This window comes from Phaseolus vulgaris, chromosome 4 (assembly GCF_051622355.1).
Source record: "Phaseolus vulgaris cultivar YP4 chromosome 4, ASM5162235v1, whole genome shotgun sequence".
Lineage (NCBI taxonomy): Eukaryota > Viridiplantae > Streptophyta > Magnoliopsida > Fabales > Fabaceae > Phaseolus > Phaseolus vulgaris.
Genome location: NC_143501.1, coordinates 42,765,771 through 42,837,859, shown reverse-complemented (window position 1 = coordinate 42,837,859; position 72,089 = coordinate 42,765,771). Strand labels below are relative to the sequence as shown.

General features: G+C 29.6%; 5 protein-coding genes and 1 pseudogene across 18 annotated transcripts in view; 3 read left to right on the top strand and 3 right to left on the bottom strand.

Moving 5' to 3' along the window:
• Nucleotides 1-3,722, top strand: part of LOC137833385 (uncharacterized) — a 4,413-nt pseudogene extending 691 nt beyond the window's left edge.
• Nucleotides 3,723-15,989: 12,267 nt separating this feature from the next.
• Nucleotides 15,990-17,198, top strand: LOC150028103 (RING-H2 finger protein ATL8-like). Its single transcript, XM_090301118.1, has one exon. It carries the CDS (start codon nucleotides 16,198-16,200, stop codon nucleotides 17,038-17,040), a length of 843 nt encoding a protein of 280 aa, XP_090157244.1. The 5' UTR covers nucleotides 15,990-16,197; the 3' UTR covers nucleotides 17,041-17,198.
• Nucleotides 17,199-40,346: 23,148 nt separating this feature from the next.
• On the top strand, nucleotides 40,347-42,084 carry LOC137837651 (E3 ubiquitin-protein ligase ATL6). The gene has a single exon (XM_068646736.2). The coding sequence runs from the start codon at nucleotides 40,684-40,686 to the stop codon at nucleotides 41,698-41,700; it is 1,017 nt and encodes a 338-aa protein (XP_068502837.1). The 5' UTR covers nucleotides 40,347-40,683; the 3' UTR covers nucleotides 41,701-42,084.
• A 1,379-nt stretch (nucleotides 42,085-43,463) lies between these two features.
• LOC137837652 (chromosome transmission fidelity-like protein) lies at nucleotides 43,464-48,524 on the bottom strand. The gene is made up of 3 exons (XM_068646737.1): nucleotides 48,231-48,524; nucleotides 46,657-46,846; nucleotides 43,464-43,814 (listed from the first exon to the last, which is right to left on the bottom strand). Exons 1-3 carry the CDS (start codon nucleotides 48,378-48,380, stop codon nucleotides 43,741-43,743), a joined length of 414 nt encoding a protein of 137 aa, XP_068502838.1. The 5' UTR covers nucleotides 48,381-48,524; the 3' UTR covers nucleotides 43,464-43,740.
• A 10,010-nt stretch (nucleotides 48,525-58,534) lies between these two features.
• LOC137837650 (uncharacterized) lies at nucleotides 58,535-63,736 on the bottom strand. Of its 12 annotated transcripts, none has more exons than XM_068646728.2 (6): nucleotides 63,411-63,736; nucleotides 61,820-61,927; nucleotides 61,622-61,717; nucleotides 60,628-60,774; nucleotides 60,235-60,391; nucleotides 58,535-59,894 (listed from the first exon to the last, which is right to left on the bottom strand). In XM_068646728.2, the coding sequence occupies exons 1-6, from the start codon at nucleotides 63,492-63,494 to the stop codon at nucleotides 58,747-58,749; spliced, it is 1,740 nt and encodes a 579-aa protein (XP_068502829.1). In that variant the 5' UTR covers nucleotides 63,495-63,736; the 3' UTR covers nucleotides 58,535-58,746. The 12 variants fall into 12 exon arrangements, with proteins under 12 accessions (XP_068502829.1, XP_068502832.1, XP_068502834.1 ...); XM_068646731.2 differs by having other exon boundaries at nucleotides 63,425-63,725; XM_068646733.2 differs by having other exon boundaries at nucleotides 61,847-61,927; nucleotides 63,425-63,725.
• An 8,036-nt stretch (nucleotides 63,737-71,772) lies between these two features.
• Nucleotides 71,773-72,089, bottom strand: part of LOC137837649 (mediator of RNA polymerase II transcription subunit 11) — an 8,127-nt gene continuing 7,810 nt past the window's right edge. For all 3 annotated transcript variants that reach the window (XM_068646725.2, XM_068646726.2, XM_068646727.2), the window contains exon 4: nucleotides 71,773-72,089. This exon is cut by the window's right edge and continues 209 nt beyond it. The gene's annotated coding sequence lies outside the window, so the exon portion shown is untranslated.

Sequence of the window (72,089 nt, the reverse complement as noted above, 5' to 3'; positions counted from 1 at the left end):
TTGGTACAAGAAGAAAGAGTGAGAATGATGGCCAAATCAACGGAAGAAAGGGGGTTGGTCGTGGGTCTCGCTATGCAGGCCAACTACAAAGAAAAAGGGCGTGGAGATATGGTAGAAAAATTAATGACGTGCAGTCATTGCGGTAAAAATGGTCATGACATGAAGGGATGCTTCCAATTGATCGGATATCCCGAATGGTGGGGTGACAGACCAAAAAGTGAAGGCAAATGGAACGGCAGGGGACGCCAAGGGATGCGAAACAAAGGTAACCCGACACGTGCAAATGTGGCACACGCTAGTGGAAGCAACAGTCAAGCCAACAATGACGACAAGAAACTTGAGATGGCAGGTCTGACCAATGAACAATGGAAGGTACTGGTTGATATGATCAGCAAACAAAAATCAAATGAATCAGAGAAAATGACTGGTAAGAGCATTTGGGATTTGTGGATTATTGACAGTGGGGCATCAAACCATATGACCGGGTCACTGGAAAATTTGAGTGAAAAGGAAACTATACAAAGGTGCCCCGTAGGGTTACCCGATGGTGAACGTGTTCTAGCTTGCGAACTTGAAGAAGGACTTGAATTGAAAAATGTCCTTTATGTTCCCAAATTAAAATGCAATTTACTTTCAGTACCTCAATTGACGGATGAAGAAAATTGTGTTGTAACATTCACTGATAAATTGTGTATTATACAGGACCGCACTTCGAGGACGCTGATTGGAGCAGGTGAACGGAAAGATGGGCTTTATTGGTATCGTGGGGTACGGAAGACTCAAGCATGTCATGTCAAGATGGAAAATCAACTAGCACTTTGGCACCAAAGATTAGGACATCCGTCATTTCAGATTGTGCAAATGCTTCCTGATATAAGTGGGAAATGTACTCGTGATGAGTTGAATACAGTTTGTGAAGTTTGTGAAAAATCGAAACAAACGAGAGATAAGTTTTTCTTAAGTGCGCATCAAGCTTTGAATATTTTTGATTTAATTCATTGTGACTTATGGGGTCCTTATAAAACTCCTTCATCCTGTGGTGCTTCATATTTTTTGACAATTGTGGATGATTGTTCACGGGCAGTTTGGATCTATTTGTTAAAAGAAAAAACAGAGGTATCAGTGACTTTGAAAAAATTTTCACACTCGTTGAGAGGCAATACAACAAATGTGTTAAAATGGTTCGCTCTGACAATGGAACCGAATTCATGTGTCTAAAACACTATTTCATGCAACAAGGTATCCTTCACCAAACTTCCTGTGTCGGGACCCCGCAACAAAATGGACGCGTTGAACGCAAGCATCGGCATATTCTGAATGTTGCTCGGTCATTACGGTTTCAAGGCAATCTTCCCATTAAATTTTGGGGGGAATGCGTTTTGACTGCAGGCTACTTAATCAATCTCACACCATCCTCCATTCTAAAAGGAAAAACCCCTTATGAAGTGATCCATGGATGTGTACCCAGCTACGCGCACTTACGAGTATTTGGTTCATTATGTTATGCTCATAATCAAAATAGACAGCGGGATAAATTTGATAGTCGTAGCCGAAAATGTGTGTTTGTCGGGTATCCATATGGCCAAAAAGGATGGAAATTATTTGATTTGGAAACAGAAACTTTCTTTGTCTCTCGTGATGTACATTTTTTCGAAAATAAATTTCCATATTTTGAAGCCAAAAAGATGGACACTGCACCACCATTGCAAAACCCAATTATTGCCAACTCTTTAGAAACTGGAACGGACCCACATTTTCTTCATGAAGTTGCCTCCTCAAATCTAGATGAATGCATCGTCAACCAACCCATTGCATCTCCCATCCCAGCCAAGGAGGATGCTACCCTCACAGATGACTTCGACCACACTATCAACGACTCCGATCCGTGTATAGAAGCCTCGACGCTACCTGCGGATCCACCACCGCGTCCGACGGAGACGGCGCCGTCGGTTTCTTCACCACCGCTGACGGTCGCGGTTCCCCTTGGGCGAGGGCATCGCGCGAAGCTGCCTTCCGTACGGTTACGCGATTTTGTCACAGCCACCACGATACCATCAAGCCCCTCTGTTCCGTCACCTCCTTCAACAGAATCCTCAGGTGTTTCGTATCCTATACATGATTTTGTGAATTGTGATTCCTTTTCTAACCATCATCAAAGTTTTCTTGCCTCTTTACACACCGAGCAGGAACCCCTGTTCTTTTCTCAAGCGGTCCGAGAACCCCAGTGGCGTGATGCTATGGCACAGGAGATTCATGCTCTCGAACTCAATGACACCTGGAAACTCACCGCTCTCCCTCCTGGAAAGAAGGCACTTGGGTGTAAATGGATCTACAAAATCAAATACAATTCGGATGGAACAATTGAAAGATTCAAGGCTCGATTGGTAATTCTTGGCAATCATCAAGTGGAGGGTTTGGATTACAACGAGACGTTTTCTCCTGTCGTAAAGACGGTAACCATTCGCACAACTCTAGCAGTAGCAGCCGCAAAAGATTGGGAGCTTCATCAGATGGACGTTCACAATGCGTTTCTCCATGGTGATCTTGATGATGAGGTTTATATGAAACTCCCTCCTGGCTTCCAAGAATCTCAACCAGGGGCAGTGTGCAAGCTTCAAAAGTCTCTATATGGCCTCCGACAGGCCCCCAGGTGTTGGTTTGCTAAACTATCTTCTTCTCTCACTCGTTACGGCTTCCAACAATCCCCGAAGGATCATTCCCTGTTTACTCTCAATAATAATGACATACAGTTGGTTGTGCTAGTCTACGTTGATGATCTTGTGATTGCAGGGAATAATGGTACTGTCATCCAATGTTTTAAAGGCTACTTAAATCAATGCTTTCATATGAAAGATTTAGGCCGCCTCAAGTACTTCCTGGGGGTTGAAGTTGCTCGCTCCCCCAACGGAATCTTCCTTTGTCAGAGGAAATATGCCTTAGATATCATTACTGAAGTCGGATTGTTGGGTGCGAAGCCCGCCACTACACCATGTGAAGAAAATCACAAATTGAGCTCCGCTACTGGTTCTTTTCTTTCTGACCCGGCTACTTATCGTAGACTTGTTGGGAGGTTAATTTATCTGTGTTTCACTCGACCTGACCTTGCCTACAGTGTCCAAGCTTTATCTCAATTTATGCAAAATCCACGCTCCGAGCATTGGCAAGCTGCTCTTCGTGTTGTTCGATATTTAAAGGGGCATCCTGGACAAGGAATACTCCTACCTCGAGAGAACAACTTACAACTCTTTGGGTGGTGTGATTCTGATTGGGCAAGTTGTCCACTGACACGGAAATCTCTCACCGAATGGTTTATTCAACTCGGCACTTCCCCAATCTCTTGGAAAACCCAGAAACAACAAACGGTTTCTGCCTCCTCTGCTGAGGCTGAATATCGATCAATGGCTAAGACCACCCGAGAATTAAAGTAGATTAAAGACATTCTCACTTCTCTACATGTTCCTCATCCTGACCCAATTCGTCTTTATTGTGATAGTCAAGCAGCAGTTCACATTGCTAAAAACCCGGTCTTCCACGAACGCACCAAACACATTGAAGTTGACTGCCACTTTGTTCAAGATGAAATCATTCACAAGCGCCTTCTTCCATCCTATGTGCCCACACATACACAACTAGCTGACCTTTTCACCAAAGCTCTCGGTGCTAAAAAGTTTGGAGCCATCTTGGTCAAGTTGGGCATTCAAGACTTACATGCTCCAACTTGAGGGGATATTACCGGACAAAATCATTATTAGACTTAATTAGACTTAATTACAGGAATATAATCACTATTAATGAGTCTATAATTAGACTTAATTATAGGAATATAATCACTATTAATGGGTCTATAATTAGTCTTAATTACAGATGTTATGTGAGAAAAAGAATCTGTACGGTTCTGTACGATTCTAATGCTATGGTTATATATATGTATCATTGCTATAGATGAAAGACAGATTGAATAAAACAGAGAATATTCTTTCAATTACTTTTGTTATATTTATATTAAACTTATTGAGGTGGTAAAGATTATACTTAAATAGATCAATGACAATTTAAACATATATTACTTTTTAATCTTATGAAATATTTTTTAAAATAAAAATATGACTCCAATCTTCAGAATAGCTACAGATAACCACAAACCTAGTTAATTTTTTTTATATAAAAAGCTTTCATGTTTTATTATGATTATAATAAGAATAAATCAAGGTGATGCACTTCAATGTGTTAAAGTTTCAAAATAGTGTTTCTTATCAGATTGAGTATTTTGCTTCAAATTTAAAATTAATAAAGAACTTTGATCAAAGTAAATTACTTTTTTTTTACGATGTGACTTTGATCAAAGCCAAAGTTTCAGAAAACAAGGTTATCAAACTTTTTTTTTAAACTATTAAGCTACTTTCTGTTATGAACATTATATAATTAGTCATTTTTGGAGAGAAGTTATAAGAAAAAGTAAATGATTTGTTACATTCATGTTTTTTAAATAAAAAAATTCATCTTAAATATCATTAGGGAACTTTTATACTAATATACTAATATATTCTATGCAACTTTTATACTAATATTTCATATATTCTAAGTTACAAATAATAACAATCATTTTGAAATTATATTTATATTTTATGAGATTATGTAACAGTTCAACTCCTCTAATTTTAAAATAGATATTCCTCATTGTTATGTTTTTAGTAAAATAATAATCACACTCTCTTTAACTTTTAAAAGAAACTCACTTCATTTATATTTTAATAAAAAAATATCATCTTCTTAATAAAGTGTCACTTGCTTTTTTATTTAAAAATAATATTTAATTAAAAAATAAAATATAAAATATAAAAAAATGAAGAATGAAGTATTTCTATAAGTAAAAATTGAATGAAAAAAAAATTGCATCCACCACTCTTGAGGTTTTTTTAAATTAAAACAGTATTTTTTTATTACAAGACTATATTTTTTAGTGACGATAAAATCTTTTTAGGTATTGTAAATATTTAATAATTAAATTATTTTATTTTCTTTATACAAAATTCTATAATTTTTTATATTTTATTTTATCAAAAATAAAAAATAAAAAAAAAAACAAAAAAAAACAGAGGATTGTTTTATTGAAAACATAATAGAGATAAGTGTATTTTAAAAAGTAAAAAAACATATTATTTTATTAAAAAATTAGAAAAACATGAATATTCATTTTAAGAGGAGAAGCTATTTATAAGGAAAATAACTTTCCGACACACATTAATGTAAGATCCAATTGTTTTTGGGTCAAATTTTGGACCCTACTAGATTCCTATTGATATAATCTTGTCTAAAATTCAAGGGTCCAATCTTAATTATGAGTTTCATCCATCACTCAACAAACTCCTTTTATCACTTCTAATTACATTTAACTATATTATTTTACACACAATATTTGTATACCTTTGTTCAAAAATAATAATAATAACAACAACAACAAAATATTATAATAAATTAATTTTTTTTTTCTAATCAAATTATTTATTAAATAATTCATGATTTAATCAATTGATCTATTCTTTATCCACCACCTTAAAAGTATTTATATTTATCTTTTAATATAAAACTTACAATAATATTAAACAGTTATCTTGACTTATTTTTCAAACTTTAAATATTTTTCATAAATGAGAAATAATAATTATAATAATAATTATTAATAAAATATACTATACAAATGAATTAATCTCAACATAAAAGATATATTTGTTACATTTTTTAATATCTCAAATTATATAACTATCCACTTACATCATGTTAATTCACCAATAATATAAATATGTTTAATTAAAATATTTTCTATTACTTAAAATCATTTCTTGGAATTGCAACATCTTATGTTTGTGTATAAAGAACAACGACGCAACAACAATAACATAGCTATACTACTAAGAATAAGATCAATATACTATTCTTAATCAAAATATCAATTTACAATCTATCATAATTCATAATACATTAACTGATTGAAAGAAATAAAAGAAGGTAAAAGGTTGTAGAAACTGATTGAAGGTAATTACACAAAATTACAAAACTGCTGAACTGATCTTATTCATTTTATTTATTTCAATAATATATATAATAAAATTACAATGAGTGAAAGTTATAAAATAGGAATACTAACCACCCTATAAACTAAGCATTAATGCAATAGTAACGGTATAATAGTTTAAGGATAATAAAATCAGAATTAATAATAATAAAATCAGAATTAGTAATAATAAAAACAGAATTAATAATCAACACCCTCCCTTAATTCTGATTTGGAAAAACCTTCATGCCCAACATATCTCTTCCTTAACTTAACTTGGTCTTGCAGGAAGTGATATCGAATATCAATGTGTTTACTTCTTTGATCAAAAACTGGATTCTCTACAAGATTAATTGCAAAGACATTGTCAACATAAATCTTAATTGGAATATTTAGATTAAAACCAATTTGAGTCATGATATTGTTTTTCTCAATCGTCATCAATTCTTTATTCATAGTCTCTTGCCATTTGGGGTGTTGAATGGCATCTGCAAGTCTCACGGGTTCTGATTCTGCAAGAAAAGCAAAGTGAACTAAATCTCCATTGTCATCAACTTCATCATCAAGATTTACTTCGCAATCTTGAAGGTGTACAGGTTGTCGTTGCTGCCTTCTTAGTCGCTCCATCATAGTTGCAATTGGAGTTGCAACTTCAAGTTGAATTACAGCTTCAGGTTGAACTGCAGGTGCTTCAAGAGTGACTATATCTTCCACATCATCGTTCAAAACGTAAATATTTTTTTTTTTCGAATCCATTTCAGTTGTTGCATTCCATTGTCATTCCTCATCTTCGACAAATGTAACATCATGACTAACAATCACCTTCTTTGTCATTGGATTGTACAATTTGTATCCCCCATGCTTATATCCCATGAAAATGGTCTTCACTGCCTTATCATCCAACTTCGATCTTGCTGCATTGGGGACATGAGCATAAGTAATTGACCCAAATACCTTCAAGTGCTGCACATTGGGTTTGAATCTGCTTCATGCCTCAATCGGAGTTGTGTTAGGAACACTCCGAGTGGGTGATCTGTTTATCAAATATACCGCACATGTTACGGCCTCAACCCAAAAATAATTTGGCATACCTTTCGCTTTAAGGATGCTCCTCGCCATGTCCATGATTGTTCTATTCTTTCTCTCGGGCAACTCTGTTGTGTTGAGGTGTGTAGGGACATGTTATGTTATGTTGCAACCCAAGTTCTTCACATTGCCTCTTGAACTCATTAGACTTGTACTCACCTCCTCCATCACTACGCACCATCTTAATTTGTCTGTCACTCTGTCTTTCAACAAATGCTTTAAATATTTTAAAGCAGTGGAATACATCATCCTTGCTTTTCAATAGATAAATCCAGGTTTTCCTTGAAAATCATCAATAAAGGTTAAAAAATACTTATTACCTCCAACTGATGATATGTTGATCAGGCCACAAACATCTGTATGAACAAGCTCCAAAGGAAATTTTGCACGCCAAGGCTCCTTAACAAATGGTATCTTGTGATTCTTTCCAAAAATGCATCCTCACACAATTGATCAGGGTGATGAATATGGGGTAAACCATTCTCTAAATTTCGTTTGGAGAGATTTTCCAAACTCTGAAAATTTAAGTGCCCAAAGCGTAAATGCCACAACCACAATTCATTAATCAATATTGCATTCAAGCACTTGAAATCACCCATATGCAAATCTACTGGAAACATGCGATTTTTTGATAAAAAGGTTTTAAGAATCAAACTACCTTTTTTTATTAAAAATTGATAATTTATTTTCAGCTATGTGCATCACGTAACCCTTTTTAGCCAGCTGTCCCATACTCAACAAATTACTTTTCATATCAGGTACATAGAAAACATAATAGATGTACATGTGATCACCATTCTTCAATGTGATAAGAATTTGCCCTTTTCCAATCATCGGAACGAACCTACCATCACCGAATTTCACTTTTGTGTGAAATGAGTCATCCAAATCTGCAAACAACTCCTTCTTACCACACATATGATTTGTGCAACCTATATCCAAATACCAAGTCTGGTTGTTTGGAGTTTCATTTGATGTGGTTGTCATTAATACTTCATGATCCTCTTCATCTTGTTCGTGATTACTATTTTCTTGAGCACAATTGGAAGCATGATTATCACCTTTTGATCTGCACTCATTTGCATAATGGTCACGTTTATGGCAGTTATAACACTCCACATTTGATTTATTATACATGCCTCCACGTTCACCGCGACCACGTTCTCCGCGCCAAGAGTTATTTGAACTTGGAATGTGATTGGAACCAGTGTTGTTTTGCTCAGCGCCTCCATGATTCTGGCCACCACGACCTTTGCTACAATAAATACCATGTTTATGATAGGGGCTACCAATTGAGCCTTGTGCTTGTAAAGCTTGTTCAATTGGTTTTTCAATCTTATTGTCATTCATCAGTTGCTCATGCGCTCGTAGGGAACCAAACAATAATCTTACTGTCATTTTTGAAATGTCATTACCTCTTCAATTGCAGCAACAACATGTTCAAATCTGGAAGTTAAAGATCTCAAAATCTTCTCCACCTTTGCCTACTCCGAATGTGTTTCACCATTGGTCTTCATCTGATTTGTTAAGGCAAGAACTTTATTTATATAGACATCAACATTCTTTGTGGTTTCCATCTAGTTCATATTGGCGTCTTAGGGTTTGAAGACACACCCTCTTGATCTTGTCATCACCTTTATAATTTGGTTGACAAAATTGTCCAATCCTCACCGGCAGTTGTTGCTTCTTCTATCTACTCAAACGTCTTGTCATTCATCCCTTGATGGATGAGATACAAAGCCTTATTGTCCTTCTTCTTCTGATCAAGATGCGCTACTCGTGGCGCCTCAGTTGCATTAACAGCTAATGCAGACATTCCACTCTCAACGACATCCCATAACTCATGATAATCAAACAAAACTCTCATTTGCACACACCACCGATTGTGATTTTTTTCCATCAAGGATAGGGATTGATAATTGGGTAGAGTTCATGATAACAAACTAGCTCTTAATACAGTTGTAAGAACTAATTGAAAGAAATAAGAGAAGGCAAAAGGTTGTAGAAACTGATTGAAGGTAATTACTGACTTCAATAATATATATATATATAATAAAATTACAATTACTGGAAGTTATAAAATAAGAATACTAACCGCACTATAAACTGACCATTAATGCAATAATAACGGTATAATAATTTAAGGGTAATAAAATCAGAATTAATAATAATAAAATCAGAATTAATAATCAACATTAACAATTCAATAAACAACATCTAACTCAATTTCAAAAACTTTAGATTTACAAATGTACTTAAATTTAAAATGGATATTAAATAGAGAAACAACAAATAAATGTCTTTCGTAAAACTCATTAAATATGTTCTATTAGATATGAACACTTGATTCAATCAAAGATTTTGATCTACAAGATTATCACATAATCATGGATTATGACAAGTTCATTGCACTAATATTTATATACCTACATATGTATTTCGAGGTGCAAGATATGAAAAACAGGGATATAAAAAGAAGAGATGGTTGAATTATGATTTAGTGATTTCTAAAAAAGTTTCACAGGCATAGTCTCATTGTGAGTATTTAAAAGAAATTTTTAGTTAAGGTATCATATGGTAATGTCTGATGAACTTATGCAAGCACAAGTTTGAATTAACTAGATTGGTTTGAACAGGCGGACTTAACTAAATATCTTTCAATAGGTTACATATGATGAAATAAAAAAATGCAACGATTCAACATATTTGAAAACTAATTTGAAATACAACTTTTTTTTGTTTAAAACGTCACATCAGATGCAACTTTTGCACTTTAACTAAATCACTTAATCAATATATTTTCTAATTTAATTTAACAAGTGATAAGATCATAGTACTTGCATCTTATCAGTCGTCACTGCATGTGCTGATTGAAATACTTAATTTGAAAACACTTTGATAAAAACATTTTTAGTATGTATTTTCACACTAACTCTCATTCTTGGGTTATAACATATGATAATAACATATAATGTAAAAGAGATAAGGAAGAAATAAAATATACACAACCATTTATACTAGTTCGTATGTCGTAATATATTACATATATTTCTTGGCCAACAGGCCAAGTTCAACTAGGCAGACTACTACTCTGTAGTACACTCATGTATTTTTGGACTCGTAATCACTCCTAGCTAACCCATTGAGTATTCTTGGCACAAGTCATTCCTGACTTAACTGGGTATTCTTTTGATTAATAGTGACTCTTGGCTAACCCCTTGAGTATTCTTTACTCAAGCCACTCATGACTGACCAGTGAGTATTCTTTGCATCTAACCACTCTTGGCTAACCAAATATTCTTTCGAATCGTAGCCCATCTTTATTGACCTTGTTAAGGAGTATTTTTTGGGCTTCTAGCCACTCCTCACTACTCCTTTAAGTATTCCTTACCAAATCAATCATAACTTAACAAGTAGTTGTTGCCCTTTAGCCATAGTGCAATCTCTACTCTAAACAAAAGCTTTCTCTCTTCTTCCTTTTGAAAGATTCGAGGATTTCTTTGCATTTTAGAAGCATTTTAGCATAATGTAAATTCATGTATATTTTCCTCTTCTTGACTGAAGGTTTTATATATAGGTGCTTGGAGGAAGATAACCGTTGCAAGACCATTTCTATTTTTAAGCAACTTTAATTCTTCTCATGTTATTTATGTGTCTGTTGAGATAGAATATGGTCATTGCATTAAATGCAACTTTAAATGCTCTTCTACTCTATGCAACATCTTAGATGACTACTAATACACACCTCCATCGATAGTAAAGCACTTCCTACCATCTCATGGTAAAAGTGTACAATGTATATGGCAACTAATTGAGCTTGTGTTTAACATAGTTTGAGTCAGGAAGTTGATGAAGAAAACAACTTTAGCATGAACTCCAAAAGGTAATCTAATTTGTCTTATTCTTGAACAAATCTCTTTGGTCAGACGAAAGGTAGTGGACATTCCCTGCAACATAAAATAGGTATATAGATATTTATTGAAGAACGAAGTTAGATTTTTGTGTGTTTCATCTAATCTTGTATATGTCTTATCAAATGTAAGAGAATAATGTACAGTGTTTTATGCGTTCATAGTCTAATGTTTTTATGTGAGTTCCATCTGATTTTATATGTGCGTTGTCATACATAAGAAAATAGTGCACAATGTTGTTTCGTTTTATTAACGCAACACTTGCATTTTTCATACTCTGTTGCTAAACATCAATTGTCTTACGAACGATGCATGATCATATTTGAACTTAAGTGTTTTTAGCACTTAATCAAAAGCATAAGGTGTTGAATTTTCTCTTAACACAAAAATTTTCCCTATTTTTTCATCACATAATATCTTAATTTAAATGATTTAGACAATCAATTGTTAATTATAGGTTCATGTACTTACTACTTATAAAATACAATCAATGTTGACAAACCATCCCTGATAACTCTCAGTTTTCTAGTATTTTTCTAAACTAATTTCTTTTCCTTGAGATTTCTTTGGTTCTTATTTTTTGTTTTTGTATTAGATTTGTATTTTCTCCAAAATATTAGAGTTTTTACAAAAACATCATAAAAATTGCATTTTACAACTTATATTTTGCTTGAATCATCCAAAGAGTATCATTTGAAGTTATATTTTTCTAATTGATTTTGACCTTGGAAGCTTGAATGAAAGTGTTGATGTAATAAAGATTGCAAACTGAAACTTAAAGAGCACAAATTATACAAAAACAAACAATATACGATCAAAAATCAACAGACAACTAGCACTAGACGGTTAACCCTATGTTGAAAAGAATAAGTTGAAGTTAATTTAGTTAAGTTTAGAATTAATTTTTTTAGAGAGGGGAATAATAAGTAGTCAATCATAGTTAGATGTGATAGTAATTAGAACTTGATACAAATCAAGTAGTTACGAAGATGACCAAAGAAGCAAAAGACAAGGCACACGGTGAGCAGTCATCTCAGCGAACAATTCAAGACCTCACCAAGGATCTCATGGACCTCACCAGAGGAGATGGGCATAAACCGAAACACCAATTGTTTTTCCTTCTGGTCTTCTTAAAAAATATAATATGTTTGCAAATAATTTGGGCTCATTTTAGGGGTCCAAATAACAAAGATAGGCTAGAATAAAGTGCCTTTGGCATAATAAGGGGTGTAGGTATCATTTTAGTTTATTCCTAGCCCTTTAGGAAGACAATTTGACCTAGTTTCTAGGAACATTTTTTCCCTTTTCTCATCCTACCCTTCTTTCTTGTTTTCCAAGGCTCTTTCACCTATAAATAGGAGACTTACTCATTGTATTTTACATCTTGAATTTTGAGAAGTAAAGAAACTCGGCACATTTTGTGAGAGCTTATAGTGAGGCTTGTTTCCTCTTTACATGGTTGTATCTTGAAGAGTGTGAGGCTCTCAAGTAGCGACCCTTCCACTTATCTTGGTGGCCTCCACACCCCAAGTGGCGTGATCATCCTCACCATCCCTTTCCTAAGTTTCTTCTTCCATTTTCCTTTCCATTTTCCATTCCATTTATGCTCTTAATTTCCATATGTTTCCTTGAATTGTGTTCTTGGGTTTTGGCTCATTTATTGAGTATGGATTATCATTTGGTTTGGCAATGACCATCATTGATGCTTACCATGTTCCCAATTCATTTCCGCAATTGCATTCCATATTCACCATATTTTGTTTTTTAATCTTTGTCTTCGTGAAGTGAACTTTCACACTTACTTAACCATTTGGTTAAGTTTGGTGAGAATCTTCCTTAGGTACTCACCATTAATTGCTAAAATATTAATCCTAAGTAAAGTGTCACATCTAAAAATGGTTAATCTAAAATCAACTCATATCAGAACTACACTTCAATTTTAATTATTTTGGTTTTCAATTTGCCTCACATTTTGATTTATATACAATCGAGTTCTTCTTATTGTATTGAAATTTCTTCTTCTCATTTCTTTTCACATTTTCTCGGTTTATTATAATAATATTTGTTGATTTAAAAAATAAAATAACAATAAACAATCCAACGAAACTATTTTGTTGTCCGACATTTCAATAGTTAAACAAATTAATTTCATCAAAAGCTAATCTCACAATACATAGTTAGATTAGAGCTATCACAATATGTTTTTTGATTTAACTCAGTTATTTTGTCGCATATAACTACCAACTTGTTGAAATTGAGCTTTTTTGGGTTATTTGTTGAGCTTCGAATTTTTCTCTTTGCACCAAAAAAATCGGTTGGTGAATCAACAAGTCAGTAAAAAATATATAAAAAAAAATATTTTTTTTTTATTTTAAGTGGCATTTATAAATAACTACACATGGGAGATAAAATCAGAATATTGTTAAAAAAACAACTCTCCTAATTTTAAAGTTTCAAATTAATTTTTCCTCTTTAACAAGTTGTTTGATTTATAAATACCATTTTTTCTTAAATATTTTATATTCTCTCTCCTATACTTAATACAAAACTTAACAACTCTAAGAACAAAATATTTATATAAAAAAACTTCTTTAATTTAAAACCAACCAAAATAAAATGTGACTCAAAAGGATAGTATTTTATTAATGGAAAACTCATAATATTGCTAAACAACTCTCGTTGTAGATAATCTTAATTAATTCTCGAAAGTGTTACATTTAAAAAGTTAGATGCAAGTTTAATTTGTTTTTCAAGTTTAAAAAGTTTTTTAACTACAAAATTTAAATAATAGATAAATTATATTTTAAAATTAATATAAGTGATATGAACATAATTCAAACTTCAATATCAATAACATTTTATTGACAAATGTTAGTAATTAAAATGTAAGTTCTTTTTTTGGTTATAGGATTCTAATGATTGTTTATCTAAATATTTATTTAGATGGTGAATTATATCATTAACACATTCTCGATTTACTCATAACTAACTTATTACGTAACTATTATACAAAAAATAACTTATTATATAAGTAGGCCAGTTCAATTTGGAATTGGCTGAAAAGACAAAAATATTATTTGGTTAGAAGTGACTAAAGTAAATGTATCTTGAATATAGAATTGAACTACCTCATTAATAATAATATATATTAAGTAATCTTTCGTTTTTTAGAAGTTTAAAACATTTAAAATATATTATAAATAAATATTATCATTTGTTATTGTTTTCCTTTCATGGACACGTGGTTACCTCAATTTCTTACACATGAATCACTCACTATTAATTGATATAGTAAAAATAAAAAATATTAATGAAAAGTAATACGTAAATATAGTAAAAATATAAAATATTAATGAAAAGTAATACGTAAATTTTCTATCTAACATCATTTACATTTTTATTTTCTTATCTAGCACTCTTTTATTTTTATTTTTGCACCCTTTTGTATTTTATTTCCATATCTAGCACTCTTTTATATTTTATTTCCCTATTTAGCACCATTTCAAAAATAAATAAATAAATAAATAATAAATTAATTTTTGATAATTTTAATTTTAAATGCATTAAAAATAAATATTTTTAATGTTTAAAATAGTTAGAAATATAATTAATGAATAAAGAAATGAGTTTTTAGAAAATAAAAATAAAAAAGTAATAAATTTAAAATTTTTAGTTTATAAATTAAGAATAAAGAAAATAAAAAATTAAACCCCACAACAACATAAAAGTTGAATCTATAAACATAAATTAGTGTTTATTTTTATTATTATTGATGATGTAATCATGATAATTTCAAGTAAAAAATACAAGACATAATTATAAAAAATCCAAAAGTCAATTAGTATTAATTAATAGTGGACACACAAATAATATTGAAGTGTCTACCCTAAATGCAAAATCCTAAAAAAAACTATGCAAATGTTACACTTAATGCTTAAAAATAAGAAGAAAAAAATGAAAAAATAAATAAGTCTATAAAATAAAAACAGCAACAATAAAATAAAAACAAAAAAACAGAAAAAAAAGGCAGAAAAAAATGAAAATAAGATAAATATAAGAGATATAAGGTGATACTAAATAAGTATATGTTGATCATAAAAAAGAAATATAAATGAAAGATAATCATTCATTTAATATTTTATTCAATGATACATTAAATGTTTGTGTGAAATTAAACATAATTAATGACGAGAAATGCACAATCCAGTAATGTTGGGACAAATTCTCTATGTGTGTCCTGGTGTTTGATAATATGAATATATTTTTATTCGATCATGTTGTTCTCTTATGTCTATATCAGTCTTTATTCAACTTGGTTTTTTTTATAATTATGTCCTGTATTTTTTACTTGAAATTAAAATGATTACATCATCAATAATAATAATAATAAAAATAAATATTAATTCATGTTTATATATTCAACTTTTATGTTGATGTGAAATTTAATTTTTTATTTTCTTCATCATTAAAAAAAATAATTTTTAAAGTAAACATTTTAAATTTATTACTTTTTATTTTTATTGTGTAAAAACTCATTTTTTTATTTATTAATTATGTTTTTAACTATTTTAAACATTAAAAATATTTATTTTTTAATATATTTAAAATTAAAATTATCATTTTTTAATTTATTATTTATTTATTTTGAAATAGTGTTAGATAGGGAAATAAAAAATAAAAAAGTAAAAATAAAATAGTGATAGATAAGAAAAAAAAAAGTGTTTGTGAGAAATACAAATATAAATGTAGAATGAAAATTTACCCTGAATTACAAAACATTTCACTGTGTTCTAAAATATATTTTCTCTGCTTTCACCAACATCCTCGCCACCACAACAAAACAAAAACAAAAGGGATAATTATTTTTAAGAAAACTGTCTATTTGTTTACATTTAAATTTGGCACACATATTTGCGTTTTGGGTTTCTCATAACACACGAAACTAGGTTCCTCTGTCTTCAAACCCATGTTCTGCTGCTCCTGGTTTTCCATTTCCCCATCACATCTTTTTCCATTTTTCCATTTTCTATTCAAACAGAACAATCACAACATATCCAAAACACAGAACCCATACTGTACCATTTTCCTTTCTTCTTCTACTTATTTAAACATCATTCTCACACAAACCATTTACAAAAAATTACAACAATGAACACCATAGTGCTCCTCTTCCTCCTCGCATCATCACTTTCTGCAGTGTCCTGCACCTCACGCGCTCTATCCCCTTCACCGGCGACGCCTTATGGCCCATCCAACGACGACACCGTCCAAGCAACGCTTCTCATGTCAATCATCATCTTCGTTTCCGGCCTTGTCGTCACCGCATTATGCTCCATCTCCATCCGCTACGTATCCCTCCAAAACACCCTTCCGCAACCCACGATCGGACTCGACCCGCGCGTGCTCGCCGCGTGCCCCGTCATGTCCTACTCCGCACTCAAACTAAACCACCCCAAAGGGCAGAAAACCACCGCAATGCAATGCGCGGTGTGTCTGGCGGACTTCGCCGACGCCGACGCGCTCCGCCTGCTGCTGAAGTGCGGGCACGTGTTCCACACGCGCTGCATCGACGCGTGGCTGGCGGCGCACGTGACGTGCCCGGTGTGCCGCGGCGATGTGAGCGCGGAATCGAAAGGGGATACACGTGCGCGGCACGTGTTGGAGGAGGAAGATTCTGTGAGAGGCTTTGGTGTCCTTGTGAGGTCGCATTCCACGGGTCACTCTTTAGAGGGTTTTTCCATCAAATGTCCTGAGGAAGTGAAGAAGAAGGTTCTAGAAGATGGCGAGTGTGGAAATTCCACCACCATGAATCGTTCAGCCAGTTACGACGTCGTTTTGGGGATTGGAGAAAGGGGTGTTGGTAGCACTAATAATACTAATAATAATAATAACAATAATAATAATAACAGGTGGGTTTTGTTGACTTCAGTTATGAGAGAAGAGAGAGAGTTTGAAGGAATAACAAGAACATTTTTTGGTTGTGAAGTTTGATTCGGTGTTAATGGAAGTGATGGAGAGAAGAAAATGGGTGTTGGGTTTTGTTGTACAGTATAAGGGTTTCAAAGAATGATAATTTTCATATTAACATGTAGTTTCATCTCAGATAGATTCAAATGTATAAAAATACTAATCATTGATTCTCATTTAAATTTGTTTATTTATGTGACAATGATGTTTTATCTTGTGGACTTGAAAGTGATTTTATTAATTTGTAGAATATTAAATAGCAAGAGTTGTTTAGAAGGTTCCCTTTGCTTCTGCAACTTAGAATTGTGAATTGGGTGTGAAAAGATTTTAATATTATCTGATACACTGAACTGAATCTTTTACAGTATGAACTGCACACATCTTGATTCTTTCAAATATTTTATTTTGTTTTAAAATAAACCTTAAAAAAATCTTCTAAGAAAATTAGTCACCATTAAATACAAAAGTGCATTTTATCCGTGTATTATAATATTGTCATCGAATGTATTGAATCAGTAAATTATTATTGTCATTTTTTACCTAATTAGATTTGCTACTAGTATTACATTTTTTATATTTATTTATTTTAAATTACTACTAACATTGATTACACACTCTTATGATTTTTAAATATTTTTTTAACTTTAACTCTTTAAACTTTGTTAAGGAAAAAATAAACATAGATATAAATGAATATATAACATACATATTATATATATATATATATATATATTAAAAGAGATATTAAGTCTATAAAACATATTTTTTTAAATGTAAACAATATATTTAAATAATTATAATATTTATTGGTGATCTTATTACTATTATTTATCATAAATTTGTTCTTGTGTTGCGTTAATTATAACAAGTCACAATAATAAATAAGACTATAAATAAGACTGAATTAATTTAAATTTAAACATCACACTTATCTTATACATATTACACACATCAACATTAATAATTCAACTATATAATCTTTAACACAAACTGCAACTTATATTGGTACATTATCATATAAATAAATTTATCAACAATATTTTCACATTATTAACAAGATGTAAAAACTTTCGATTACATCTCCAATTTGCATTGCAACCATCACTGCCACGTTCTAAAAGATGTTGTATTAAGTCATATCATACTAAAGGTTAACACTAGATCAATTTAACTAGTTAGTTCATTTATTAATAAAAACAAATGCATAAATTTTCTTTAACTTCTCACCACCTAGTATCTTAGTATATATAATCAGATCATCAGTGAAACTATGATATATCCTTTACTTAATAATTTAACATGTTTAATACCACCTTCTAAAAGTTGATATCATCACAAATATCACAACATACACACATGAAGGGTCACACACCCACAACGATACAAATCATAACATATTGCATTATATACACCTCATCTCATATGTCTATGTGTGTTGCATCCATATATGACATACACCCACAAAGGGTCACCCACATAAGGCACACATCAAGAATATTGTTTTTAATCTTAATCGTAGTGTTCCTAATCTTGATGGTTTTGGTGGCGTTTTCTATCATTCTTACTGGAAAAATATTGGGACAGATGTTTGCAATGTTGTTCAACAACTTTTTAAACAAAACTGGTTCTCCCTGGAATGAACAGTAATGTGGCATCTCTTATGCCTAAGATTCAGGGTGCTGAATTCATTAAATATTACATGCCAATTGTTGTTGCTAATTTCAAATTTAAGATTATTTCCAAGATACTGACAGGTAGGCTTGCACTTGTGGCTACTAAAATCATTTCTCTTAATCAATATGGGTTTGTGCAAGGTAGACAAATTCAGGATTGTATTGGTATTGCTTCTGAAGCTATTACATGTTTTCTAAAAAGGTTAGAGGAGTTAATGTGACTTACAAAGTTGATATTCATAAAGCCTTTGACACTCTGAGATGGAAGTTCTTATTATTAGTTTTGACACGCTTTGGGTTTTCACCCCTCGTTTGTTGGTTTTTTTTTCTTGTAGTAGAGGTGTCAGACAAGGTGATCATTTGTCTCCTTTACTTTTCTGTCTTGCAGAGAAAGTTCTTAGTATATGTATCTCTAAGCTTGTGAATGATAAGAAGATTCTACATATGGCTAGTCTGCAAGGTTATCTCACTCCCTTTCATATTTTATATGCTGATGACATATTTGTTTTCTATAGGACGGATAATAAGTTCCTTAGAAATTTGAGTACTTTTCTAAAAACATATTGTGATTTTTCGGGTCAATATGTTAATAATTCTAAGAGTAGTTTTTTCACCTTGGATAATTCTGCAAGATTTGTCACCAAAATTCAACATATTCTTTCTTGTAGTCATGGTTGTTTTCCTTTCACTTATTTAGGAGGACCTATCTTTGGTGCTCCAAAATGTCGATTTCTTTAACCTTTGGCTGATAAAGTCAAATTCAAGCTAGCATCTTGGAAAGGTAAATCAAAATACGAGTTTAGAATGGTTTATAGATCCTCATCTCTTTGGCTTAGACTTAAGTAGTTTTATTCTACTATACTTGATAATACTTCTTGCACTGTTGGTACATGTACTTTTATTAATTTTTGGAATGATAAATGATATTCTACTACTTCTTTAACAAATATTGCAGGGTTATCTGATGGTGCTAGCATTTCGGATACAGTCTCTCAGTTTTGGACAGGTTATGATTGGAATATTCCCTTGTCTTTACAACAAATGACTCATTTTTTTAATCATAAAATGGTTAGGGAGGAACAAGATATTCCTAATTGTATTCTAGATGAGTCTAATCGTTTCACTCTTAAATCGTCTAGTGGGAAATTCTTCTAAAGCTTCAATGAAGAATGATATGTTGGATTTCAACGTGATTAAGTTTTTTTTATATTAATATTCATAGTGGTAAAGTTCTTCGTCCTCTTCCTGTTAGATGGGAGTTCCCTTCACCAGGTTGGGTTAAAATTAACATTGATGGGGCTGCTAGGGGATATCCTGGTCTTGCTACTTGTGGAGGTATTTTTCGTGGGAGTATGGGGGAGTTTATTGGTGCTTTCTCTGCATTTCTTAAAGTTCAAACTACTATGGTTGCTGAGTTTTATGGAGTTATATATGCTATGGAGGAAACTCAAAAGATGGGGCTTACTAATGTATGGCTTGAAAGTGATTCTACCTTGGTTTGTGTTGCATTGGTTTATGGAGTTATTGGTTTATGGAGTTATTGGTTTATTACTATGACTAATGTTCTGTGGATGCTTCGTAATCGATTAAATATTTGTCTTAATTACTGTGGGAAAATCAAGTTTAGGGTTACTCATATTTTTCATGAAGGGAATGCGTGCGCTGATAAGTTAGCTAATTTAGGATTTATTCATAGAGAATAATTTCATTGGTATAATAGGTTTCCATCTAGTATGTTCTTAGAATTCTTTATGAATAGGTATAGTCTACCTATGTATCATTTTTGTTAACATATGGGTTTTGATCTAGTCCTCCAATATTTTTTTTTTGTATTTTCTTTCTTTTTTCTTTTTTTAATAATACTTTTTTCATGTGATGACAGATGATTGTTGTTAATTGATGTGTCAGCCTAACTGAGATGCCAAGTTGCATAGTGATGCCTAACATGAAAGCTTTTATAAAAAAAATTAATGACTTATTTAGAATCTAAAGTAGTTAGTAACTAATGTTAGATACCAATTTAGAAACTACTTTATAAATTATTAATAATATAAACTACTTTAGTACCAATAATCTTTTAGTTTATACAATAGTATCTCACTTACTTAATATATAATGAGTAATTATTTTTGTCTCTAAATTAATTGATATTTAATTATTTTCTTGTAGTGAAATAATGCCTTCAAGATTTTGGAATAAACACTAATATTAAAAACAAAGTGTTTGCAAAAAATATTTAAATGGTTGAATAAAATAAAGAAAATAGAAAATAAAAATAAAAATATTAAAAGCAATAATGATGACTTTTTTATTAGGGATGATAAAGTGGATTGAGTCTGACAGGGCGGTCTATCAGCCCACCATCATTTAGGTGGGTTGGGTCAACTGAATCCGTCAGCTTGTATTGGTCTGACTCACTTAACTCGCCAACCCGACGGGCCATAGGTGAGGCGGACTAGCCCATCTTTCTTTATTTTTGGCACTTTTAAAAAGAAATTTCATGCTTTTCGAATTAAATTTGGTTGTGGTCAATGTTTTATTTAGAACTTTATTTACATTAATTTTTTTATCCATCATTTGATTCATTGTTGATATTTACTTTATTTTGTTAGACATTAAACCTTTTTTTATTAGGACATTAAAGTTTGATCCATTTTATTCCGTTTCCTTGTATTTTTATTGTCTAAAAAGTCATATCAATACTACAACCAAGTAAATAGATTCAACACAACAAAATTAAAATAAAAATGAAAAGTGTTGAGTTGGCCCGTCAACCCACTCTATGACGACTGAATTACTAATTTCAACATGCATAACCTTGATGGGTCAGTCTTCCCCATCCTACTTTTGGCAGGTCAGGTCAAAACAAACCAGGCTGACATGTTTTGTCATCCCTACTTGATATGATTCCAATAGCAAAGTAGAGATGATTCTTTGACATTTTATGGAATCAACTTGAGTTGGAGAATGAATAGGCACTTTTAATATAATTGGATCAATGTTCTATGTTTCAAGAACTCACCAAAACTTGCACCAAACACCAAACTCACATGGAAGATCCATCTATTGCCAATTGAACCGATTAAAACGTGTATAAAAGCAAATGAACCGAAAAGAAAGGTTCAACAACAAAATTGAACCGAACAAATCAACTAGAACAGAAAAGAACCGAACATAAAGTGGAAAGGAAGCACAACACCGAATAGAAAGAAGCTTAAGACATGTTTAACATTTCGTAAAGCATGGAAAATGAAAATGGAAGATGAAGGAGAGAAGAACTTATGGAGATGAAGAGCTTGACTAGTGATCACGCCACTTGGAGTGTGAAGGATCCAAGATAAGTGAGCAAATGCCGCCACTTGAGAGAGCCAAGGCACTCAAGATAAGACAAGGTAGAGGAGAAAACAAGTTCTCACACAATTCTCTCTCAATTTGAGTAGAGTTTCTCTAATTCCAATTTCAATTCTCCATTGTGAAGGACCTAAGCCCTCCTTATATAGGAGCAAGGGCCAGTCATTACAAGCTTATTCTAGAAGCTACCTACTTCTACAAACACGCCCCCTACTAAGCTCACTCCTCAAGCTCACGCTCCTACTAAGCTCACACCCCCCAAGCTTCTATATTTTCCTAAACTAAGGCCTAGAAATGCTTTTACAAAAGAGGTGTCTAATGTTTCCCTCTAAGCACCTTTTATTACACAAGAAACTATAAAAAGAGAAAACAACCTCCCACTATTTCCTAATGCTTTGAACTTGCTCCTTGTAAGCCTATGAGGTGGGCTAATGACTCCTTGAGCGTCTAACACTTGAGCCTCTACCTCTTCTTGTCCTTGATTATTGGCCTCCATTTCGTCTTGAGCTTGATCTCCATCACTACTTTTTATACACCAGAATATTAGGGAAGAGACTTCCTAACATGACAATATTTCACGTTTCATTAAGAAAAAATTAAATTTTTTAATTAATTTTTCATATATTTCACAATATTGCAATTTAGGAAAATTAGTATTTATTATTAGAAGTTGACTATGGGAAAAGAGTAAATTATTTTCTAATTAACTTTGCATATTACTTGTTTTAGTTTCTTTTAAATTTTGAAATATTTATGTAACTTTTGTCATTTTACAGTTTGATGTTTATAAATGATTACTACAATTAATTAAAAGTTGGTAATTAAATTATAAAAATTGTATAAGTTTTTGGTAGTTTTGTTAATATGTTTTCAAAGTGATGTAAAAGTATTGTAGTTTTAAGGTTGTGTAAAATTATGTAATATTGAGAATTGATTTTGACATTAACGAAATTTATTAAATTGTTCGTAAAGTAATAAGGATAATGTTATGGTATTAATAGAGTTACAATCTAAGATAAAAATGTTGTTAATTGAAATAATATTAATGTTGTGCAAAAGTATATATAATATATAAAAATGATTTTAACATTAGTCTAATTAGAAAAAAAATGATAATAAAGGCAATGTTTTGAAGTCAACATGGGTTAGAAAACCATAGATAAAATTATGACGTTAATGAAAGTTAGAAAATTGTGGGTAGTATTATGACGTTATAAGAGAAGTAAGAAAATCACAAGTAATATTATAACATTGAAAGGGTTAGAAAATTGTGGGGATTTAAAAAATAAGCATTAACAAAATTAAAAATCATAAGTGTTTAACATTAACACGGTTAAAAAATATTGTACTAATACTAATATTAACAAGACTTATCTAAGTCCTAAGTAAAATTATTTGATACCAATATCTTTTTTAGAATTTCTTTATGTGAAAAAAATGTTGAAATAATTCGACATAAATCATAAATTTTTTTATATAAAAAACTCAAGATATTATTTTTAATTTAAAATTTTAAGACATTGAATACATGAGTCCTACTTTTATATATTTTTACTTATTCTGACACTTATTTCCAACATTTTTAATAATGACTTTTACCATCACATATAACACATTTAACTAAAGTTTAAACTACTATTAAACAAACACAAAAAATCATTAAAAATATAAACTCTTACAATGATTTATGTTATGTGTACCTTTTTTCTTTTTTAATTATATATATAAATATAATTTTTTTCCATAATTCATATTTAATAATTTTCTTGGTTAAGAGAGTTCTTGGTTCCATCTCCTATTCTAATTTATGAAAATTGGATGAATTAATAAATAATTTTATGTAGGGAAATTGTGTGAATAATTGTTGATGAGGTCTAGAGTGTTCGATTTCAAGGTTGTTTACGTGTCGAAATGTTGTTTAAGTGTCTTGTACTATAAGGTACAAGCTCTTGCTATGTGGCGTTAGGGTAGTGCATGAGTACAAGATATTTTTGGCTTCAATGTTGACATTATTATGATGTGTTCAACCACTCCAATTCAACAACAACTTTCAAGCCAAATGTAGTTAAAGAATTGGGACCAGGAGAAACGTGATATGCTTCGTAGAAGTGATTGAGAGAAACTAGGGCGTGGTCGTTGGTAATGTGAAAATAAAGAGAAAGAGAAGAAAAGTAGTGAACGTATAAAAGAGTGATTGTTTGGTAAGAGAGCAAACATAATAAAATAAAACTTTAAAAATTAGTAGGACATATGTTTTATCAACCTGGAATATCCTCATTTAAAAGAATTTTTTAGATTAAATATTAAAAAAAGTAGTAAATCAATCTTAAAAATTAACTTATAAAATAAGGTTTGCATCCATATATATATATATATATATATATTATATTATATATTATATGAATTGATCTTATTTTTAATCGATGTGAAATTTTGAACATGGGTATCGAGACTGGCAACTTGTCTGTGAAATTAAATAATTATGGATGGTTCAATAGTGTCTCGATAGTGAATAATATGATAGACTTAACACAAACTCTCACTATAATAGATTTTAAATGATCCTGATATCATCTTATTAAAAAGTGAAATTTAAATCTAACTCAACCTTATAAAATCAACTTGTAACATACAGTAATATATTATAGTGACTTTATCTCTAATTAATATGTGAGATCTCCAAATAAAATTGAACTATCGTTAACAATAATTTTTTAAAAAAATATTTAAAATAATTAATACATAATAGTATCTTTAAAATTATTATTTAATATACAACAACTTCGTCCCTCAATCAATACTATGAGTGAAAGTTTGAGATTTCCTGAACATGCAAATGGACCCATGATAGATTGAATTTGTTTAGTTTTTTAGGCAATAGTACATTATAGATAGATTGAATTTGTTTGGTTTCTGAGACAATAGTACTATAATGTGGTCACATGACATGGTGTGAATGTGAAACTTTACATTGTGATTTCTAAAAGGAAAAACAAGAGATTTTTCTTTTTGTTGGGATGGAGTGGCGTAACCCCAACCAAAAGATATGCTAATACTTATGATGGAATTGAAACATGGAGTAAGGAGTAAAAGAACAAAAAGATGATGTTTTCAATTGAAAAGTAAACTAATTATATAAAGGTAGACCATGAATCATTTTCATCCACTATTTAATTTAGTCTCCGAAGAATATAAGAAACACTCTAAAATAATAGAAATGAAATATACTTTAGTATGTTAATTTATGTTTTAAAAAAAAGTATTTTAAATTATAAACATATAACACTTTGAAAAAACAAAGAGAAAAAAAAATGAGTCACAACCCCTTTCATCCTTTATCTCTCCCTTCTCTCTCTTCCTTCTCTTTTCAATTTCTCTCTCATACCTCATCTATTCCAAAATTTGATCACGCCATGATGTAGCTAAGGAGTCTGGGTACATTTCTACCCGATCATATTTTTAAACAGAGAAAATTCATTTTTACTCTAGATATCCTTTATTCTTTGTTTTTCTCTATGATTTAGTTATCAACCTTAGTGGGATCAGCTGAGAAAAATGTTTTTCTCACCTTGATTAAGCTCATACTAAAATTTGGTAATATTTAGATAACTTACTCTGGGTTCCTAAATCTTGGAGTGGTTCCCCTGTTTGAGGTACATTTTTCATTAGAATTTCAGGTAAAGGAAGCTAACTTTAACTTTCAATAGTACCCTAGGTTAGAAGATCTGAATGTGGATGAGATGTGGTCTCAAGTTTCAATTTCTCTTGCAGGGTGTTAGTTGATAAAATTGTTTGATTTTATGTTGTGTGAACATGTATAAATATTATATTTTGATAGTTTTAAAGTTAAATATTGTTTTTGATGTTGGAAAAGTTCTTGAATGTTATGAATATTTATTTTTAAATGTTATGTGATTGAATGATATGTATATAAATGATGAAAATTGTATGAAATTGATGTCATACATTTGGGATAATGTATGAGTTGTTGTTTGATGGCATTAAGTATGAAAAGCCTATGTTTAACAGATATCCTTTAGCTTTACTGATGATCTAAGTCATATAGACTAAGATATCAGGTGGTGAGAAGCTGATAAGGAGTTCATACACATTGGGTCCCACTATAGACATTTGTTATTGGATGTTTGAATTTACCTTAATCATTTCTCTTGGATTCGTTGGTAATCTTTGGATCAGGTGTTAGTCTCTGGTAGGGGCATACTTAATGAGTCTTCCGGAAGACGATGGATTCACGAGTAGTCAGTGGGATTGAAATGAAATCCAATACTTGTGATTGAAAATAGATCCATGTGTGGTCTATATGAATGATGGAATTGGTATTGAAATTTTATATGACAACATTTAAAGAAATGTTTATAAATGATTAGTTTGATTGGTTCTTTTTGCATGAATTAAATATGTTATAGAATTTCTTTTTAATTGCTTACCCTTGCTTTCCTTGTTGTGTTTTGAACTGCGATGATTGTACTACGTACACAAGCAGATGATCATATAGGTGTTGAAGGGTCTGAAGGGCTTTAGGATGTAGTTTTGAACCTTATATTGTTAATATTTGTATTTCTATAAGTCATGATCTTGTAATAGAAATATTTTGAAAAAATCCAAGTCTGTATAAAAATCGGTAGAATTTGTATTGTAATAGTTAGATGTATTTTTTGGGGTGTTACAAAACATGTTGTAATATAAACCATTAAATGAGACTTGTTATGTAACATTTTTTGCATCTAAAACTAATTTTTTGACAACGATTTCATGAATTCTTTTTTGTTGAAAGTATTTTCTTTCGATGACAATTGTAAAAATAATTACATTATTTAGTATTTTATCTACACCATTAATTAGTGTTGAAATTTATGAAAGATGAAACATATAAATGTTATTTTGAAAAGAAAAAAATGATTGACAAAAGTTGTATATTTTATATTTTACTAATTTCAAAATGTTTATGTGTAGTACTAACATGAACTGAAATTTCATATAAAAAATAAACAATAATTTACCAATCATCTCGTTATCACAATTGGGAAAAGTTGATATGACCACAAGTAAACATTTAAAGAATGTGTCATGAGACAATATTTTTGGTAGAAATAATGACATTATTTTATATATACACATGTTTGATGTTTTAAAAATTGAATATGTTAATATTGACAATAAAATCTTATCTAAAAGTTCCTAAATCGTCCAAGAGTATATATGTAACTTATCATATGTGGTAAATGGTTTAATGTATTAGTGTCTATTGAGCCATGGACCTTTCGTGAAATCGTTTTAAGTGGCTTTCCAACTCAGTAATGAGAAATAATGTCCACTTGTCTTCCTCGTTAGTCTAGGCGTGTTTCACATGTGTTATTGTTATATAAATAAGACTTTTGTATCATCAGTGGAAGCTAATGTTTGTGTTGTACTTGGGCAAGAGTTTGTTGTGATAGAAATTGAGTTGTAATCTCATATTATAGTGAATTCTCTTGTGGACATAGATTGAAGTTTGTTAATACTTTAATTGAACCACGTTAGTTTTCTATGTATGATTCTCTTTTGTTTTTCTTATTACTATTTTCTTTCTACCTGCTATATTTGTATATTTCTCTATTATCATTCTCTACTTGTGTGGTAGACACTCTGCACTGAATGTTGTCTAAGCTATTTCGTTACATAATTATATATACAGATGTTTGATGTGTTAGAGACTGAAGTAGACAAGTAGAAGTTAAACATATTTATCGTGCAATTATGGATGATGTAAAACAAAATTCATTAAATGTGTGTGTATATATATATATATATGCTTTAAATAAATGATTATGTTTTAAATTACTAATATAGTTATATGTTTAGATTATGTGTTAGTGAGTGTAGGAACTAATTGAAGGAAACAAGAGAAGGCAAAAGGTTGTAGAGACTGATTGAAGGTAATTGCACGAGATTGCAAAACTTTTGAACTGATTCTTTCATTTTGATTTACTTCAATAATATATATATATATATATATATATATAATAAAAGTACAATCACTGGAAGCTATAAAATAGGAATATTAAGAGTCTTGTAAACTGACTATTAATGCAATAATAACGGTAAAATAGTTTAAGGGTAATAAAATCAGAATTAATAATAATAAAATCTGAATTAATAACCAACATCCTCCCTTAATTATGATTTAGAATAACCTTCATGCCCAATATATCTCTTAACTTGATGAAAACATCGATCTTCAATGGCTTAGTGAAAATATCTGCAATCTAATCTTCTGATCTGCAGTATTCCAATTTGATCATGTTCTTCCCAACTTGGTCTCGCAGGAAGTGATATTGAATATCAATGTGTTTACTTCTTTGATGAAAATCGGATTCTTTGCAAGATTAATTGCAGAGACATTGTCAACATAAATCTTAATTGGAACATCTAGATTAAAACCAATTTGAGTCATGATATTGTTTTTCTCAATCGCCATCAATTCTTCATTCATAGCCTTTTGCCATTTGGGGTGTTAAATGGCATCTGCAAGTCTCATGTGTTCTGAATCTACAAGAAAAACAAAGTGAACCAAATCTCCATTGTCATCAACTTCATCATCAAGATTTACTTCACAATCTTGAAGGTGTACAGGTTGTCGTTGTTGCCTTCTTAGTCGCTTCATCATAGTTGCAATTGGAGCTGCAACTTCAGGTTGAATTACAACTTCAGGTTGAACTACAGGTGCTTCAGGTTGAACTGCAGGTGGTTCAAAAGTGACTCCATCTTCCACATCATCGTTCAAAACGTAAATATATCATTTTTTTGAATCCATTTCAGCTGCTGCATTCCATTGCCATTCCTCATCTTCGGCAAATGTAACATCACGAGTCACAATCACCTTATTTTTCATTAGATTGAAAAGTTTGTATCCCTCATGCTTATATCCAATGAAAATGGTTTTCACTGCCTTATCATCCAACTTCGATCTTGCTACCTTGGGGACTTGAGCATAAGTAATTGACCCAAATACCTTCAAGTGTTGCACATTGGGTTTGAATCCGCTTCATGCCTTAATCGGAGTTGTGTTAGACGAGTGGGTGATCTATTTATCAAATATACCGCACATGTTACGGCCTCAGTCCAAAAATAATTTGGCATACCTTTTGCTTTAAGCATGCTTCTCGCCATGTCCATGATTGTTCTATTCTTTCTCTCAGCAACTCCATTGTGTTGAGGTGTGCAGGGACATGTTATGTTATGCTGCAACCCAAGTTCTTCACAATGCCTCTTAAACTCATTAGATTTGTACTCACCCTCTCCATCACTACGCACCATCTTAATTAGCTTGTCACTCTGTCTTTCAACAAATGTTTTAAATATTTTAAAGCAGTGGAATACCTCATCCTTGTTTTTCAATAGATAAATCCAGGTTTTCCTTGAAAAATCATCAATAAAGGTTAAAAAATACTTATTACCTCCAATTGATGATATGTTCATCGAGCCATAAACATCTGTATGAATAGGCTCCAAAGGAAATTTTGCATTCCAATGCTCCTTAACAAATTGTATCATGTGATTCTTTCTGAAAATGCAAGCCTCACACAATTGATCAGGGTGATGAATATGGGGTAAACCATTCACTAATTTTCGTTTGGAGAGATTTTCCAAACTCTGAAAATTTAAGTGCCCAAAGCGTAAATGTCATAACCATGATTCATTATTCACTATTGCATTCAAGCACTTGAAATCACCCATATGAATATCTACTGGAAACATGCGATTTTTTGATAAAAAGGTTTTAAGAATCAAACTACTTTTTTTTATCAAAAATTGAGAATTTATTTTCAACTATGTGCATCATGTAACCCTTTTCGGCCAACTGTCTCATACTCAACAAATTACTTTTCATATCAGGTACATAGAAAACATCATAGATGTACCTGTGATCACCATTTTTCAATTTGATAAGAATTCGCCCTTTTCCAGTCACCGGAATGAACCTGTCACCACCGAATTTTACTTTTGTGCGAAATGAGTCATCCAAATCTGCAAACATCTCTTTCTGACCACACATAGGATTTGTGCAACTTGTATCCAAATACCAAGTCTGATTGTTTAGTGTTTCATTTGATGTGGTTGCCATTAGTACTGCATGATCTTCTTCATCTTATACGTGATTACTGTCTTCTTAAGCACAATTGGCAGCATGATTATCACCTTTTGATCTGCACTCATTTGCATAATGGTCGCGTTTATGGCAGTTATAACACTCCACATTTGATTTATTATAAAGGTCTCCTCGTCCTCCACGACCATGTTCTCCGTGCCAAGAGTTATTTGAACTTGAAATGTGATTGGAACTAGTGTTGTTTTGCTCAACGCCTCCATGATTCTGGCCACCACGACCTTTGCTGGAATAGCTACCACCATGTCCCCATCCTCTGCCTCGTGAACTACCGTGTTTATGATAGGAGCTACCAATTGAGACTTGTGCTTGTAAAGCCTGTTCAATTGGTTTTTCAATCTTATTGTCATTCATCCGCTGCTCATGCGCTCGTAGGGAACCGGACAATAACCTTACTATCATTATTGAAATGTCATTGGCCTCTTCAATTGCGGCAACAACATGTTCAAATTTGGGAGTTAAAGATCTCAAAATCTTCTCCACCTTTGCCTGCTCTGAGTGTGTTTCACCATTGGTCTTCATCTGATTTGTCAAGGCAAGAACTTTATTTATATAGACATCAATAGTCTATGTGGTTTTCATCTGCAACAATTCATATTGGCGTCTTAGGGTTTGAAGACGCACCCTCTTGAAGACCTTTATAATTGGTTTATAAAATGGTCCAAGCCTCATTTGTAGTTGTTGCTCTTTCTATCTACTCAAACGTCTCGTCATTCATCCCTTGATGGATGAGAGATACAAAGCCTTCTTGTCCTGCTTCTTCTGGTCACAATGCGCCTCAGTTGCATTATCAGCTAATGCAGACACTCCACTCTCAACGACATCCCATAACTCATGATAATCAAACAAAATTTTCATCTACACACACCACCGATTGTAATTTTTTCCATCAAGAATAAGGACTGATGATTGGGTAGAGTTCATGATATCGGATTGGCTTTTGATACCAGTTGTAGGAACTAATTGAAGGAAACAAGAGAAGGCAAAAGGTTGTAGAGACTGATTGAAGGTAATTGCACGAGATTGCAAAACTACTGAACTGATTCTTTTATTTTTGATTTACTTCAATAATATATATATATATATATATATAATAAAATTACAATTACTGAAAGCTATAAAATAGGAATATTAACAGCCCTGTAAACTGACCCTTAATGCAATAACAACGGTAAAATAGTTTAAGGGTAATAAAATCAGAATTAATAATAATAAAATCTAAATTAATAACCAACCGTGAGGAGTAAGGGGGTAGGTAACATGACATATATGAATGTTTTGACCCTCAACTTATTCATCAGATGAAACAATAAGAAAGTAGACATATAAATATACATTATTAACCATTTGGTTAATGCGAAAACTAAATTTATTTTGTGTTATATGTTCATAAGTAAATCTATTTTTATTAAATAAGTTATAATTCATTATTTGAATATATGACAATAATTATTTTTGAATGCAAATGTCATTAACAACTACTAATTATATTGTTGCACGATTACATTGTTATACGATTTTATTCCTTATACAAAAAGTTTTCTTGCATACTTTAAACAAATATAATAATGGTAAAGAAAAATCACTTTTTTTACATTTATTATATTAACCTTACACAAAGTAATACATCCTAACTAATGTTCTTTTGTTTTTGGTGTTTTCTTTGGATATAATTTATTGAGTGATAAAACAACTACAATATCATAGACACTCACCTAGTTGAAGCTAACAATTGTGGTCAAAACTATAGTTGAAAGTTGGCTTTTATTTGAAATGTATACAGTGGCAGTTCTAAATCGTTCTTGACTCTCCCTTTTTACCGAAACATGTATTAACAATGATTTCAGAACTATAATTGAAAGATTGTTTTAACTATTTTTAAAAATCTTATATATACTAATTACGTTTTGAAAAAATTGAGAATTAAATGTTTTTTTAAAAATTACTTAAATATAATTTAATATTTTAGTTTCAATCTTATGAATCTATAAACATTACATATAAAAAGTAGGTCTAATTAAGTTTTAAGTATTTTATAAATTTGATTATTTTTACTTGACTTATTAAAAAAAGTAGTTTATTAAATATTAAAAAAAATAATTAGCATGTTGTTTGATTTTGTTGTTAATGAATGAAATGATGATATTATCATTACTTCCAATTTTACATATCAACTAATTTCTTTCTTCTCCACTCTCCTTTAACTCATTCATCAACTCCAAATAACAAAGTTGGACGAGATTGAAAAGAAATATAAGTAAATTGATTAATAAGTGAATGATATAAAGACAGAAGTAATGACTATGCTATTTCGTTGATCATAAATTTAATCGGTGGATTACTTAGACAAAAATAATAAAAATTATTTTAAACACTTAATAAATAACATTTTAAAATAAAAACACAATTAAAAATATTCAAATTTTAAATTTAATTTTTTTTATAAAATATTATTATTGTTCGAACTAATTGATTTTTTTTCTTTATTTTATCGTTAGTTCGAAGACGTGTTGTTATAAGTTAATTAATCATTTTTTTTTAATTTAGACAACTGATATTAAGTGACATGATTTATTTGGAGCAACTCATCTCAATAGAATACTCAAACAATGAAACATAGTTAACAACCAAATTAAAAAAGGTTGGTTGTGGAGGTTATGGAGAAGAATCATGAAGATGATATAATTAACTTGTTACCTACTATTGGTCCAACAAAAACTATTTCTTAAAAAGCTTATCAAAGTTCATTGTAAGTGTTAATGAGAAGAATCAAATAGAACCCTAAAAAGGGAAAAAATGTGGATCCTTTATGAGGTGAAGTTGTTACCTTGTCCCTACAAGCATGGGAAAAGAAAGGTTGGAAATTTGAAAATGAGACATTTTGATGGCGTGAGATGATATCCTTCGTCCATGGAAAAAAGAAAAAAGAAAGAATAAAAAAAGAGTTTGGGATAGTTGCCACATTTCAAAGGTGGTGTAAACCTTTTAGCAAAAGACAACACAATAATAGATAAAAATATTACCCTATATTACTTTTCCACATCTTTTTACTTTATTCTCAAAACTTATCAATCCCTTTTACTCACATCACCCTTCAATAATTGCCTTTCATTTTCATGGATCCTTCTCATTCAAACCATTAACAACTCAACACTTCACCAACATGCTACCTTATATACATATATACAACAAAATCTATTTCATAATTATGTATATCAAGCTCAAATCATTTTGAATTTTATAGATATATATATAATGAAACATTAATATTTACATATTTTTAAACATTATACTATATATTGAATTTAAGAAATATAATAAAACTTTAAATAATTTTAGATTTGTATAAAATTTTGTATATATAATTTAATTAAAAAGATCAAGTTTAACTATATTAGATTAATTAAATTTAAATTTTATAAAATTAGTGAATATGTAATTTCACTAACTTTTACACCCATATTAACCCTATGTGTGTGTATTTGTCTCCCCCTAAAAAGTTTGAAAACAAATTGGTGAAAGAACAATAAATTAATGGAAATCAACATCAATTAGAAAATATCCATAAATTATCAATAATTGTGGGATTGGAAAAAGTTATGTATACCACTTTTCTATTTCAATTTTCTTCTTTTATAATATATATTTAGTCATAATTATGATAGCCTTATTGTTGGAAATTTAATTAAGGTTAGTTGTCTATTACTTTCATAACTACAGAGAAATTAACAAGGGTGAGATTTCAATAAATACTCATGAGAAAATAAAATAAATATTTTTTCATAAGTTGAATTAACGTAAATATTTTATTTTAAAAAATAAACAATAGAATTTTTATAGACGTTAAAGGGTATAATTATGAGAAGATTAATTTTTTATGTTTTAATTTTTCTTCTTCTAGGTACTTTTTGAAAAATTTACTCAAATAAAACTTAAAATAAAAAAGCATCTTGCATTTTGAAGTCATTTTGTTCTAAACAAAGATTTTTATCTTATTATCATTTTGCTATATTTTTTAGATAAAAATGTTGGGGATATATTGTGCATTGAAGATATTATAAAAGTAATGAATACGATGTTATTGAAACCAATGTTTTTATTAAAAAATATAATAGTGAAAGGTCTTATGCTTTATACTAGTTGGATTAATATTTTTTTAACTTGATTAAATCCCTTGATGTTTTTTTTTAATATAAAAATTGTTTTTAATATTTTTAAACATTATACATTAAAAAATAAAAAAATATATATAGGTTGTCAATTATATTATAAAAAATAAGATACATAATAATAGAAATTAAATAGAGTATATAAAGGTAACAAGAAATTAATATTAAAAGTAAAAACAAAACAATATGCTTAAAATATTGACCTTAAATTGAATGTAAAATTAAATTATCATTTATGAGTTTATTTTGGAAAAAAATGTGGGTTTATATTATTGCAAAAAACAAAATTTGTATCCCAACTTGGTCTAGAAAAAAATTATTTTTTATTTCTATTTCTTATTTCAAATAAATATTAAAATTTGATCATTTCCATTATATTTTTTTTCTTTCAATTCCATTCCTTCTTATTTATCTCTTTGTATTAAATTTAGGAAAGGACAAATATTTTAGATTTTTTATATTTTCAATGTCATTTTAGAACTAAATTTATAGTGTAGTATGTATATACAATTAGCGTAAAATATTTATATTGGGGAATTTATTATGCTATTGGTGCAATTATTCTAAAAATTTAAATTTTATTATACTTTATCATTTATGATTAGATCACAAGTTTAAAACTATAAAATTACGAATACCTATCTTAAATTATAATATAAAATATTAACTTGAAAATTGTGGTGAATTGACGTACTCATTCACAAGTTGTCATTCATTTATGAATACAACAACTATAAAAGATCATAACATATATAATTTTGTATAATAAAATGTTTAACAGATTTTTAATAAAAAAAATATTTAATAATTTTAAAGTAAAAGTATAAAACTAATATGAAATAAAAGATAAAACGTTAATTTAATTTAATTTTGATTTGAAATTAAATTAAAATGAAACCAAATTGTATGTTTGATTTGAATGATTTTTAAATAAAAAAAACTGAAGAACCTATTTACGAGACATTAATGCCTTCAATAATTGGTTTCCATTGTTTGGTGCCTTTCATTAATAACACCTTCTTCCTATTTCCTATTTTTATATGCCTTTTACATTGGATTAATTCCATATGCTTTAAAAGAAATGGTCATTTTTTATTCCTTTGATGTCCCATTTAATATAAATATTAAAGCATATCAAACACAAATATATTACTCGGATATAGTGTATATTACACAATAATCAAACTTGATGTTCCCAAAATAATATATACAGGATCATATACAAAGTAAACAAAATCAATTTCCTAGATTTATTAGGATTCATACCAATTTAAAAAAAAAAGACATATGAGGATTAATTAATATTAAAAAAACATTATACAACATGTAATATATAAATCATATTACACTATCATATTACACTATCATTATAACATTCATGATAAACTATACACAGACTATTTTAAAACAAGATACAATAATCTTAATTTTCAATTCCATTTCAATGAAATAGTATAATTTGTTATAGTGATGATTTTAAAAATAGTCATATTAAATACTAACATATCTAACATAGGAGAAACAACATTGGTAAAAAAATCAATTTCGCTTTCTTATGTTAAGATGATTTCTTACATCTTTTATAAAAAATGGTGATATAAGAACTTCATTCAACTTCTCACTACCTGAAATCTTATCTTGGTTATTAGATTGTCAATAAAGCATAAAATATCTCATTTTCTTAATGAGTTTTTCTTATTGACTTATGTGTTTGATACTATGAACCTTAAGACCCAATATCATCCCACATATCTTCATCACACATCCATAAAGAACAACATAGACCCACAAGGTGCAACTCACCAAGTTATACAAAAATCATAATATATCATATTGTATATCATATTAATGAATGCCTCTCATCATTATCCATACATATAATGCATTAATCTCAAACATTAATAAGATATAAAAACATACTTATATAATTAATAACACGTATAAAACATCATCGTCATCAGCATCACTTAGGTGTAGTTCCTCTCGCTTGAGCGATTCACTTTCTACAATTAAGGAAGATTTTTTCGCTTGAGCAATCTCATACCACTTGAGCGAGATAACTCATGAGAGCAAAATTGGTTTTATTTTGTATCATATAAAAAAAGTTTCAAAAACATAAGATGCAATACTTCAACAACTCTTGAATCGTCGCGTCATTACTTGATCTTCAATATGCTAGAACGATTATAAATAATGCATATAATCTCACCCACTCATTGAACATTGAACATGTATTGCTAAACAAACATACAATATTATATTTTCAATGTCTTAAGTTTTACAAAAAGAAAAAGAAAAAGGAAAAAAAAAACTTTCAAATTGATAAATTCAATAATAAACATATATCAAATTCCATAATCAACTTATCCATAAATATACAATTATTTTTACGTATATACATCAAGATATCTTTATTATTAACCTATATATCATTTATACATCTATGGAATGTCTAATTGAATAAATAATCATTAATTTCCCTTACTTAGAGATAACGTGCCTCGTGCCTGCATTAAAATCTTTCCTTTTCCACTTTAAGAAATCTAACCAAGCTTGTGGTAAGTTTACAAATATCCAATCATTTATTAATACCATATTTCCTTAACAAAATGAGAAAAATAAATTAAATTCTACTTACTCCACTCAATAAATTAATATCAATAGTTACCTCTTTATAAATATGTTCTAACATCACAACAAAATATATGAATTATTCTTTAAATTTAAAAAAGTTAAAAAAAATAATAAAATAGATAATAAACAGTTATAGTATATATTTAATTTTTTTTATCTATTAAATCTATTTCTAAAAAACTCATGTCTTACCTATTTAATTCATCAACATATTTGTATGCGTTAAATCAAATTTTCAATCTATCTATAGTTCGAGATTGCTTTGTAAGATATCATAGCTTATGAAAAAAAAAAAAAAATTTCATTTTTTTTAATATTAAGAATGTAAGGTAAAGGACAGTTGAAAAAATAAAAGCACCAAAAACAAAAATGTAAGACTCAATGATTATATGTTTAGCCTTTTCAGTTTAAATATATATATATATATATATATATATATATATATATATATATATATATATATTGTCCTTAGATTTTATTGCTAATTAAATTATTTTATTTTTAAGATTAAACAACTTTATTCTTTGTATTTTTTTCACTAAAAACTCTATTTCTTCTTTTAAGTTGAAGATTTTGTATGGATTTGGAGTATACAAATAGTTTTAAAATTGAAAGAATTTGTTAAGATGTGAGTTAAAGTCTTGAAGAGGAAAACTTTAAGACCTTTTTTTAATGAAAATTAATATATTTTATTTTGTTATTCAGTTTGTGGAAAAAATTAAATAGTGTGACACAATGTATTTAATTTTAACATAAACAACTTAATTGAGATTAAGATTAAAGAGATTAAGATACAATTAAAATCTTTATTAATGGCTTTCATCCTCATCTTCACCCATCTAAACCAAACAATCTCATCCAAGTACTACCATCCAATCTCGAAACTTCACATAAATCCATTTGCTATAATAACATAAAAAAATGTTTAAATTATTTATATAATAATAATAAATTATTAAGATGATGTGATTATGGAGTATTGTATAAATTAGGAAACTAGCTTGTCACGTTACTCTAAGGAGAAGAAATATCTCGATTGTTCGTGTTCGTCTACATTAAATGCTTTTCTTTATCATTTCCTTTTGAGAAGAAAAAAAAACAATCAAAGTTTTAATTCAAAAAGTGGACATTAAAGTTCTTTGATTTTTAACTATTTGAACTATTTTTCTATTAAATAGAAAATTTAATTTCAGAAGAAAAAAATAGGACAAAGAGTTTAAAGGAGGAAGTTTTGCTTTGAGTGTTTTCAATTTCTTTATTTCGATTTTATCCACTACCTTAGATAAATTTAAATTTTATTTTCATCATTACATTTTTCACTCAATTAAAGAAATAGATAAAATACTAAATTTTCTCATTTTTAGTTTACCCATGTCAAACAATCTCATTTTTTATTTTTATTTTTCTATGAGACTCATTTTATCTTCTCTATCCTATAAATTTAATTGAACAACTTTTTTCATAAATAATTAAGGAAGGAAATACAAAAAATATTTTTTTTAATTTAAAATTAGTTTATGTATAAGTTATTTATATAAAAAAAAACTCTCTTCCACACCATTTTTAATTTTTTAACCTTCTATTGTAAATTTATATCAGTTTATAAAGAGATTATTTTATTTTTTATTTTTCATTACTAAAAATTCTTACACTCTTAATTTTATGTTAATTTTTCGGTCTACGAAAAGCATAAAATAATGCTACAAAATTACTACTTACAAACTCAACAATAGGACTTCATAATGTTACAATACATTTTTGTTATACAGGTGATTTTTTGTTTTTATTACATACATGAATCAAAATAAATGGATAAAATAAAAAGATAAAAGCAATTAAAGTTTAGTTAAATATTATTTTTGGTTATATTTCAATTATAAGTATTGTGATAGCTTTTTTCAGGAAAAAAATGTTTATATTTATAATTATAATTTTTTATTTTCGTGGCTGTGAAATGAGAATAAAAAGGAAACAAAATTGATAGTTTGTCCATATTTTATTGTCATTTTCAGAAACAGATAGAGTTGGTTCTAGATCCTGTCATTATTTGTTTTTTTCTGTATGCAAAATCATTTTCATGCTTCCTATTTCAGCTTCCAATCATTGGCCAAAATAACAAGAATATTATAAGAAAAACTCACTTAGGTTTTATCGAAGAAAAGTAAATTTTTTCTTGTTATTATTTCATATGAATGAATAAGTAAATGAAAATAAAGAAATAATATATTTTTTCATGATAATTAAAAATCAATTTAACTAAAAGAATTTAAAGTTCTCGTTATGTTAATTCAATTAAATGCATTGATAATTCAAATATTTTTTTTGCAATACACTACATTTTTATAATATATATTAAATAATATTTATAGAATGATTTTTTCTTGATATTATTTTTTACATAAAAATCAAATTCTTAATTTTCTCTTTAAATGAATTACTGTCTTTATTAATATACTTTAATTTTTTTTAAAAAAAATTAAGTGAAAAGTAAATAAAAATGAGAACTCCGGTAAAATGAAAGTGTTTTTATATATGTAATGTACCCACGTTTAAACTTCACTTTTTTTTCTTTCTTTTTTATAATAATAAGTTAATTTTAAAAAAAATTATGATCCGAGATCAATATATACCTTTGATCTTGTTCTATAGGAAACCAATTTTTTTCAATTTATGGAAAAAAAATTAATAACTTTTTATTAAATATGACATATTTTAAAAGGAAACATGAATTTAGATTTGGCTCAATAATATTGAAAAAAAAAAGATACAATGCACCATTTATTGACAGTGGTTCATTCTAATAACTAATTTTACTCAATAGGTTATTTAAGCGTAAAAGTTTATCATACACATTTCTTTATTTTCAAAAAGAATTTATTTTTTAAGAAAAAGAATATGAAAAAAAACCTCAAAATGAAGTTGGGTAGAATACGCAGAGGAGAGTAGAAAATATTGAAGTGGGAAAAATTTAAGTTAATCTCATAAAACCAATAAAACTAACTAGATTCCTTTTTTTTTAACACACAATATTTTTACTTCCTTTTTTAATTGAAATAATAAAAAGGTTTATTTCCGATTATATAAAATTATTTTTATTACTAATCGATGTGTAATTTCTAACCGATAAAAAAAAATAATGATAAATAATAAGAGGAAGTTAATAGGCGTTGATATTTATATATTTTTGGTAGAGGTGTTGAGAGTGGCAGTAAATTAAAGATGAAAGATTAGTCCTCTAACTGATATTTGAAACTTAATGAAAATGGGATTAGAGTCCCAGTAGAAGAGAAAGAGAATGGTTATAAAAAACCTAAAAATGAAAATTGATATAATAATCCCGAAACCATATAATAATTTATCTCTTAAAAAGGTGGAACAGAGAGAATGCGTTTTGAAGCGTTTGTGATATTCTAAAATAAAAAGTGTGGTGAGGTAAAGGTATGGTAACCGTTCCTCTGCATTTCCTCTCTTCTCTCCACTAAAACCCTTCCTCTCCAAACCTCACTCACTTCTCTTTTTGACTCCATTCACTTTCTCCCATCTCCTTCAAAACAATTCCCCATTCCATCTTTTTCACTTTTCCTTCCCAATATAACCCCCCACACCACACTTCCCACCTTCAAACCCAATTCTCACTCTCCTCCTCTTCACAAACTCTAAATCACACACCCAAATGCCTCAACCAAATCAATTTCACACCTTTCACTGCACTCTCTTTGCATTCTTCTCCCTCTTCTTGCTCCATCTTTCCACTGCACAAGCACAATCCTCCATGGAGCCTGTGCCCACATACATCACCCACCACAGCTGGGAGCCCTCCGTTGCCATCACAGTTGGAGCCATCATCTTCGCTCTTCTTGTCATGGCCATCCTCTCCATCTACCTCCGCAGGTGTGCTGAGGCACACATCATCATCACCACGCAGACCACCACCACACTCCCCTGCTCCTGCGCACAGGGGATCAACAGGGAACTCCTCAATACCTTCCCCACCCTCTTCTACTCCAACATCAAGGACCTCAAAAAAGGTGAAGAAACGCTCGAATGTGCTGTATGCTTGACGGATTTCTCAGACAAAGACTCCCTCAGACTCCTCCCCAAATGCAACCACGTGTTCCATCCTCAATGCATTGATTCCTGGCTCGCTTCCCACGTCACATGCCCAGTTTGCCGCGCGAATCTCAGCCAGGATCCGTGCCAGGTTGCCATAACAGTCCCTTCCCTTCATGATGAGGAAGTTTCCGGAAGTGAAGAAACTGTGGCAGAACCAAATCAAAACGCAAACGCAAACCATGCCGTGAATCAGGTTTGCGGTGGAAGTCCTACATTGAGTGATGATACAACCAAAACTGTGTATGTAAGTGAAGAACAACCTCCATCTCCTGATCTTCTTCCTGACTCAGACACCAACTCAAATTCTGTCACCGGTGATGGGGTGGTTGCTGTTGCTGAAAGGAACCTTTCCAGGTCGAATTCCACAGGGCATTCTCTTGTGGGTGTGGAGAGGTACACGTTGAGGTTACCGGAAGACGTGAGGAGGTACATTCTGGTGAACCATGGAAGGAGTGTTCAACGTTCTGCTAGTGTTAAGGGTACGTGTTGGAGTGATAGCGAAGAAAGTTACGCGAGGAAGAGGGTGGAGAAGAGGTGGGTGATTTGCACGCCGCCGTTTGTGGCAAGCCATGGCTGAGGAGCTCCGTCGAACACTCAGCGTTGCGCTTCTAACTAGGTCCTTTGGTAAGAGGAAGTGAAGCTCTGTGATGTGTTGGGTGCTTCAATAAAATGGGTCGCTGTCAATTCTCGCAGAGACTGTGAGAGTTTGCTGTTACAAAGATGAAGCAGAGCACGGAAATGGAAGAAGAGCAGAGTTCTCAGTGATTGAGTCAACTCGTTCCATGTACTGTTTTGGCTTATGAGTCAACTCGTTTTCTTTCTTTTCTTTTTCTTTTTTCCTTACTTTATTTTTTGGGATGAGAAAGAGAGTGAGACAGGTGGTTCCTTCTTTAGCGCATTATTATGTTATTTATTTTATTTTATTCATTTATAATAATAAACCTAGTATTGTTAGTCGTAATTATTTCATATTTATCTTGTCTATGAAATATTTATATAATTTAAGGTCACTTAGTTTTGTCGGACGATGTAAATAGTTGAATATGATCTTTCTTTGTTGTTGTTAAAGTTGAATCTCATCTTAATTTATTTTATTAGGTGTGTAAATATTGAACACATAATTCGATTATGTTAAATGTTTCGTGTCAATAGAAGATATTAAATTTGGGCGCTTCTTATTGTTATAAAAATAGGACAACCCTCATTCTATGGGTTTTCAAGAATTTTCTTTTTATAATTTTAATCTTCTTAATTTATTCCTTTTAATTTACCCTTTTAAATTATTTTTCAATACTTATCTTTTCAAATCTGGGAATTGTTAAAAATAGTTTATGCTATCATTTAAATTTTTATCTTGAATTTAAAATATAATTTATATATTCAAAGATTTTATTTACTGTAAATTATAATTCAAATATAATTTGTATATTTAAAAAATATTTACAATAGATTTCAATTATATGAAATAAAATATTGTACAGTTCAGATAGTAATACTGGTTTCTCGAGAATTAAGGAGCCAACTGTGAGTATAAGAGATAAAAATGACATAAATGGCCTGAGTTTAATTAATCTCGCGATTTCCAACTCAAAGGGCAACCACTTTTCCTGTAAATCAAGTCTTCTTACCTTTGACATAAGAATAAAATCTTGTGAGGATGCTTTTAAAACAGCTAAAGATGTGTAAAGATAACCTACATATTAATGAATTAGCATACAACAGACTTGAAATTAAATAAATGAGCCTTTATTTATGAATGATAAAAGAACTTGATTCAATGATAAATAAACTTCAAATATAATAATAGCACTTAAAGGAATTCTCGTGATTATTTGAAAAACAAATTATGGCCACCTTCCACCATTAAGTACTCACCAACATCAATAACTAAATTCAAAGCCATTTAAATGCAAAAGTATCTAGGTAGTGTCTTTCATTATCAAAGAGAAACATAGCCAATTTAATTGCTGACAAACACGGCTTGTAAGTGGCTGAGTTTTGATTGGTTTTACTTTTTGAATCATATCAAAGTGACCTAATGATGCTCAAAAGATATAAATTACAAACAATCAAAATTTAAAGCGGTTGATCGCATGATCATAAAAGCTAAAAAGAACACAGTATTGGTTTTTATCTTAAATTTTCCTACCAATGACATGATTCACCCTTATACTAACTATGCTCATGGCCAATAATATTTTTCTGCTGAACTTACTTAGCTAAAGAACAGAGTCCTACCAAAGGGGGAGAGCACCATGCATAAGGGACCAGAGAAATACAGAATTATGTGAACCTATATGCCCTCACCAAACTAGTTTTCTTTTTCGTGGCAAAGACAAATTCAGATAAGTTTTAGTTTAATTAATGTCATTTGCATATTCACACGAAAACACAAACCAAGATAATGACGCATCAAACTCCTCGTAATGACAGATCACAATCACTTGTGCCATTATTGGCACGCTATAAAACATGTGGTTGCTATGATTACAAATATGGGTCAAGACTTTGGCTGAATTTGGATTGCAGCGTATGAAAAGGGGATGACAAGTGTGCCTCTAATTTCTCCAGTTTTCTGGTCTAGCATGGTTTCACCGAAAGACAGTGACAATGAGTCTCATGCAGCTTGATTTGAAGGGGAAGAGCCTAACATGATAGGCTTTGGTCTTTCCCTCGATCCCATCTGTGGCTCTTGAAAAGCAAGGAAAAAAAGGAAGGATAACAATTAGCCTTTAGACTCCAATTTCACAAAAATAAATGAGGCACGGAAAATGGAAGAGACAAAAGAAATACCAAACACAGAAGTGACGTGTCCTTAACTATTGTTTGTTAGCTAGTATCGAAGAATCAATACGTAAAAATTTAATGTCCTATATAATCTTTTCAACTGTACAATAGACTCTAAACAAAGGCAACAATTAAACTAGTTGATAACACGACGATCTGCAAACTACATGTATGGAACACTAAATATGAAAATTTGGCGTATTTATAAGATACTTTGATTGCCAATTTCCCTCAATTATTCACGATATGCACACCATTAATGAGGTAATTTATTTTGATGACGAACCTTAAGTGATGGTAAAGTTGTATTCTGGTAACCAATTAATCATGGACTCGAATCTAAAACTAGCTTTTTACATGTGAAAGGGAAGGCTGTGTTCTATTATCCTCTCCTATACTTTTGCTAAGCTAATAGCCTCTGATACCCTAGCATGTTAGTCATGAAGATTATTTTAGTCATCTAGTTAGGCCAAAATGGAAACTGCCGCAGGTTTTCACCCTTTTAGAATTGAAATGGCAGCTTTATCCGGTCCTCCATCCATGTGGCAGAATGAGGTTGCATTTGTATATCATCCGCAAATCCCCATATTCTTCTTGCTTGTGATTACAGCAACTAATTGTGGCAGGTTCCCATGTATGTTCTAATTGTAAAATGCTTATCTTAGCATATCAAACAAACTGATTCATTTTCAGACTTCGAAAGATAATCAAAGAGTAACTAATGAAACTCGTAAGAAATGCCAAAAACAGCTATAACTTATTCCAAGAATCTGCTAATTTCTTTTTCTCTTCCTTGGTGTGTGAGTTGTAAGCTATTGCGTATGGGGACAACCTTTGGATTGTAAAGTCTTTTAATTAAGTATTGTTAACGTTCTAAATTTAGATAAATAATTATAAAAAGGTAGAATAAATTAAAATTTTGTTGTGATGTAACATTTGGACATTTGAAGTGAGCATCTTATTACCAGCAAGATAACATGTGTATTAAGGATTGTTGCTTTTTGTAGTTAATTAAAATAGATGTGATCTTTTAGGATGAACTTCAGAGATTTATATGCACCATGCCACCACACACTATTCATTATATTATAAATTGAATATTGGGTTACTTAAAGACAAGACTGGGAAAAGCATCTAAATTAAAGATGAGAAGGACATATACTAGTAAACAAGCACGTAAAGAGAAATTTGGAGAGTTTCTCAAAGATAGGATTGCTTGATTGAAGTGGAGAGAAACCACTATCGTTGCAAAGATCGCAAACACTTTTTACGCGTTGGAGTGATCATCTTGATTCAAGAAATAAGAGAAGATGATAAGAAAGAGTGACGTGTGCAAATAGATAGAGTAAGAATAATTAAAGGGTTTTTTTTTTGCAATGCGAAAGGCAGTGACCCTTGTAGTTGCAACATAAGCTGTCCAGCAGAACCATGTGAGACCCACAGTAAGATAGACTCAGATGCAATAACAGAATCTTTTTCATGACACAGGGAAAGAGCGTCTAAAGGGAAGCAGTCCTATTCCAACTAAACTGGTTACATCATATCTTGCTCAATTCAATTGAAACTTCCCAGTGTTGTCTAGGAAAATCAACATTAAAACAATAACACAAAACTAGTCTATCATGGGTTTACTTTTGGGAAAATGTTTCTTGGGCAGTTGCTAATAATCTACGAGAGAAAGAAATAAAAAAGAAAAATAATATATATATACACGTGATATGATAAAAACAAGAAATAAAGAAAAAATGAAAAATATTGATAGAATATTTGAAATATTTAAGTGTTGAAAATATCACTACTCTTGCTTTTGATCAACGGTAAAAGTTTATACAGTACCGTCCAATCATTGGTTGATACACCATTAAAAAAAGTTTAACTTTTATAAGTATTTTAGTTATAGTTTTCTGAATGATGTGACAAGAAATGATTAGGGAATAATATTTTATACTGTCAATGAAGTAAAATGAAATCCTTTACCAGTGGAAACTGGGAAGTTTTTTTGGTAGGATTATAAGTTGTTTCTAGTCCCAAACTGATAGACGAAAGGAAAGAAGTGACCACTGATCCAAAGACAATGGGAAAATACTACGTTAGTGGGAAAATACTAGTTTGATGTTGTCATTAATACTCATGTTATTTTTTATGTACATAAATATATATCTTACTCCACAGCTAAAAGTCCTTTTGACACTAGAGATTATTGAACTGTATTTTAGTTTTTCTAATCAAATCTTTCCTAATAAATATCTAAACTATCTAATTCTTATAACTCGCTTACACCAACTATTATTGTAAGAAAACACACACTCCAGAACAGTTTCACTTCACGTCCTTTTTATCTCTCTTTTCTCAAAAGTGGTAAAAGTAGGAAGAGGGACCAAGAATATTTATGTATACGAACAACTTTTCCCCCTAAACCCTAAACCAAAGGAAGAAATTCCAAGTCCACCGGATATAAAATAACACTCATAGTACTATGAACATGTACTGCTACAATCGTATGAGGATTAACACTAAACATAAATAAATGTGATCGAGGATTAAAGTGAGAGATTATATAATAATCGACGTCACACACGTTGACACCTAAATGTTCCTAAGAATCTCTACCAATGAAGACACCAAAAGTTTGGAAATGTTGAGACGCTTTTTCAAGGGTCATATGTTGCTTCACAACTGTCCTCTACAAAACGAAAAATATATTCCTAAGTGGGTTTAATGGAACGAAAGGAAAGAGAAATCTTACTAGAAATGAGAGCCTTTGGTCTGTTCTTGAACAGAATCTTATGTCTAATGACTCCAACAACTTGCAGCTCCACCTTACACCCACTTTCTCCATCAGGATGCTTTACTTTCTTAAGCACTACCATTGGCTTCTTCAAGGGAACCTTTGACCCTGCCAATTCGTGGTATCCAACAGTGAAGGTGTACACTTCCTGAACAACAGAAGCCATCAATAAAAAATATTAGTTACAATTAACTAAAAAAAAAACTTGAAATACTTTTGTTGGTAATCATTAATTTAGAACCCAACCTGGGTCAACCAGTGCAGTCAATGGTTCAATTCAAACCACTATTTTTTCTGTGGACAATCATTTTTTAGTTACTATAAAATATAATAGCATTCATTCTGTGTATACATTTTCCAATTCTATGACAAATCTTCTTTTATTGAGACCCTACTCTATTTAGACATTATTATTTATCTTCTTTTTGCCTACATCTCACGTACTACATTTCAGAATAACAATAAAATATTTCTATCGATCATTTTAAACTATTACACTTTTATCTTTATGTATTTCTATATTTAATATTGTTAACTGCATATTCACTTCAATTTAAAAATAACCATATTATAATTCAAATTCGTGATTAAAAATTAAAATTATAGTTTATATATTGAAATATTTATCTGTCATAAACTTTAATAATAGTAATAATATAACTTATATATTTCAAAAATATATAATTAATTTACATTTTAATTATTAAAAATAAATATTTTTCATGTAAAATACAAAACTAAAAATAATAGCAATAAAATCCTAAAACAAATATCACTTTTAAAAGGAACAGTTATTTGAACCCTAAAAGGCAAAACGAAACAAAATACTAATCAAACATTATGTAAGGAATTAGAACAAAACTATGAAAAAAAATCTCTGAGCATTAAAATAGTTATATTTTATTTGAATGTACACATTTTTTTTGAATTTTTGTTCCTCTTCGCTTATATTAAAAAAATAAATTACTGTTATATTTTAATTACACGCACAAAAGGTTTAATTATGTTTCAATATTAAAAATTGATGTGAATCTGGTTTTGGTCTCTAAAATTTAAGAAATTAAAAAAAATAAATTCTTAAACTTAAAAGGACAAAACAGAATTCAAAATGATAATAAAACCTAAAATACTCTAAAGTCTGATTTCAAAGTAACTGTAGACATATATTTCCTATTTAACTTCAATCGTCCCTCACGTTCTTCTATTTATATTTTAATGTAGAGATTCCCCTAGTAAGAATTAGTCCAATCGCTACACTTCCACAAATCTTCTGACAAAAGCTCGTCAATAATATTCTTATAATACTACTTAACAGAACCCTAAAATCGGAAATAAACGTTTTAAAAAGTGATTTGGGGACAGTCTATGATATAAGCAGGTGGCGAGGGCGATTTTAGGTGTAGTGTGAGTGACATTTGTCGAATAAATTGGTGGTGAAAATGCGATTTGCAATGAGAAGCGGAATCGAAAATGATGATGGAATTAAAGAGAGAATATGAAGAGAAGAAAAAGGAAGGGTGAGAGAGGGGAACCTGAGAAGAAGGACGACAGAGAGTACCGATGTGGAGATTTGGGAGGGAATCGTGGAATCCTGACTGAGGCTCCACCACTCCTTGAAGCTCCACAATGCCCCATTCCTCGCAGCTTCCTTCTCCGCAGTTGCACCTCACGCGAATCTCCATCTTTTTCCCCTTCTCTCTCTACACAGACTCACTGAGAATTGGGAATTTTAGAGTGATGTGATATGTGATATGGTAGCGAGGGAAAATCGCTTTATGTTCCCGCCAATTTGGTGCCAACATCATGAAAGGGGAAATCGTAAACATAGCATTAAAAATGGATTCTAAGAGCTCTTTTTAACTAATTATTTTAAGATTGAGTTTTAAGTTTTTCATAATTTCAAATTTTATTTATATTAAAATTTGTGTCACTAAGTTTTAAATATCTAATATTTAATTAGAAAGCAAATTTAGTCATGAAAATTGTACTAGTACGACGAGTTGGTCAGCACTCGGATCAAGTTACCATCTAAACCATGGTGAGTAGGTCACGTGACGACAAGTAAGGATTGACCAAGTTAACACGGTTAATCCATAGTTAAGGGTTATTTAATGCAACCCTAAATACGAATCAATTCCCTAATCCGGCATACCAATTAAGGTACATTAAGGTAATATAAATAGCACGCATCTCAAGGAGAGATGTACGTCATTATCTACAATACTCTGACACCCGAATGTTAACACGCGACTGACTTGAGCGTCGGAGTGCCTTCTGCAGATATCATTGGAGCCAGACGACCAAGAGGAGAGCGCGACAAAGTTTGGAGCATCAATGACCGACCAAAGGTGGAAGAGCAATCATTCTCTAGGTCCCAAACCCCATCAAGAGAAAAATAATTTAATGTCTTTTTAACTAAATGCTAATTTAAAAATGATAAAATAATTATTAGAATTAAATGCATATATTTATTAAATTTAAGATATTAAAATTACCAGACAAATTTAGAATTATCAATTTTAATAGGGACTAATTTTGGAAGGGATGAAAACTTGTTTAAACTTTTAATTTTTACGTAAAAAAGAATTAATTGATAAATATATATATATATATATATATAGTTAACAGATATGTATTTAAACATATAATTAATTGAAGTTGAAGTTGGTGTGTACTTTTAAGTGAAATGACCTCGCTTTTAAAATCCTACGTTGAATTGAACTCGAATATTAATTAAAGAATCTAAATATTAAATAAAAATTACATTGTATTACTTTAATCAAATTATATAAAGATTCATCCTAAACTAAATATGAGATGATTTTTTAAAATAACATAATTTCCAAAAATGATTAATTGATAGATTATGTTAGATTGGATGATGTATATGAATCATGATTAACTTATATATGTTGATCTTAATTCTTAATAAATTATCATTCTTTGATATGTAGTTTTTTTTAATGGGATTAAATTTTATACACGACTAGATGATATTACAAGTCTCATAACCAACAAACATAAATGGTTATGCTATGTATATTTATAAGTTTTATATATGTATATTTTTTACATGTAACTTTTTCCAATACAATAAATATGTTCATTTGTTCAGTGTACTTGACTTTATAAATATATTTTATTTTGTGCATATTTATAGTCTATATAGTTTAGATGGTTGGAGTTAAATTAAATGATAAGGGGTGAAAATAGGTTAAATTAAATGAATTTGAACTTTTTTACATACAAATTTTAAAAATTGATTTATGGGTCAAAATTAGCAATTTTTATCTAAATTTATTTAATATTTCATAAAAAAATATCAAATAAAATATATCTATTTGATTTAACTATATAATTGATCTAACATATTAAACTAAATTAAATTGTCTTTATTCTTATGGAATCTAAAATTACAAACTTGTTATATTTTGTTTGTATAATGAACTTTTTTAAAATGACCGATAGAGTAAAACATAAATTAACAGTTCTATCTGTTAATATATTTAATTTTCTATTTTAAATTATTGGACTTTGTTTGTTTGACCCAACTTTCCTTTTTCTGTTTCAGCTAGGTCTTAATCTTTTTCTTATATATACACCATGTATTTTACTCTCTAATATACAAGTGAATAAAAGTTTCTTTTATATTTATTTTTCTCTACAATTAGGGTTCATCAAAACCTCTCTTTCTTCATTACGATTACATGCAATTACATACGCTACATTAAAGCATCACATCAGACAAGGAATATTCATCTTCATTTACTATAATACTATCTAATAATAAAACTTAAATATCTAACTTTTTTAAAAAAAAAAAAATAGATTTTCCACTCATGCCGAAAACTTTTTAAACAACTTAATAAAAACTTATTTAATTGATTTTTCACTCATCAAAATTCCATAAATGAGTTAACCACAATTATAATTTGTAGTTGAATATTGATTGGTGGGGATTTTAAAATTTTAAGTGAATTATATAACTATAGTTAAACCGTTTTTATATGTGTCAATTAAAGAAAAATTATTTTTAATGGAGTTATATTTGATATTTTGATGGTTTGAACTCCTGCTAAGTGTGTTACCTGTAATTTGTGTTTCTCTGGTAGATTTAGTGTGGCTAATAGATTATCGACAATTTTTATTAACTCCTAGAATGGCAATTACTTTTTGTCAGTTTCTATGAACTCCTGTTACTTCCAATGGTTTTTGAACCCACTATTATTTTTGACAGTTTCCAAACTCCCGTTATTTTTAAATATTTGCAAACTCCTATTATTTTTTGGGTTTTCCAAACTTCTGTTACTTCCAACGGATTTTAGACTAGTGTTACTTCCAGCAATTTCTAAATTATTTTCGACAGTTTCACTACCCCATTAATTTCATTTGTTTTTTTAATTGTTTTTTTTAATGTACATAAGTCTATTACTTCTAGACATTTCGTAAATTTCATTTGTTGTTTTTTTAATGGGCAATATAAAATGATAAAAGACAAATATTTTAAAATGTTGGTATTTATAATTGAATGTAACATTCATAAAAGGAACATAGAATAAAGTCCACAACTTCAAGGTAAAATAATTTAAACAACAACGTTTAAAGGTTAAACTAGTGAAACATTACAATATCATTTGGTCTAACTCATAAAAATAGACATAATGAAAAACTAAATAACATTCTTCAGTTATGGTTCTTGATGTTGATAATTTCTTTATTCGTTATGAACAAAACCTTGATCAGATAACTAATATATAAAAAATAATCATAATTAGTAGCATTCAAATTATAATATAAAATATATATTATTTTAATCAATATTTAAATATTATCGGTGATTCATGAAACATAACAAAGTCATGAGATAATTCTTCAAGATGATTTTGCACAAAGAAAAGTCATCATTTCCTTCATTTCATTGACTTGTGATGTCAATGTAAAAACCTAGTTTAGAAAACAAAATCAGTAAAATTAATAAAATTGAATAATATTAAAAGTGATGGATAATATTCAGTCATACAAATGTGTCAAATCATAAGATTTTGTCTAGCTTATTTTACTTTTCAATGATAAGACACTTATTTGTTTAAGTATAATTGTTATCGACTTATAACAAATTAGGTTTTTAAGATATTTAATTCATGAACTCCATATAATCAGAAACTCGCAATAAATATATTTTTTTTATTGAGAGATTCTATTATTGGCAAAGGAAATCTAAACAGAAAAAGGTTACTGCATGAGTTTGACATCCACTTTCCCTTGATATGTAAAAAATATACTTTCAAATTCACATAAATAAGCATATGTACGATAAAAATAAAACAACCAACGTCAAACCAATTTTTTTTATTCAAAATAAGACCAAAATAATTGGATTGTCTAAGGATAGCATGCCACCTCAAAAAACTTTTACACGTGAGTCTTTCATAAGACAACCTTATTTTTAAAACCTTCAAAAGCCTTTGACATTGTTATTGAAGTTGTACTCACAAATATTTTTTTAAAACCTTATACGTAATTATAAACAAAATTTGATTCAAAATATTTATAATAATAACACTATGAGTAAACCACCATTTTACTATTTGAAAAGTATCAAACATTGTTAAACTAGTATTTGAAACTAATAAATATTCAAATAAGTCAACGAAGGTGCAACTTATTAATTATTCTCACCCTTTGCCTTTTATTTTTGTGCTTGCTCATCAAAGTTCCGTGCAACTTTATTCACTGTGTATCTTCCCCATCTTAAAACCTTAGATTTTGTTCTCATGTTGTATTCCCTCATTTACAATCTCTAGGAATCTACGAGAACTTTGAACCTTTTCCAAGTGTTTGAATAAAACTGTGATTTCTAATTTTGATCTGTATGTTCCATTTGTATTGATTAAATTTTTCTGTCTTGTCTTTTTTACTTATCTGTTGTTGAACTTAATTGTTGGCCGAGTGTTGTTGGGCTTCTCTTTGAAAAGGTGTTATTGGCTCATCTGTGAAGTTATCTCTGTTATATATAACCAGTTGTAGTATTTTGAAACATTTTGAATAACACTAGTTAAGAGAAAAGGAGAATGTTAGAACTTAATGTAATTTACTCTAGTTAATATTGATGGACAGAGAAAGAAAGACAAAAGGTTCACTATGTACCTAACAACACTCAGCCAACAAAATTAGAAGTTCTTGTTGTAAAATTAGAAAGAATGCAAGATTTGAGTGCAAAATTTCTCTTTAACTAGGATGCCCGATTCAAATTATTATGTTGTTACCACAACATGTCAACCAGTGAGACATAAGACCTTTAAGCATTATTATTTACATTCATTCCTTTTGATTTCAAGCGCTTGCTTTTGTTGGATTTGCATGTTCATGTTTTAATCTTTAGTCCCTGTTCTGCTTAAGGAAAGGACTTAAACCATAGCTATTTTGATTATATTTTTTTTCAAAAATTATATTTGTATTGTGACACTGGATAAAATGATTGAATAAAGGTACCAAAACTAAATAGGTTAAACTAATCAAAATAATTGATTAAAAGGAAACTCTAGGATGTAGTTATTTGGTCTTATTCTCCCTCTCAATGTTTCTCTATCTTTTCTAGCACTAATGTTTAATTTTGAACCAAAATAATTTAATATTTATGTACTACTATGAAAAATTTATTACCCATCAAAATTCTTGAAATTATTTCCTAGTATTGGAGAAATTTAACCTGGTTCTATAGTCTATTAACGTCTAACTGGAAAGAACATCTTTCTCGTGTCATTTTTCCCTATCAACATTTTTACTATTGTTTAGAGAAACAAAAAAAAGAGACGTATGATAAACCCCCACCATCCAACTTTGACTTAGATGTAGTATTTAAATATGATCTCTTGGTTTGTCACATATCAATGGTTATACCATGCTAAATCTATTGTTGTTGACCTCAGACATGTGGGTTGTCTTAATTCACACTTTTGCTTATCATGAGAAGGTCTGATAATAATAATGCAGCCATTTTTTTCCTACTAGAAGTGTGCCACATTTTAACGTCTAACTTCTCTATAGCTAAATTATGTTTTCCAGGTTGATTGGATGTACTTTGTGGCATTTGGTGTTGTTACCATTGGGTTTGTCATCTATTCAGGATAAGTATCGTTGCACACACTTTCTTCTTGTATAGTTTCTATTGGGACAATTGAGTATCAATCACCCATTTAGATCAGAAGTGATGGGTGGTTTATGTTGATTTAGATGTGTGCTTAGTAAGGGAATTTGAGCTATATATGCATTGTAGCTATTATTATTTTATTAATTTTTTAGCTTTGGTGTTTCATCTTATTGTAGTGGGGACAAAGACAAGGATCAACAACCTCCAAATTCTGGCGATGAACTTTGCCCAGCAGTCAAATAGCATGAGGAAGCCAATTCAGGAAATGGGAGCAAAGGAAGTAGGGTTGGAAGCTCAAAGACTTGGGTAACTTAGTATAGAGCTGGCACATTATTCATACAATGTGGGGAAAGTATCCTTTTGTTTTTCGAACTTTATGATGTGTGACCACATCAAATGGGAATCTCATGCATAATCTATCAATTCTCTACTAACTTTTAATTAGTTCTTTGTTAGATTGATCTTTTTATTGTGAACACTCTGGTTGATTAAATGCTAAAGTTACTATTAGTTTTTTATTCATGTGCTAAAGTTTATGATGATAAATCTGTGAGAGAATGTACCGGACACCCATTTGCATGTTTCACTACAACAACTATTGCTCTGTTTGTTTTCTTGATCAATATTCTATTGGTATGAATATTCTATTGATGTTAACAGAACCCCCCCTAAATGATTTAGATGTCTGATGTGATGTAGCTGGAACCAAGAATGGGAGGATACTTTGGTTCATCTTCTTCCTCAAATGGGTGGATACAAAGTCAAGAGCTTGACGAACTTAAAAGAGACATGAAAGTGGTTAAAAACATAAAGAGATGAATTTCAAATCAAAATTTTAAATATTGAGCAACTTTTTAAGAAAATTAATGCAATGATTCGACAATGGATGAATAACATTAATCGTCAATCCATGCCACCAAGTTTTGAGGAAACTTAAGATGAGGATGAAACACAACCACCCAGTCAACCACTCACTCCTTATCAAAGTAATTTTGTTACACTATTATATATATATTTTTAAATTTCAATCTTGTTAATAAATTTTATTTTATATTTTTTGACAAGTAGATGATTATTGTTATAGCTAGGATCAAAAGCTCACATGGTACACCACTGAGCACTGACTCTTTATTCACATGGAATAAAGTTCACAAAAAACGATAGATAAAGCTTTTTACTTAAAAAAAAGAAAGAAATGCAGAAGTGGAGGAATCAATGTCATACTTTTTTTTTATGTTTTATGGTCTATGAGAGCATTGCAAAAAGAATATGTGATGTTATTCGTGGATTACTAATGTATATATTTCCTTACCTTATGCAATTATTTCAAACAATTGTGACAGTAAAATAATTTCAACTTGGGTTTATGTGATTATCTTTACTCATAAAAAATCTTTTTTTGTAAAATTTGAAAAAATTGCTCACTTCTAACCATATCTGGATTTTGAACATAATTGATTTGAGTTGACAAACTCTATAAATTTATTTTAAAATTAGTGAACTTAAATTCTACAAATAAATATAAAATATGAAAAAGTAAGTATGTAAATAAAATAATATTATTTAGAAACCAATATAGTGACAATTTTTTGGTATTTATATATTTGGTCACTAAATGAATTTTTATATATTTTGGTTATTAAATTGGCTTCAATGAAATTGGTTGTTAATTTGGTTTTTATATAATTGGTCACTAAATTAGTTTCTATATATTTGGTCACTAAATTGGTTTTTATTTAATGATAACTAAATTGATTTCTAAATTAGAATCTAAATTGATATCTAAAATTAGCAATCATAATTTTAGCCACTTACTGCTATTAGATTCTAAATTAGTCTCTAGTTAAGTTAGTAACTAATTTTATCATTTTAGAGACAAAAAATTTAGTTTTTAAAAGCAATTTTTCTTGTAATTTTAGGTAGCGGCCCTTTGGAAAGTCTTCAAAGAGAACATTGTATTAGATAATGTGACTCTCCTCCTAATGTTATGATTTGTGTACCAACAAAACAGGTAGCTATTGTGGCACTTATCACTACAAGAAAAATGATTTAATAGTAACTAATTTAGAAACTAAAAAAAATAAAATTTCATAGTAACTAATTTAGATACTATTTTATAAACTAAAAATTATTGGTTACTAAAAAAAGTATCTATTATTGATAAAAAAAATTATAAAATAATTAGATACTATATTTTTGGTAACTAATAATAAAATTAAAAAAAAGTTTCTTTTAGAGACAATTTTTTTAATCTCTTGTTAAGATGTAATTGGAAACCATTTTTTTAGTCATTTTTCATCTATTTTAGAGACTAATTTTTTCATCTATTTTATCATATAATTAGATACTTAAATTTTTAGTCACAATTATTTGAATTTAGATATTAATTTTGGAGTAATTAAATTTTATAAAATTAATTATAATTATTAATTTATTAAATATTTTAAATTAATATGAATAAATTTACTAATTTATTAATTTTAGTATAATATTAAAATAATTAATTATAAGATTTTTTTGTGTTAAATATACATTGTTTGCTTGTTTTTTATGTCAATTAAATGTGTTAATTATTTTTATAGTAAACTATAATATAATACACAAAATGAAAGTTAAGTGTAATTATTATGTAATATAATGAATGATGATCATTATGCAATCAATATTGGAAGAGAGTGATACTAAATAACTATGATTAACCAATTAATTATTAAACAAGTTATTTCTTCAAGTTATTATGTTATTATATTTTATAATATTTCATTGATCTTCCAAAGCCTATATCAAAACGAAAACCTACTTTAAATAGATAGCATATTACAATAACTTTTTGATGTAGTGCTTTAACTTTCTTTTTCAATTATGATTTTTATGTTTATAAATTCTTAACTTGTTCCAATACTTATAATTATCTTTTATATGTTTAAATATTTTAAATTATGAATACATTTTTTATTAATAAAGAATAACTTATGTTTTGATTATTGATATTAAACTACTATGTATTATTGGTTTCTGAGTTATATAACAACTCGGATGGATATATAAACGTTATTAAATTGAGGTAAACAACACTAAAACTAAAATCACATAAAAAATAATAGTTTTAGCCAAAATCATCATACATATATAATGACATTAGTTTTTGGAATTATCATTGAATCATCTTGTATGGGAAGCGACTATGTGCTCACGAGTAGTAATGATATAATCTTGTTTAACTCTTTTCGCATTCTTCGACTCAAGGTTAGGAGAATGCGAATGTGTTCCAAATATGAAGTGGTTACGCGCAATACTGGAAGAGGACTATTTGACAAATATCTCGACCAAATCAGATATTTTGAAATAATTGATAACGATTACCTTAATATTAAAATAGAATTATATATCATTAATAATGAGACATCATATACACTTAATGTGAAATATAATATATTAAGAAGAATTTGATGTAATAAAAATAATACATTTAGACTATAAGAGGAACACATATACAACTAAAAAAATAACAAATTTTATATGAAGAAGAAAAAAAAACACAAAGCAAGTAGGATCTAAAAATGAATGATAAATTAGTGATTCTACATGACCACGGTTGCATACATCATTAAAAGTTATAGATTTCAACTAGAATTCTAAATCCATCTTTCATTATGTTAAAAATTCCTCTTTCATGAATATGCATAACTGATTTGGAATGTGCATAAATATGCATTTCATGAAGTGTTAAGTGCATAAAAAGGTTACATCTATTATTAGGTGTCAAGGTTCTGTCAATAACTTTATTCCAGTTGAAGGCTCTAAGTGGAGTAATACATCCAATTCAATATAATGTTGACACGTGATAACATTTATAACTTTTTTTTTTTACTTTTTTAATAAAGCTCAATCACGTGACACCATACAAAATTCACATGGATTAAGCTTTAACTCACGTTCTCCACTACCAAATAGCATATCTAAATTTATTGCATGCAAATAAGTAGTTCTTATAACTTTTTTTAAATAATTGGATTTTAGAATATTAGTCTAGCTAAAATCCCACTTACATGCAAAACCATAATTTAAGTGTAGAAGTTTAAGAATTATTTTATTTGAGAATATTGTTATAAGAGATAAACCATATATTTTATTTTATTCTATTATAAAATTAGGCTTATTCCTTTATTTTTAAAATATCTATTTTAATCTGGAGTCAACTATACCCTTTCGATTGAATCTTATGTTAACTTTTTTAATTAGTTAAATGATTCAAAATAAACATTTTTAAAGATGTAAGACCAAAACAAAGTTTAATAAAAAAGAATAATAACAAAGATATATTTTATCCTACTATAAAAATACAACCTTATTTTTGTTTAACATTCAGTTTTAAAAATTATAAGAAATTAAAATATTTGTTATGCAAACTTTGCAACAAAGAATTCAAAAGTTATTGTTTCCTTACATCAATAATATCCATTGCCACTGCTACATATTCCTTCTTAATAATATGAAAGTATGTGATTAAATAATAATGCAGGAAAACTTTGAATCATTTTCTGACTTCATCAGCATCTAAGTATAAATTTTTTGGCTTATTCTATAATGCAATTCTTGGCACCAAGACCAATCAGCTACAACTATGATGTCACACTATGGAAAGATTCTACAGTGAACTTAGATTAGACACCATTAGAGACAGTGTTTTACAGTCAAACTAACATGATATAGTGATTGACATTATCATAGCAAGTTCTACAAAATACATAGGATCACAGCTTAAAGGGGTCTGTCACAAAACAAAGATACCAACAAAAGGAGATAGGTTATAAAGTCTTCATAGAGTAGAAGTTTTTTATAGTTTATCTTAACTGTACTATATCTTATGGTAGTTCAAGCACAAACTGGTTGCTGATCTAACAAACATTCCTTCTAGTATCTTCACCACAATGGGATAGTCTGGCTCCAGCAGAATTTCCAATACCAATATTTCTGGTGTGCTTCAATGATGGATCCACAAAAGACTGTTTAAACATTGGCTTTTGTGAGCCAAAGTATTGGCTGCAATAGTAGTCAGTTTGGTAAGTGTTATTTAAACTGACATTTGACATGGTCATCTCACTGTGTTGGTTACTGGATGAACTGAGCTGCTGTTGAAGGCAGTTCTTGGGGTTTTGATCAGAGTCTAACGGGATGGAGTCGGTGAGAGTTTTTATAGCAAATTCAATGCATGGATCCATCCATGACATGTCAAGTGTTTTTTCAGAAGATGGTGATGCATTCTCATTCTTGGTTTTCATATCGGATTTGGCAGCATCACTGGCATGTTCTTGAGAAGTAGCAAGGCTTCCTGGAGATGAGAACACATTGTCACTTAACCCATCATTGCTTTTCTTACCTTTCCCTTCACAACCTGCAGTAGCAGAGGTTTCAGAATGCTGGATGTCTTTTAACTCAGAAGAAGTTTGCGAGTTTTTGGAGGTCTCAAATGTTAGGCCAGTGAGAGTTTGAATTGCAAATGCAATACATGGGTCTGTTAGTAATTCTCTGAGGGGGAAGTCAAGGTTGTAATCTAACTTTGCAACAACATTATCTCCAGTTTCAGTGACTCTCATACACTCTTCAACCGGAGCATTGTTCTGGACATGTGAAAAAGTGAAGCCTTCTTTATAGTTGCCACTTAGTTTCTGTTTAGCTAGACCATCATGCAAGCTGTCGGAAGATTTATCAACCTCAGCTGATTTTTTAACTGCTACTCGACGTGTTCGATTTCTTGTTTTAAGTTCTGGAACAGGATCAAGCTTAATTCCAGCAAGACGCTTTGAACAACGGCGAGGCAAATTGATCTCTTTCTTGTGCTTGTTTTTGCACTGATGGTGTTGGGCCTGCACTTTTTCAGTTCCTTGCTTTGTCTCTGAACTTTCTTGAAGTTGCTTTTCTTGGGTATGTTTGATAGTGCAACCTGAAACCGAAGCACTTTCAGCAAAACCAACCTTCACTTGCTTCTGATCAGAATTTTCATCCCGTGATAGAACTGAACTGCTCAATTCAGTTCCCACCACACCTAATCATTTAATAAACTCACATCAAATGCAAGATCTTTATTAACTTGGAAAAAGAAAAATCTAGCATAAATACAAAACCTATTAATTTTCGCTTTATCTAGAATGAACAAATAACTAATTTTATACAAGAATTGAATACAAAACTCTAACTTCAGGCAAAAAAATGTCTTGGTTTCCACAAGATAGCACAATTGCATATAAAGTTTACAAGTAGATGTCGGTCACCAAAAATAAGCTAACAATACTAAACTGAGCCAATACAATACTAGCATTCGGTAGTGTATATCTAATTACATGGAGTCCATGCTGTTAACTTCAAAGGAAAGATGGGAACTTTACCATGATTGAAAATAAACTTAGAGTCAGGCACAGGCACATGCATATATTCTCCAGAACTCGCAGATCTCGGAATCTGTTGGTAATTTGCTACCATATCCAAATCTGAGCTCTGACCCATGCTAATTGATGATGTTGGTTTCATGGTTACACATGCTGACTGAAGAAATCACAAAGACAGGAAATTTGTATAAGTACAAACCTTAGTATCATCAATGATTCTCTTCTCCAGTTTTAATATACCTATCTTAGAAATTTAAATCCACACATCTTAGAAATTTAAATCCACACAGAAAACCACATGATGGGGCAGGTGGAGTGGAAGGGAAAGTTTAGCATGTGAGACTAATTAATAAATAGACAAACTAGAAGAAGCACAATTATGACCACCCATACAGGAGATTTGTCATCTTTTAACTTCGTATCACTGATGTCTTCATCTTTTGGCTTGAGTGTGTTCCTTCCTACCTCTCCAGATTCAAGATAGTGATCAACATCTTCAATTGAGTGGAATGCATACCCACTTACAGGGTCGATGTAGTACTGCATATACAAATTAGAAGGGTGAATTAATTATTCTCACATTGGTTGGTGATGCATGATGAAGGCACAGACAATTCAGAAGTAAGTGACTGCACACTTTTGAAGTTTAGTAAAAGTGAACTAAGCTTTTTTGTACAAGCCAAAATGCACATGAATAGACTAGAATATGAATGTGTTTCATTAAATAGGAATGAAGAATAAGAGAATGTTAGAGGATAATTTATCACAGCTACAGGGGCAATATCATGTTCGCAGCAACTTAATTTCCTAGATTCATGACTAATCCAAGCAATTTTCATCATCGGACAGCAAAGGGGGAGATAAGATATATCCAACCATTATTGATTATGGAAAAGAAAAGTATTGAAGAAGTGAAATGAAAAACTAGTTGCATTTTATGAGAGTGATTTTAAGTGATGCCAGGAGTACTCTCATGACTTTCAAACAAGAAACAAAACAGTCTTTGGAGAAACACAGAATATGTTTGACAAAAAACATTTTTACAGTCAAAATTACATTTTTATCACAGCTGAACAAGGCACATTGCATCTAATCCAATCATCACTTCATTGTAAAGTGATAGAAGGCAGAAACATTTAACTTCAACTTTTCCCGTCAGAAGATCTAGTTACAAACAGTTTTACAAAAGCAATCAGTACCTTTGATTGAGGAGTTAGTCCCACATGCTGAATTATTCTATCAACAACCAATACAAATATGAAAAATGCTCATTCAGAGCATTGCAAAGATTATTTGGACACAATTTTTTCTCCCCTTTTCCCCTTAATAATAATGTGTAGCTACAAATAAAGAGTTAATGAAAAAATGTCGCAGAGGCATTGTTTACCGTGTCTCTTCTAACTGTATCTCCTTTAGTTGCAATTCTAGTCTTTTTCACCCATCCTGGTGGTAACCCTTCTGCAATAGCTTTCTCAACTACAACCTAGATTGCTTGAATAACCAAATTTTTCCACATAAGTTATGCAATCAGATAGATATTAAACCTAAAATAATGTCATGAAAAAGAATAATTTTCTTGACAGACATTAGGAGAGATTTTCTGGATGCTGACTTTGTTATTAGCATTGTCAAGATAGCGATATACCTCCACCTTGGAATTGAATTTTAGTCCACTAGAGGGGAGAAAGTAATACTGCAATAAATCTAACTTGAATAAGAATTGAGCTGTATCATCATAGATAAAGTCTCTATGACTATTGTGTACTTATTGGCCCAGTCAAGATAAAATTATTCTCAAGCAACAAAACAAACTATAGAGAGATAAATATTAAATGAAATTATTTTACCAACAATCATTTGTAGGTAGAAAAATTTTAAAACTGAAATATATGGATTTTTGTTTAAAATTTACTAAAACAGTGATAGAATCATTAAGAATTGACTCATGCAGATAAAAATCAAAGCATTTATGGTTTGTTTGGATAAACTTCTGAACTTAATGCAGCTAATTTTAGCTTATGGATTAACTCACTTATAGTTGCTTATTGTTCTGTCTCTTATGATTATAAATGTTAACTTATCCATATCCAAATACTAAAAAAAACAATTGTTACAATTGAGAAAAGCACATTGACTCTCTCAGTCTCACATGACTTGCTGTGAGATCTAAAAAGGGAAATAGAAGATTTACATTGAAATTTTTAGAATTTCCTATTAAACCAGTCAATAATGGTAAACCATCTAGAAGAACAAAGTTCAGTATAAACTTGTCTTTCCTTTGCAGTGTGTTGCTTCATTCTTTCCAGAGTTAAAACATCATTCAAAAATCTACAAAATCAGTAAAACAAATTCCCTCATTGAAAAACATCACTGTTGAGCCTAGTTTTGCTATTCATTCCATCGGTCTCACTGTTGTAAAGACATTTAAATTCAACACACACATGCAATGCTAAAAGGACACCAACCACGACTAAAAAAAGAAAATGACTAATTCTTTTACTCCTGATCTACTCACAAACAAAAAAATGAAAAGCACACAAAAAAACATACCCTTTTAAAGTTTAAAAAAAAAGAGAAATTTACTGAAGAGACAGTGATCCAAACTTCAAAAGGGTTTACAAATTACATGCAAAACATAGGTTAAATCTCAAATAAGCCTAGCTTCATTATGCATTCAATCAGTCTCACTGTTGCAAAGACATGCAATGTTCAACACACACATGCAACAATGGCATGCTAGAAGGACACCAACCTCAACTAATAAAAGAAGAATCCGGCCAAAAAATATCATCCAACATTCATGATTCCTTTTCTCTTATCCACTCACAAAAAAAACATGAAAAGCACTCAAAAAGCATGACCCCCTTTTAAATCGTCAAAAAGAGAAGAGGGATTTGCTGAAGAAACATGGTCCAAACTCCAAAAGGGTTCACAAAGTACATGCAGGTTAAATCAAAAAAGCCGATTAAGTTACATCCAAGAGTTAAAAAAATTAAAACAAAACTTTTTGAAGTTTAAAACCCTTTCTTTGAAATGTTGACGCCTAAAGCGGCTACTCTTACAACAACGACTATATTTACAATAGAAAAATAACATGCGTCAAGGGTAGGAGATCACAAAAATACTACAACCCAGAAAAAAAAAACATGATTATTAGAGGCTCAAAGCTCAATTACCTTGTCTCTCTTACCATTCTTTCTCACCTTCACTTCAACAGTCCAACCTGGTGGAAGTTGGTCATCGGAGTTCAGCTTCTCCATTCCTATGTGAGTCTCGGTGGCCGGAGAATAGAAAGTGCCTAAAACTTAAGAGTCTGTCTCTTCCTCTTTTTGTTGTGAGGATGCCGCTGCTACCTATAGGCACTAGTCACTAGTTTAGTACCCTCCACCGAGTGACAAAAATAAATTACATGACCACGTGGTGCAATGCAAATGTAAGACAAATAGATACACTTTCTTTTTTTCAATTTGGTATCTTTCTCTTGTTCTTTTTCATACCAGGACAAGAACACTAATAAGAATATCTCTTTCTTATTTTAAAAACATCATAGTTGATGTTCTTGATGCTTTAAAATATTTTTTTCTTATTTAAGACTAGATTATATGGGTGAATGGTCTTCCAAAAATTACTTTTATCTAATTTGATGGGTTTAATTTAATATATTAAATAATAAAAAAATTACAAAGAATTAATAATAGTCAATGCATCAAAATGGTAACACTAAGAAACACAAATACAAGTATGGAAAAAGAAAAGAATGTTGCAAAAAGAGAAAGATAGAGTGCAGTCGTGCAGTTATAAATGTAAAAGTAGTTTAGGTCAAACTAAGCTTTGAAAGATAAAAACTTAACTTTAGTTAAAAATATAAAATCAAATTTATTACTTTTACATGTTACATGTTTCTTTTGTAAGTTTGTCCTAACCACCATAAATGTAAGATGTTTCTATTTTGTCCAAAACTGTACAGACAATAAATTACAATTTCTTTAATTAATTTTTAATTACCTATTTAAATCTAATATATTTCTTGAGAATAAAAAGCATAAACTCTTAAATAATTTTTTTATTAATATTTGTCTCTCAATTTTATTATACCAAGAGCCACTTAGCAATATGTTTTTATTTATATTTACATGTTCACTTATGGGCATTGGGTTGCAAACCTTCTCGTGACTTCTCTCCATAAAATACTAAAATCTTGATATATCTTATGGAACTTTTTGTATAAATATTTTATGTAATTGTCAAAATTTTCAGAAAATTTTGAAAAAAAAAATCATCTTTTTTGTAAAAAAATTATAAGAAAAAAATTATTAAATATGAAACTATTCTAATAGCGTGAATCATTACATATTTTAATTATAGATTTATGAAAAGATGTTTCTTACTTTTGTGTCTACTAGTAGTATGAATTTTTTTATAACATTTTTAATTTTACCTTATTTTATAAAATTATGAAGGGGTGTTTCTGACTTTTTGTATCTGCTTTTCCCTTACACCACTTAAGATCTTTTGTCGTATTCTTATCTCTACTTTTTCTTCTTTGTTTTGATGGTTGGAACCTGAAACCTGTGCAATTTCCTTCTTCACTTTCTACCATTTTGTACTTTACTCAACAGTACTTATTTGAACAAGATGTCACTCAATTTAGTTTAAATACCCATTTTGCCCCCTATTTTCAACCATGCTTGCATAGGTATCCATCTCAAAGTCACAGTCACACACACTCTTTGACACATCTACTTTTGGATGTATGCAATTTTTAATTTTATATTTAGTTGCTTTTTAAGATATAAAAATAAAGTGTAGAAAGTTTATTCTTAAAAAGAATAAAAGATGACTTAATAAATATGTCAGAAATGCAGACTAAATCCTTAGTATGTACTTAAGAATGTTAGAAGGAATTATATCTTTAGAGAATTTTTCTGAGCAAAAAATAAGCACAGTTGATATATAAGAGATGCTTGAGGGAGGTGACATTAAATATTAATTGATGAAAGATCACACAACTGACATGACAACCTCAATAATAAATGTGAGTAGTTATTAGTGGGGGAGAAATCATCTTAGTACCAACATAAAATCATTCATCTTAAAATAAAATTTTTAAATAAAGTAAGTATACTGAGATTTTGAAAGTTTTATATAATAATGAATCTGAGATGGTTAAGAAAGTAATGTGACAAGAAAAAGAGAGATTATCAATATTTCATTTAATAATGGATAATATAACTATGATCCTAAAGTCTTTTGTTTGCGAGACTTACAAGAAATGAGATGCTCATTCCATATATAATTCATATGTATAACTTTGAATTTTTAAATGTTTGTTTGATGACTTTTTATCCAACTATCATTACATTAATCCGCTAGAAATTATTGATTTCTTGAACTTTTAATCATCTTATTTCTATGACAAAACTCACAAGCTAGTTAAGTCTCCTACTCAACATATACTTTAAATATAATATTTTTTTTTACTATTTATATGTGTCCTTTTGAGCCACATTATTTAACTATTGACTTAGAGAACAATGATTTGGATAAATAGTGCATAAAGAAGAATCTTCCAACTGTCACCAAATAGTTTCAGTCATATGAGAGACGTTAATAGAGTCCATTTAATCGACTCTAAGGTGACTAAAATATTTTAAAAATTTATCATCTAAAAAGGATGCTAAATTAAAGTTAACAAAAATGGTAAAAATAAAAAATAATTTTTTTTTTAGACCAGTTCTTAGAACAATAAAATACACACTGATATTATATTTTACTTTAAATAATTATAGTTCGGCATTAGTTTATCCTATATGAGAATACAAAATAAAAAAATAAAAGTAATTAAAAGGTTAAGTAATATTTGTGTAGGTTCTGCCAACAATAAAGCATTGGTGATTTTGGTTGTCTATATGAAGTTGTTTCCAAATGGGTTCCCAATGTTAAGGTGGAAGGTCATTCAGAAGGTGTTTGTGAGAAAGCATAAGAAGTGTTGTCTTAGTTGAGGTAAAGTGCTGAAATGCTTAATCTAATGGTCAGTGTAATGATCTAATACATTCAAAAATTTGTTTGCTTATTTGATTTTGATGTGGTTTTGTGATTGGAATCTGCTGGTGTTGGATTTAAAGAAAGGTCTTTAGCATGGAGGTGAAACCTGTGTTGGGATTGTCTGTAGGTGAGTTTTGTGTGTTTGAAATTATGATTGGTAGTACTTTGTGACCCTTGTGAATTCAATAATTTCTTATCACTTGTTGGTTGTAGTTCTCAGCATTTTCTCAAATTTTTAGCAATTGATTTGTTTATATGTAGTATTAATGTGTTTAACATGTTAAATTTGGGTCTAATCTAAATAGAAAGTATTTATATACAAGTTTAAACTTGTTAAGATATAGGTTAAATGGAAAAGAGAAATTTTGTTGGCAAATGCAAATAGTAAGCCCCATTTGCAAGTTTTGGTTTGAATAAATAATGAATATGCAAGTGGATGGAAGTTTTAGTTGAGGGCTTTCTTCAAGACCCTTAAGACTTGGTAATTTGTTTAAAATTGTCCATAAGTGACTATAAAATCATGTGAGTTTCTCCTCTTTCAGGTTTTGTTTAATATGTTAAAAAACTTATGAAATTGAATTCAGTGTTTCAAAATATCATTAGGTTATCATACAAAATTTGGCATGTGCATCATTAGTGATTTATATAAGGGTATATGCATTATGGATTGAGAAAGAATTAACCAAATTGTTACCTATTTAACTATTTGTACAACTATCAGTATATTTAATTCAATTTTATACTGAAAGCATATATCATAAAATGCATTTCATGAGAAATTTAATTGTGTACCCTTTCTTATTCAAAACATTCAATTCAATTGTGTTTTACTCTCTTTACAACATGTTGAATTCATTTGGAAACCATGGAATTGGGAATGGAACCAATGAATGTGTTGATTGTATATTCCTAGTTAGTGATTGACATGGTGATGAAAGTAATTCAGCTTGATTAGACTTTAATGCATGTAAAAATATTTAAATAAGACTATGTAACATTGTTATTACATATAAATTATGTTGAATGGCACTATATTTACTATATCACTTGCAAGAAAATCATTAAATAATAATCTAATTTAGAGAGCAAAAATAAATAATCACTACATTAACTAAATTAGATATTAATTTAGAGACTTACAAATTATTGGTATCTAAAACAATTTATATTCTTAAGAAAAATTTATAAAATAGTTTCTAAATTGGTATCTAAATTAGCAACCAAAGTTTTAACTACTAATATTTTAGATTTTAAATTAATATTTAAAAGACTAATAGAGACTAATTTAGAATATAAAGTATTAAGTAGCTAAAATCTTGGTAGCTAATGGTTAGATACTAATTTAAAAACTATTTTATAATTTTTTCTTAATAATAGAAACTACTTTAGATACCAATACTTTTTTTAGTTTATAAAATGGTCACTAATTAAGTCAAATAGTAACTAATTATTTTGGTCTCTAAAATTAGTTTCTATTTAATGATTTTCTTGTAGTATATAATGAAATGTTGTTATTTTGTAACATTCTTTTATGTTTCATAAACTTATAGCATGGTGAGACAAAATGAAAAAAACAAATGTAAAATAAAGGTTGAATGGAGTCCTTGAAGGAGAAACAAAGGACACATAGGTAGTTGTACAATACTTTAGAAAATGTTTTATAACTAGTCCACATGTTAGTACAATATCGTAAAAAATACTTTATAAGTAGTCCACATGTTAATTGATGTGTTTCTTCTATGGCTCCTTCTAACCATATATTTTTTAGATGAATCTTGTATTTTTATGATAAGAATTGTCCTAGGATGCCATGATTTGTGTTTCCAAATTCGTTGACATGATCTTAGTTATGACCATAAGCATTAATAGAAAACTATCAAAGTAGTATTGTTGTTCCGAATTTTGTGTTTTTCTTCTTTTGTAATTTTCTTTTCCTTAAGGTAGCATTATAAAGATCCTATAGTCAATATCTTAATATCATGGTAGACAGAAAACCCTATTGTCTTTAGAACATCTTGAGCTTACATTTGTTTATACTACATTTGAAATTGTTGATTGTTCATTAAATAAAGCAAAAAAAAAAAAACTGATAGCATAGCATGAGAAGTTCCATAGATGACATCAACAGTATTTAACACACTTCATTTAGAAGCAAAATTGATATAAGAAGTGGTATTTGGATGAGTCCCATATATTATTGAAAAAAAAAGAATAATAGCATCTTCAATTCAACAACAAAGTATTTCTAAGACCAAAATAGAAATGTATTTGGTTAAGGAAAAATCTCATATATGTTGTTTAATACATAATTTTTAGCATTATTTTTCAATTAGAATCAAAGTTTACTTTACTATCCATGAGAAAGATTACTCATGAAGTTGATATAGATTATTGAAGTAAAAACCTATAAAATTACATTTAAAATTAATGTTAAAATTGTTGAACCCAGAGAAACACTATAGTATGTTACAGGTGAACAAAAGTACTTGAAAGCTCGTGATGCAACACAATCTTATACGAACGAGAGCACCCAGAAGCATGTTGTATTCTACACAATAGAATAGTATTTTCTCTTGGATGTTGTTAGTGTTTTGCAAGTCTTATATATAAGGCATCTTTTGGTACCTCTCAATCATTGAAGCTTCTAGACGACAATGATTTTTCACATAACCTTTCAAAATTGAACTTATTTTTTAGTTGATTCTTAATTTCTATTATTAATAAAATTTATAAACTAATTTTTAAATTAATATATAACTAACTATCAAGTTTTTAAACCCTAAGTCCTAAACCATAAACCATAAACCTTAAATCCTAAACCATATTTTGCTATCAATGTGCGTGTCTCCTAAATCAACTCATATCATGTGTATCTGAGTCTGGTTTATTTTGAACTTATTCTTGAGTTGATTCTAAGGATACAATCATGTTGTATTCTACACAGTTGGAGAGTATTTTCTCTTGGTTGATGTTACTGGTTTGCAAATTTTATACACAAGGCATATTTTAAGAACAAAAATCATGTTGTATTCTACATAGTAGGGAAAGTATCTTGTCTTGGCCATTGTTAGTGCTTTGCAAGTCTTGTACATAATGTGCCTTTTAAAGACGAAACTATCACTACTAAAAAAATCATTGAATAAAAATCAATTTTAGAGACGAAAAAAAAATAATTATTGTTATATTGACAAAATTAGATACTATTTTAGAGACTAAAAAAGTTATTGATATCTAAATTAGTTTCTATTATTGATAAATAGTTTCTAAATTATTATCTAATTAGCTACCAATTATTTAGATTTAGGGTTTAGGGTTTAGTTGGAAGCTAAAACTTTGGAAGCTAATTATATATCAATTTAGAAACTATTTATCAATAATAGAAATTAAATTAGATATTAGTAATCTTTGTAGTCTATAAAATAGTATCTAATTTAGTCAATATAACAAGTAATTATTTTTTGTTTCTAAATCTAATTTTTATTAATGATTTTCCTGTAGTGTATGTTGTATAAAAAAATGAAAGATAAACTCATGTGATGTATACACCTAGTAATGAAGTAACAAAACCAAATATAAACTAAAAGGAAGTGAAATAAAACACTTAGCTTTATATTACTTTACTTAATTCAAGTTATTTTATTTTTCTTTCATTAATTATGATGAGATTCACATTATTATAAATATTTTTATGTTATTTTTAACTTAAAAGTATTTTTTTATGTTACTTGTACACATCCAGAATCTTTAGATACTAAATATTATTTTTTATAAAATCACTTTTTACTATAGAAAGATTCACTAATACTCAATAAAGTAGATACATATAATAACCATTGAATACAATGCACTGTATATAACCGTTTAACTCTCTTAAGTTTCATTGTGCATCCAAATTTGTATTAACATGGAGGCTTGATGCGTAGGCTAAAACTTGATTTAAAATGAATGGAGTCAAAATTTTATATAATTTGGTCCCAAATCCATGGTTTCTTTACAACCCTTGAAGATATTTTACCCTTTTAGATATGATATTTGACAATATTGTAGTCTTTACAACCCTTGAAATGTAATGATTTCAAATCGAAAGACTATTATCACTTTATGACTTTAGAAATTATAATATGGATCAATATTCAAACATACGTGCTAACTTCGTATCTAACATTCATACTCGTGAAATGCATTTAACAATGATGTTTGACTATGAACATTCAAAAATGGTGTCCTATTATCCAACAATCTCACATCACAAAAAAAAAATATCTTTATTAAAAAGAACGTTGTTAAATACACCAAAGTCAACATGTAAATATAGTTTAAACCGGACTGAATATATAAACAATGAAGAAACCAGGATAGTAGAGTAAAGAGCTAAATGGAAAATTTGAGATTCGTCGAAAAAAAATAATATTAATTTTTATTTTAAATATTTATAAACATGTGTTTTTAAAATAATAAAGGATATAAAAAAAATCAAAATAAGTGTCTCCTCCTAAAACTAAAATTTACATAATATCAATTATCAGTTTTATGGTGTTCGTGCTCAGAATTTACGATCTTAGAATTTCTATAAATAAGATAATTTTAGGTCACCTTATATAAAAAGTGGGAGTAAATTTTACATTAAGATAGCTTGTACGTACCTGTAAAAGTTTTAATAGGCGTAATATTTAAATGTAACATTATTAAGAAAATATTTTCATTTAAAATAAATGTAAAATAATTTCGTTGACATGCTCTTATTATTGAATTAAAATAATGCTTGTACTCTAATTTTATGGTTATTGCCTCTTTTGTCTCTAGTTATATCTACAGTATCATATAGTATCATATTTGTATTCGATATAGATGTTTACAAATCAGTTTGGATTGGTTTTGAACATATGTGATTCGAATTGGATTAAATTATTGGTTTTCATGAATACATTCTTAATTATTTTAATTTTAATTTTAATTTTCTTATTAACAGCAAATAGTAAAATACAACACAACATATTGATAAAAAAAAGCACACAGCATAAAAATTGAAACTATAAAATCTAAATCCAGCATTGTATTGTACACTAAACAATGAACCAAATATATATAAAGATTTAAGAAAAAAATTATGTATATACAAAATAAAGACAGTATTAATCTGAAAGTCAAGTTTCATGAGTACTCTATGTACAAACGTAGCTCAAAGCACACAAAAATTTGAAAAAAAAATCTCAAATTAAAAATGCCCTTGAATTTTCAACACGGTTTCAATATAATAATCATTTTCTTCCTGCACAAAATTACTGAGGCCACAGAAGAGGATGTTCAAGGTAGCAAGAAATTACTCAGTTGAGGAATCATAAAAGTTGCAGAGATCATGATAACATCTTTACCTAATGTGGAAAATGTAAACAGTTTCAAAATTCCTTTCAGAAGGTAAATCTCATGCAATCGGTTGGAAAAATGTGGACAAGAATCTTATCCCTAAAGTAATTAAGGTCATACACCAGCCTCGAAAGATCATACCTTTATTGTCTGGGTCAAGAATCTAAAACTTCAAAATCATAGTTAAATGTTAAGTGCACATGATAGCACAAGTACACTCAATAACTGTTGTCCAAATAGTCCACAAAAGAAAAAAAAAATAAAAAAACATTGTGTTGGCTCTGTAAAGATATTAGAAGAATAATAATCTTAACTCAAACATGATATTTATCTACATAATTATCTAAATAAATACACTAATTTCCCTTCTCTCCAAAGGTAACTATTACCCCACCCAGAACTACACACTCACTAGTAACAAGCAATCCCAAATAAGCTAATTCTTG

Excerpts from the sequence above, each read along its gene's own strand:
- LOC150028103 (XM_090301118.1), top strand. The coding sequence starts at position 16,198 with ATGAACACCATAGTGCTCCTCTTCCTCCTCGCATCATCACTTTCTGCA.
- LOC137837650 (XM_068646728.2), bottom strand. The coding sequence starts at position 63,494 with ATGGAGAAGCTGAACTCCGATGACCAACTTCCACCAGGTTGGACTGTT. Across the intron at positions 60,775-61,621 it reads ATACAGTTAGAAGAGACACG|TACTACATCGACCCTGTAAG; the intron begins GTAAACAATGCC and ends TTGTATATGCAG. Across the intron at positions 60,392-60,627 it reads TAAAAGATGACAAATCTCCT|TCAGCATGTGTAACCATGAA; the intron begins GTATGGGTGGTC and ends TGATTTCTTCAG.
- LOC137837652 (XM_068646737.1), bottom strand. The coding sequence starts at position 48,380 with ATGGAGATTCGCGTGAGGTGCAACTGCGGAGAAGGAAGCTGCGAGGAA. Across the intron at positions 46,847-48,230 it reads TCTGTCGTCCTTCTTCTCAG|GAAGTGTACACCTTCACTGT; the intron begins GTTCCCCTCTCT and ends TCTGTTGTTCAG. Across the intron at positions 43,815-46,656 it reads ACCAAAGGCTCTCATTTCTA|AGCCACAGATGGGATCGAGG; the intron begins GTAAGATTTCTC and ends TTGCTTTTCAAG.
- LOC137837651 (XM_068646736.2), top strand. The coding sequence starts at position 40,684 with ATGCCTCAACCAAATCAATTTCACACCTTTCACTGCACTCTCTTTGCA.